This window comes from Corvus kubaryi, unplaced genomic scaffold, assembly GCF_017639235.1.
Source record: "Corvus kubaryi isolate FWS band 111438036 unplaced genomic scaffold, C.kubaryi_AGA036_p1.0 136, whole genome shotgun sequence".
Classification (NCBI taxonomy): Eukaryota; Metazoa; Chordata; class Aves; order Passeriformes; family Corvidae; genus Corvus; species Corvus kubaryi.
The window spans coordinates 2,277,347-2,349,435 of NW_024580670.1; positions in this window are offsets into that span (position 1 = coordinate 2,277,347).

A 72,089-nucleotide genomic window follows, 5' to 3' on the forward strand; every position below is an offset into this window, starting at 1 on the left:
CTTTTCCCATGCTCCAGGAAAGCCCTGAAAGCCTTGGGAGGAGATTTCCCTTCCTGCATTCAGGTACAGCCAGTGTCACTCATTTCACTGCTGGAACATGGGAATTCTGGCAGGAGGGAGGGAGTTTTCTGGGTTTTCCTTCTCTGTTAAGGATATTAAAAGATCTGCTCTGTGCACACTCCTGTGGAGCACTTTCTGTCTTGTCTGGCATGGAGTGACACAGGAGCAATACTTCCTGTAAATAACTTCCAGAAGGAGCTGCTAATTATTAACGCAGAGAATTCCAAAAGAGAGGGAAAACAGCGTTTCCCAGCAAGAACTTTTAATGGGAGTGATGTCAAGGCAATCAGCCTGCACACAGTGAGCTCTAAGGAAACATCTAAGGAAACCTCGTTCATTCTTTGCTGAGAATTCTCGGCTTTTTTGGGGGGTATCTCCCCAAATGATGGTCCAGCAGCACCCAGGAGAACCAGCAGGATGCTGCCAGACTCTGGTGAGCTGGCAGCATGTGGAGAGCGGGGTTTTGGATGTTCTGGGAGCCAGCAGAGCAGGCAAATGAGGGATTAAAATTGTGATCCATGTACAGACATGAAGTGGAGACAAGCAGAGAACCTTCAAACTTCCCTGCACCAGGATCCTGCTGGTGGCTTTGGGGTCAGGGGCCCTCTAGACCAAAAGACTAAAGCCAATGTCACTCTAGATCAAAGACAATTGGCTGAACATGATCTTGGAGCTCTTTTCCAACCTAAAGAACTCTCTGATACCAGAAGTGTTGCAGCCCTTGGGCAAGCACCACAAATCCAGGATGAGACCCTGAAGCAAAAGCAGCTTATCCAAAAAGGGTTGTTGAAAATCTCAGCATCCCTAATTCTAAACTGCTTTCTTGAAAACTCCAAAACTGCTCAGAAAATTATTACCCACCAATATATTTTGTAGAAACTCAGCAAACATATTTAAATTAAAAAAAAAAAGTAGACATTTGCTGTCTAATTAGCATCTCATTCCCAGGATTTTACGGTGTTAAATATTTGCATTGTGTGTTCTTGATTAATATTTGTATCTTTTCAGTGAAAACGGTGACTGACCAAGATTAGTTCTAAGCCCAAGCCTACTTTTAAAGTCAAGTGTTAAGTTATGGTGGCATCACCCTGAGGGATTCAACATCCTCAAGATATGCAGGGGTAAAAATCTATTTATGAACTTGAGATTGAGGAGAAAATAAAAAAAAAGAGATTGTGTGAAAAATAAACTAAGCACACCCAGGCTGACGTTACAGGAAATTAAATAACAGGAGTGCCTGGTATTTTGATAGTCTGGGGTGTTTTGTCCTGGCTTTCCAGCCAAGGTAGAATTTCCAAACGAGGAAATAGGAACTGCCTTTATGTTCTCTGTACTCGAAAGGTTCAAACACTCTATTTGCAAGACACTTGTTATTACTCTATTTTCTCGTAGGTGGATGAATACTGGCTGTTTTGCAGGAAAAATGGTCCCTGCTGGTTGCTGGGTTTTGTCAGGTTTGGAGCAACAAAATTTCTATTTTCTGCTCTTCTTGGGAGACCTCGTTGAATGAAAAAAAAGCTTCCACCCCTTACAAAGTGATTTCTCTTATTAATATTTCACCAGGCAGGTCAGAGCATTATGAACCTCCTCTCACCGTAGTATTGAGCAAATATTTTAAGAGGTGTGGTGGTTTTGCCAAACAGAACATAAACTGATGGACAGCTTAATCCGAGCCCAGCTGGGGCAAGGTGGGAAAACAGAATCACACTGAGGTGGATGGGAATGATGTAACAGAGAGCAAATGGATGGAGAAACCTGGAAAACCCACAGGGAATCTCTCCTTTTAGACAAATACAGTGCAAAGGAAGGAGAAAACCTTTAAATATTAGCCCTAAAACCTGGAAGTCTTTCTTGGCAACGACTGAGGAGTCCTATTCAGAATAAATGAGGCATTAAAGCATGGGGTGAATGTCAACTCTGCCATTTGTTTTCTTAAGAACTCAGATGTTCCTTTTTTGTATCATCTTTAGCAGCTGGATGATTTTTTCCATGTGGGTAGGGGAGTCCAGAAAAGCAAATCCATGGGTTTCTGTCATTCCCAAGAGAGTTTTTGTTGGCAAAGGAGGTGCCAATCTTCTGTCAGAGACTTTGCCCTGTACTTTGTGATCCAGAAGTTGCAATAATTAAAGGAAAAAGGTATTGGGAGAAAAAGTCTTAAAGGGTGACTTAGAAGACGTAAGAGACACGCAAGAAAGAAAAGTGAAAACAAAAAATTAGGCTTTTTTTTTGTCTTGCAATGCATAATAGAGAAGCAGCAAGGAAATACAGCAGGGATATCGCCAGAGGAATTGAATATAAATTAAAAAAAAGAAGCTTTGTTACTGGTGAAGCTCTACCTGGGGTGGGTTTTGAATTGGTCATCCCAGAATTTCTTGTGGATAATACAACGCCCTTTGAAAAGGAACAGTTTTAGCAGAGAAATGATAAGTCAGAGATCCTGGCGACAAAGGAAAGGCTAAGAAAATTAATTTCATCCTCACTGCCAGTAAGAAAAAAGAAGAGTCCATAATAACTTAATTAGGTGGTTATAAATAAATGATGAGGAAAGTGTGCGTGATCAGTCCTCATGTTCTTATCACATTGCCACCAAAACTCCGGTGGGAAAAGTGCCTTCCATCCAGGCACCTGAAGTGCAAGGAGAATATAAAAAATTCAGAGCAGCTGAATTGAAAGCATCTGTCTTTCTGCAGGGGCCTTTTACAGTTGTCACAATTCCCTGCGTTTCCTTCCAAAATGAAACCCTCTTTGTAACAGAGCTTTTCCCCTAATCCTCATGGTGAGAGCCAAATTCGTTTTGTATGAAAATCAGAATTATCCAATCCAAGGGAAGCAAGAAGATTCCGAGATCTTTGAAGAGCTGGTTGAAATATTAGTGATTATTTTTTCCCTTGAGCTTCTGGGGTATTTTGGTGCGACATCATACCTGAGCCAGGCAGGTAGACTGTAAATAGTTAGGGGGAAAAAACCCTCATAAAACTCTCTATAAAGTTTTGCAGGTAGAAATGACAGCCGCAGCCATGTTGGGAAGAGGTCACTTTGTTATCACATCAGACACTTGGCTCCCCAAACTCTCGTTCAGGTGCTGGAGCAGGAGAGAGGCTCCAGGAGCTCATCCACAGCAAAGCCCTGGCCCTGCCCTGATTTCTCCTCAGCTCCAGCAGCTGTTCCCAGTCCAGCCTTTCAAGGACTATTTTTCTCATGGAACCACGCTCTCATCTCACTGAGGCCCCGGATTTGATGGACATGGGCTGAGGAGGGGATCAAGAAGGCCACAGGAATGGCTGTCCTGCTGTGGGAATCACAGACAGAAGAGGGAGGATGAGCAAGGTCAGCACAGGGCGTCCCACACTCAAAGAACGGCAAAAAAGGAATCAACCCTGCCCCTCCTCCCTGGCAGAGAGGCTCGGGATCCCTGCAGCCCGAGCAGTCATTATCCCTGGCACGGGGCACTTTCTGTCCCGCTCACACCGGAGTTCAAAGGCTCAGCTGTAGAACCAGGAGCCAGCACCGAAGTGGAGCAGATTAGAGAGCAGGAGCTGTGCAGGAATGGTTTCATCCGCACTTTAAATGGAAAGTTAAAGATTCCCAACCACCAGCTTCACTCAAAAAGCAATTATTGTACTGTACCACCTCCCCTGGCTGCTCCTGAGCTGACCAGTCCAAGGATATAGAGCCTTAGGATAAGGAATTACATGTTCGCTTTGGAAGAGATGAAATACCTCCCATGCAGCCGCTTCTGTGCCTTTAAAAGTGTTAGTTAACAATTAAAAGAAGCCCATGTCTCCTGATTTTCTCTATTTCTACAGGATTAAAAAGGTAGCTTGGGGACTCCACGGAAAATTCCGCTCAGTTGGTCTTTGGCAAAAATAAGAAGAAAAAGAAACACCGTTAATTGATTAAATTTAATCTAAAATTAATGCAGAAAGTTGATTTGTTCACTAGATGAGGTCCTGTTTCTGAAGCCTCCAGTAAAAATGAGTAACTGCAGCTCAGCTCATCTTTATTTCATTGAGCTCTGCCTGGACTGTCTCGCTGCACCACTTTTACTTGTACAGATAGTCCTCATCATTGCACAGCAGTTCTTAACAAAATTTTGATTTTCTGAGGTAAATTGTGCTGTCCTGACCTGGCAGCTGGCCTCTGTGACCTTCCAGCCACACCTCTAGAAACCATTTAGTGGTGGTTTCACCCTTAGGGGGAAAGTCAACACAATGAGGTCACTTGTCTTCTGATTTGAAAATCAGAAAATCATAGAATGGTTTTAAATTTTAAAGTACCATCTTTGTCACTGTCTCTCAGAGGAATTTTTGGATGAGGGTGTATTTGAGGCCACAGAAACGTGGTTTTTGGAGATTTCTGAGTTGTTATACCAGTGGTTGTTTGGATTTCTTGTTACGGTTGCCATACATGAAGCCCACAGGTGCTCCAGCTGAGTTTAGTTGGCCTTTTAAGAAAATAACTAAAAAACAGGCCTATAAAAATAGTTGGGAATGTGGTCCATCCATTCAGAAATGTGCTGTTTGGAGTGGGGGTTTTTGCTGGGTTTTGGGTTCTTTTTCTGGTTGGTTTTTAAATTTTATTTTTTTTACAGTTTAAGACTCAAAACCATTAATCCAAGTCTGATTATTTATGCAATGCTCCAAACTGAGCTGCCAGACCAAGACAGCATCATTTTTAATCAAAAAGAAAAAGGAAGAGCTTACAGAACCCCGCTGTTGCTCACCCAACTCATTCCTCTCTGTTTGGGTCATTTTTTTTCCCCTGTGATTGCCCAACATGAGTTGAGAGCAAATCCATCAACCTCAACACCTTGGGCTGCAGTGGGGTGAGGATCTCCTGCAGCTGAGGCCAGATTCCCATTTTCCACGGGCTGTTTCTTCCCAAACACCCCCCCTGCCCTCGTTTCCCCAGGAGCTGCCCAGTCTCTCCCTCTCAGCTCTAAATCTTCTGCCAGACAAGAGCAGCGACAGCAGAGGGCTGAGTTGGGATCAGGGTATTTTGTCTTGAGCAGAACAAAATGTGTTGAGATGGGCTTTTCCTTTTGGCTGCCCAGCAGTTCCCATTCATTTTGCTTCTGGAGAGGTGCTCTGGAAAGACTGCAGAAGTAATTTAAGGCTCCTGGGACTTTTCTTTTGTGTGCTGTTGGAAAGGGAAAGTATTGACTTGTGCAAACAAAGAGGGAATGAGCTACGTGATGCTCCCCTCACAACCCTGCCCCTCCTTCCTGCTGGATATCTCCCTGTTAGCTTTGTCTCCATCTGCTCAGTTGTCTCTATTAGGGTGTTTAATCTCAAAATTGGAAAATAAATGGCAAAACAGTGTAAATTCCGGGGGAATTAATGCTGCTCCCAGGGAGGTCTCCTCTCGTTCTTCCCAAGTGTTATCCACTGACTTAACTACAACTCTGTATTTAAGTGCCAGGGAAGGTTTGTTATAACCCAGGTCCCCTTGTCTTCATCTTTTTGATAAGCAACTCCTAAAAACGTTCCTATAAAATGGTTATTTCATGCTTTTCCACTGGAAGGACTACACAGCAAATTTGGAGCTGAAAGAAGGAGGCAAAAAAAAAAAAAAAGCTCTGATGTGACAGGATTTCCTTCCATGGGGTTCCTGGCAAGTAGACCTGGTATTATTTCTTCACTCTGAATCCTAAATACAGGAATATTTGTATGGATTCTCAGTCAGAACAAAGAGCAAATGAATTAAAAATGAGCTGATGCCAAGATACCCAAAGTGGAGCCCAACCCAGGGAAGCACACATGGAGAGGAAGGGAATCCAGTTCCCTAAAAATCTTGGATATGAAGGTCACTGGGTTATCACCTCACCTGTGTTCAAAATGGTATCCAAAGTATTTTTGGAAGGGAAGCTGATTTCCTGAATTTGATATAAATATCAGAGCACAGATTACATCTCTATTTCAGAGCTTTTTCACTGAGCCATTGCTTTAATTTCTGACCTGGTAATATATAAATAAAATGTACAGATACCAAAAAAGCAAAATTATTGAGACCTATTAAATATTTGTGACAATGATAATGTAAACTAAAATTATATGTTTGTCCAGCAGGTTGTGACATAAATGAACAAATTACATGTAAATGGTGCGATCACATTTAGCCCTTGATAAAAACTGATCTGACAATTTTCTTATCTATTTTCCCCTGAGGTTTAACAGGAAAATGAGTGGGTTTTTTGGATGCCTTGCCCTTATTGTGTCAGGTAGGGATGAAGACAAAAATTGTTTTCCCACCACATTTCCACCCCTTTGGTGGCTGCAATTCGGGGATGGCCAAGATTCCCAGTAAATAATAAATAATATCTCACAATTCCATGGCACTCCTCCAACGCTCATTACAATCAGCACAGAAGCATTATTATCCCCATTTAATCCATGTGGGAACTCAGACCAAAAAGCTCAGATCTTTCTATATGAGCTAATTAGTCTGAGTGAATCATTACATGCAGGAATTTACAGATATCCACACACATATATATAATTATTATAAATATTTTGGTTTGAATGTCTCATGTTGGTTTTGCACAATGCCAAATCCAGTTTGCAGTGGTTTCCCTGGGAAACCCTGACTTTTATTTGCTTTTCTTTGGATTCTTCTGGTTCAAAGGCAACTAATCATGAACTGAAGAAATCAGTTCAACCTCAAGGCCCTCCAGTATCCAATATTATTTCCAAGATGCTTTTTCCTTTCCACTTCCTGCCACAGGTGAACTGGATTATCAGAGATGCCTCAAATCCTTAATTTCAGGATGCAGGTGTTTCTTTTTAGGTGCTCACTTATCAATATCACCACTCTGAAGATGAAAATGAGACATGAAATATTTTCCTTTTCTTTTTTTTTTTTTTTGGTTTCCCAAGAGTTCATCCCGCTTGGGAGGTGCCTGACTCACAATAAGTCCCTGCTTGAAAGGGACACACTCAGGGAAGAGGAGTAAAGGATTAAGAATAAAGAAGGTGTATAAAACCCAGCTCCTTTTATTTTAATTAATTGGCATAAAATTCATGTAGAGTTTAAAGACTGAAGCAATGTAATGTGCCAGAATTAATAGATGCAATCAGATAATTACTGCCTCTTAATGAATATTAGAATATCAAATATTCGGGCCTTGAAGTTCACTTTATTTCTTTCATCCTCTTGTAACATTTTATTTTGGCTGTGTGGAAGCTCAGTGAAACGCCGTGAGGCACAGCGAGCGGGGAGGCAGATTTGTGATACCACCCTGGGCCCAGCTGAAATCTGAGCAAGCTTAGGGGAGAATTTAGGAGCTGCAGGACTTTGTTCTCCTGTCTGCAGAGATTCCAGCCCCGCTTCTTTACGACAGAGCAGACGCTTGCCTCGGATCCTCAACCACCAAGGTACTGCAAATCCAGGCCTCTATCCCCAATCCCCCAGAAAAACTATATATATATATATATATATAAAAAAATATATATAAATTTGCCAGTCCAAAAAAATCTTTACATAACTGGTTTTCAACCCCCAACTACTCTATAGACAAAAGGCCCTATAATGATTTTGCACAGCTCAATATTGGAATTTCTTAAAATCATGGACCTAAAAATTGTTTGCAGGAAAAATATAACATTTATTCTCTTGGTGTAACTGCACCATCGTTTCCTCCACTATGAATTTGCATTAGTAATTAACAGTTTTATGTATTTAAACTGCTTAAACAGAGCAGATCTATGGTTACTGACTCCTGGGTAAGCAGCATCGAGGTTTTATTAACTTAAAATTATCAAATTAGTTTTACCCATTTTTTCAGTCAATTTACCACTGAAGAATTCATGAATAATAGAAGAAGAACAGGAATAGGCTCAGGTTCTCCTTGAATTTTGTTCTTCAGGTGGCTTTCAACCACTGGACTGCAGAGAACAACAGAGTAAATAGGGACCAAAATCACAGAGTCACAGAATATCTCGATATTCTGAGATAATTCTCCTTTTCTCACCTTCCACCTATCTTTTATTCCTCCTCTTAGACTCAATAAAGAAAAGAAAGAAGAAGAAAAGGAATAAAATATAGCAGAAGCTGGGAAGAGAGGAAGAAACCCGAAATTTACTGCTGTCCTGGCTAAAATGGGCATGGCCATAAAAAAATATTGATGTATTCGTTCTTGGCCTTTCACTTGGCCATGTTACACTTACAGAAGTCAGACTTGTGAGGGCTAAAATATCGAGGGGGTCACATTCAGAGAATTCCTTCTCTGGCTCAAAGTCTGTCACAAAGCTTTGGCCATCACTCATTCCCTACTGGATGCACAATCAGCTCGGACAGTGGGGTTCCAGTAAAAATCAGATATCTAGGAATAATTAGAAGCATTCCCTGGCTACTCGGGATAAAAAATAACTGTCTAAGGAATCACAGCATTTATACCCCAACTCCTCAGTGAAAGGAATGGGATCTGTGGGGTGTCCAAAAACACCTGCAGGTTTTTCCTGATTCCTGTTATCTGGTTGAACCCCCATGTAAATGCAATCAGTGTATCTGATCCTGGAGAATTTGCCAGGAATCTCCCAGCACATGCAGAGAAATGATGAGATTTCCAGCACACAGGCTGTCAGATGTTCCTGGCAGAGATGTTGGCCTGTAACGCTCAATGGATGAGATCGGTTGGGGAATATCACCACAAATCCCCTTTCCTTCATCCCTTCTGAACACCTGAGCTTTTCTTCCAACATTCCCTGAGACCACTCCAGTCCCACCATGCCCCAGAGTGGCATCAGGGATAATCCAAGTTAATTAGCAAGAGGGAAATGCTGAGGAACTGGTCCTTGAGTTCCTAGCAGTAACCCTCAGCCCCACAATCCCTTATCCTGTCTTTGACAGACATCATGACATCCATATTGTACTAATTCACTTTACACCCCAAAGGAACGTGAGTGGTACTGTTTGATGAATGCTTAATTGCCCGTGGGTGAGGTTTGGCAAGACTGGCTGTTCAGTTCTGGGACAGAAGAACAACTTTGTCATCCTCCCCTTTTTTAGGGTGTGAAACATTCAGAATTATGCTGATTCTTTCTGTAAATGATCACAATGATTGTCTCCTGTGACAGCGAGACATGATTGATCTGCAAGAATGACTGTGTAGATGAAAAAAGGTGCAGAAGGGAAAGAAAAGGGATTGAAATTACCAATATTGCGTTCTGTGGGAGCTAAATAATTGTTTCATGTGGACAGAAACCCACCAGGCATTAAAACCATGGAGAAATTTTGGTTAAAAGGGGCCTCAGGGAAGGACCAGCACCGACTGCAGCTCGAGTTTGGGCTGAATTCTGATCATCTGCAGCTGCAGGATATCCACATCCCCTCAAGGCAGCCTGTCCTAGTGTCCAATACCCTCATTGTAAAGGTTGTTTTCCCCCTAATACTCAACAAGAATTTCCCTGTGGCTTTTTTTGGCTGCCCTTTGAGTCTGTGCCTCTGAGAAAAATCTGCCCTTGTCCTCTCTGGTGTCACTCATCAGGCAGCAGCTGCTGGGCCAAACTTCCCCTGTCTTCTGCAATCAACTCAGATTCCCACCTGCCGTGAAATTGGGGCACTCAGGAGCTGCCACTGAGGGCAGGTGCAAAAAGGACCACCCAAAAAGACCACTGGCTGCTTCCACGGAGCCTGCACCTGCCAGGCTTTCTCTCAAAAGGGATGGAAAAGAGGAAGAGGCCATGGAAAAGAGATTTCTCCAAATATTGAGTATTTAGGAAATCAGAATACTGTAAGAAAAAGGGGGAAATAGGAAAGAAATATAAGAAACACCCTTTTATACTTCCAGAAACTTATAATTCTCACTGACATTTTTGATTACTATCACAACTTTTCTTATCTGAACTTTGTACCCTTCAAACATTCGATAAACGGAGCTTAGCAATTTTCTTTCAGCGAGAGGGAGGTTGTGTCATAACACAATGTTATATAACGATTAAAACCTGGGGAAAAAAAAATACATGGGAACTGGAAAGAGCCCAGCTTTCAGCTGCATCCTTGGAGCTTATCTGTAACAAACACAGAGCTGTAATAAAAATGAACTGGATGGGGATGCATGAGTAAGCTCTTCAGATGTAACAAACTGACTTGTGAAAAGAGGAAAATACAGTGGTGCTCAGGAAAAAACAGGGCTTTCTTCCCCTCACAACTTCAGTGCTTGGTGCAGGAGATGGAAAGCTACTGACACAAATGTATTCCCAGCATTGTAATTTAAATAACACATCTGCACTGCAAGGCTGTATCTCCATAGACATAACCAGCACCAGTGCTTTGCTGATATCACTCACAGGCGATGAAAAGCACTGGGCTGAAAGCATCATTTATTTTCTTTAAAACTGAACAATGAGGGGCTATTTATGCTGTAAGAACTATGGAAGAGATGTCTTGGGAGCAAAAATTGCCTGTGAGCGAAATTCTCCTTGAAGTTGAGAGCGGATTGTTTGGATTGGAAGAACATTTGTGCTTTGGTGCTGCCCAGGTCTCTGTGCCTGGTCCCCTCTCCTGGAAAGGCTGGGCAGTCCTGCCCTGAGGAAAGCGTGTCCTCCCTGCCCCATCCTGCTCTCACAGCTCATCTCCTGTGCCAACACATGAGTTGGGTGACTTCTGCAGTGATTGCAAACAGATTTTGTGATTTTCCTATCTGCTGTTGTCATTTTCCTCTTTTCCTATCTATTTTTGAAGCTTTTCAGTCCTGTTTTGTTTCCCTTAATTGCATGGCATGCTGAGCTTGCAATTAATAGCCAGGAGTGCCCAGAGCATCTGACTGGGGGGTCTTACCAAACAAATATATACAAAATTAAATGCAGAAACAATGACCTGTAGTAAATATATTTTTTTCTTATGCGTGTGGCTGTGGAGGCAGAAGGATCAGAGCTGTTTGCACAGCTGAGCTTAATTTAAAAATGCTGCCACATTCCTTTGACTCTTCTAGAAGCTGGATATGAAAGGATCTGAGAGGGAAATGGGAAGAACAAGGCAGAGTGTTAAACCTGATCTTCCCAGATACTCCAACACATTTGTGCAGCAACAATCTGTACTCAGAAGTTCTGTTTTCAGATGTAACCTTTTAACCATTTTTTTGTGGACTTCAATACCAAATCACTCTCAAGAATGCCTTTATCAACTAATTTGGATTAGAACGGTTCCTACAAGAGCAGAAGTGTTGCTATATTTTCCCTGATTGCTTTTATCCAGCTTTCCCTCTGCTGCACTGAGCAGGTAAGAGAAAGAAAGGGACTCACTGTCCCTACTGAGCGCAACAGAATTATCCCCAGGGAATTAGGAGTAGATGGCACAAATGGAATGAGAATTGGTTTAGAAACTTCTAGACAAGAAAAACCACTTCTTAATCCCCCCTTCTTGTGCACGTATCATCCCGCAGACTCTTGGGGAAAGTAGCAGGATCCCAGTCTGGTAAGAGGTGATTTTATCTGTCACAGCCAGTGTCAGAGCAGCGCTGACAGTGAGCAACCCAGAACAAACTCGGCACTAATCAGGGGCACAGGGAAGATTTGTGTGCTCTTGCTTGCCAAAAAGATGAGAGCAAGCAGAAGGCAGCCTGCTCAGATCACACCAGGGCTGAAAGGCTGCTCAGGGAGACTCAGAGCTCCTCTTCCTTCCACCTGGGTGGGCTCAGATGAAGCCCCTTTGATTTCAGCCCTTTCAGTAAGGTGCAGATGCTCAGGTGTCTGCCAGTTTCCCTATCCCTATATCTGTGAACAAGAATGAGGTTCTTTATAGGACTTCCCTTTCTTGTAGAAGTAAAAATAAGCAAACAAATGCCTGTGAGCAGCAGCCTGAAGAACAAAGCATTTTCTGAACCTGTCTGCTGATGAGCAGAAGCCTGTGCTGACTCCAGGGGCATTTGCTTTCACTATGGAGAAAGGGCAGCCTGCAAACAGATCCCACTGCCCTATATTTACAACATCAGCAGGTCCTAAAATCCTCATTGATTGCCTTCCAAATATTTCCTCTTTCTTTGGAGGCACCTCCCAATTCCTTCCTTCATTCCTCCACACTCCCCACACACACTCCACCCTGTTTCTTAGAGGAAAATCTCTCCTGGAAAAGAGAGAGGGGGTTAAATGATTCCAATTCCTGCCCTCAAATATTGCCAGGGAGAAGAGGCAGTGCCATTGCTCGGTGGCATCAGGACCCCAGCCTGACCCTGATGCCAGAGGGACAGTCACAGACAGATCACCAGCACTGAGGAGCTGCCAGGAGAGAGAGATGAAGGAAGATAACAACAAAGAACAGGAATGATAAGCAAAGGTTAAGGGAAAGGTGGAAGAAAGACCTTCAGCAGTGGGAGGAAGGGACCCTGGGGTTCCAGACTGAGCCAGGCAGGGATTGTGGGAGAAATGGTTGGAACCGTGCAGGAGCACGAGGTGGGGAATGGAAACTGCGGTGAGAGGAAGTCATTAAGCAGACAGCTCAACTACCTTCAGCGTTTGTTTATCTATCTCTATTACTGTTTGCCTTGTTTATTAGGATTATAAACTCAAGAGGCCAGGCCAGCTCTGGAGTGACTGCACTGTATTTCTCCCAACACAAGCTCAGTTCCTGATTACAATACTCCTCTGGGGTGCTACTCTAGGCAAATAATATAATAAATAATGGAAATGGACCCAGGAGGAAACTTAGATGTTAACTGTGTAGAAACAGGAAACCTGAGGCGTCATTGCTGTATAAATTTAATGTTGGGTTTAAAGCTCCTGCTGTTTGATGGGTGGGGTTTTAGAAACCTGAGCAGGAATTCACTTTTCAAATGAAAGGCACTGAGATTCCATCCTGCATTAGCACCAGCTCTGTCTCTTCAAATGCTTCCTGCTGGTTCTCCTAGAGCACAGGAAGCAATGTTCTGGTGATTAAGCAGCAGTATCGTTATAAAAGCCAAATGAATAATCATTGTGTTAATGAACCTTATCTTAGAAAAGATTAGGGTTTTTTTAATGTTAAGCCTCTTTCCATATGAAAGAGGAAATGCACTCTCATTTCATTTAATCAACCCTGAGATGTTCATGATCTATACAATTTAATTTTCTGTCTGCACAGATTCTTCTGCATCTGCATCTCCAGTTGCTTAAACGATGGCGTCAAATCACATTAATGCATCAGAGATGATGCGCTTCCCTGCGTGCACACAGAGGTTTGGCCCTGGGTGTCAGGTTACTATTGCAGAATAATCTCCCTGAAGGGATTTCCAGAGGTCACAGATTCCCAGGCCACTCCTTTGTGGAAAGCTGGTGAGTAATTATTGTGAAAACCAAGAATAAATGGGATATAAACCAAGATAAGGTGAAAAGCACTTTATAAGGAAAAGGTATGAGAAAGGTAAGGGTTGGAACCACAAAAATACAGAGGCAAAACGTGAGACATTGGTGAGATCCTGCCCTCAGTTTGAGAGAGTCACCATCAATTCTTTCCTTTGCCTGGGAAGAGCTAAACCTCATTCCTCAGGGGAACAGCTCCCAGGACAGCCTGCTCTACAAGGAGTTTTGGGGTGGGGTATTCAGCTCTTGGCTCTATTTGTGCACGTCTGACATCTCCTTTAAGAAGGAAAAGGAAGATGTGAGTGACAGAGGAGAGGTGTTGCAGCAATGAGAAACAAAGGGTGGTGTTCAGAACCTACCAGCCACAGCTTTCAGCTCATTTCTGTGAAATTCCTATTCAAATCATGTCCTCAGGCCCTAAGAAAATCCTGATCCTTGAGGAAGGATACCATGAGGCACCCAAAGAGAAAAGTCCTTTTCAGGAGCATGTTGTGGCTGGATGTGTGTGGTTGCCCGGGAAGCCAAGCCTGACCACACCTTGCTGAGAATCACAGGGTGTGGAAAGGAGAGAAAGAAAAGACATTTTACAGGTATGCAGTGCCTGGGGTAATTTCCAAAAGTGGAAAGCACAAGGTCATGGACGTGGTCTAAGGCACAGAAGAACCCAGCAAATGTCTGTCCTCCGTTTCTTGTCAGGAAAAAAGAATCCAAAGAACTTCACCAGAACGTAAACACCTCAGATTCTAAAGCGGCTTCGATACCAGAAAATAGCTGCTGTTGGAAATTCAATATTCATTTCAATTAATGGTTAGAAATCAAATCAACACCCACAGCCACCAGAAAACACCTTGTGCCAACTGGTGTGTAAATGAAATTCCTCTCTGGTCATAAGGGTGCCTTTATTAGGTATATAGGGGCATACGAGGTTCATTAGGTCAAGGGGAACATTTGTGCCTCATTTTGGGTTCTCAGAAAGGTGAGTTCATTAGGGAATGGCTCTGACAGCAGTGGAAAAGGGGCAGCACGCAAAGTGCTTCCTTCCACACCTTCCCTCAAGTGCCAAACTCGCGCCCGCTGCCTCTCGCCTTTGTGCTCGGGGAGCAGCGAGAGATGAGCGTGGAGCTGCCTTTAATTAGCAAATGTTCTCTGGTGATCAGTGCAGCCCCAGCCTCCCGTTGCCATGGCATTGCCACCCTATAACTTAATGAACACCATGCTGAGCAAAGGTCTCCCTGCAGCGCCGGGGCGGCCGCGCGGCCCCAGCCCCGCGGAAGCGCTCCGGGATTGGCTCGGGATGGGTTTGGGAAAGGGGGAACATATGCTACAAAGAGACAGCCAGACACCAACACATGCTAAGGAGTCCAGAGGGAAACGCTGGGATAATTACAAGCTTTTGGTGGATTAATCAGCCTGCAGAAATGTTGGAGCGCTGTTAAACACCCAAACACCCACCCAGCTCCCGCTGAGATCCACGGTGAGTCCTTGCACCCCAAATCACGCCTGGCAAAGCTCTGGTTGCCTTTTGGCCCAACAGAAGGGTGCCCATGGATGCTTTAAGAGGAGACCAGATCCATTTGTCCATGTCCACGGCACCACCTCCCCCAGGAGCCGCACCACACTGTTATTTTTGGCGTGCCCTCCACAAAAAGAGACGGCATATGGAGCTGCTGCCTTGGCACCGTGGCAAATATTGATCCCTGCTGTGACACAATGTGACAAAGAGTTTGCAAATGACAGCATGGGCTGGCAGGAGCCTTTTTTTGTGTTCTCGGGACAGGGAAGCATCACAAGTGCAGCTGGAGAATTTGATTTTTTTGCTCTAGTTGTGGTAAAGCCATCAAGCAGATGATTATTAGGGAGAGTGAAGGTGTTCAAAATAGAGTCTGGCTTAAAGAATGCCTTTAGAACAAGAAAGTAAAACAAGTTGATTTGAAAGGCTGAGATGATTTCTTTTGGAGTACTTCCAAAATGAAGGATGATGTGTGGAAGGAGACAGAAGAGTTTCATTCCTGTTTTCAAAGCGCTATGTTTGAACTTTTACACTGTGAGCAATGTTTTCTTCTTGAAGTGCTTGTGGGTTTTTTAATAAAATACTGTCAGAAAAAAAATTGAGGGAAAATTTTCTATTAAAGTTCAATCTGACACCCCTACTCCCCACACAATTTCATTGTAAGAACTTGCTTTGAATTTCACTAAACTGATCTTTTTCCTGCCAATTTTTAGTTCATGCATGAATCTCCAAATTCAATACCTTCCATTGTACTGGAGAAAAATGGACCCAGTGTCATCATTTTAGGCAGAAACCCAAACTAAAATGCAGATTTTATTTTTCCTCTCCCTCCTGTTTTTGTCTCCCTTAACTCCTTGCTTCTCTTCTGTTTGTAAATCATAAATCTTGAAATTATAAAGAATAAAATTTACTAAAAGAAAATGAATTGGGTTGAAAGGCGTGAAAGTTGTTCTTTAAGTACAGCTTTCTCTGAGTTTTTCTGGAAAAAGTTACGTAGAAGAATCTGACAAACAAACAAAAAAAGCTTTCTATGTGGGCAGATGAGGTGAGCCAAAGGTAACAAAGTCAAAATATAAATGTGAAGAAACAGAGAGGAAAAGCAAAGAGAAATCTGCCATTATATTTTTAAACACTACTTTGAAATAGAAGAGCAGAGTGGGAGAAGGTATTAACCCAGAAAAGAGAACAGATTGGGAGGAAACGAGGCAAGGGTAAATGCCATCTGTATTTGTGGTATTACCTACCCAAATAATAAAACTGGATGGAAGTTTGCAAGACCAAAAGAGACGTATTCAACTTCTTGAAATAATTTCTAGGTCTAGAGCAGGTGGTTTGAGGGAGAAAAGCTCTCCCTCTCCAAATAACCCCCTCAAACCAGACCACAAAACCAACTGGCACTTTGGCAATTACTTATTATTTATGTTGCTGAATTAACCAACAATTTCCAGTTACTTTCTGACCACAATACCTGATTTTCCCTCTCTTTTGTCTCTGTCCTTCGAGATCTACTCAGAGCTCCCCTCTGAGGATTCTGATGTAATTTATGGGCTGTTTACCTCTCCCCTTCCCTGTCATTAATAAAGGAGGGTCACCACTTTTATTGCTACAGTTCAAATAAATCAGCATCTTAACTGGAATTCAGGTGGGGTCCTGCAAGACACAGGATGGAAAGGAAAACTCTCTTACACCTGGAGGACTTTACAGCTGGGGGAGCAAAATCAGGAGGAGAACACCGCTCTGGAGATTTGTCACACTGAAACACACCCAACCACCTCACCTGGCTGCAATTCCCTGCATCCAGATGCTAAAGATTTGCAGCTGTTAGGAAGGAATTCCTTCCCTGGGAGGGTGGGCAGGCCCTGGATCCCTGGCAGTGCCCAAGGCCAGGCTGGACATTGGGGCTTGGAGCAGCCTGGGACAGTGGAAGGTGTCCCTGCCATGGCAGGGGTGGCACTGGGTGGGACTTTGTCATGGTTTGATGTTTAAACCTACCACAGATTTAAAGTCCCTTCCAACCCAAACCAGTCTGGGATTCTCCCCAGTAGTGCCAGAAAGTGAGAATAGACCATAGACATGAAATTTTACACAGTCAGTTTAAGGAGTCTGGGAGATATTTTTACATCAACAAAATGTGTCTTCACATTCGTGTTAAAGTTCCCTTTGGCTGTAGCAAGCTGATCTGCTTTGACTTTCTAAAGCTGCATTTTCAAGGTCAGAGCCTGCAGTGATGTCCCAGCTCATCAGCACCACCCCACGCTGGGACAAGGACGCTCTGGAACGAGCAGCTTTATTGGCACGGTGTGTTGGGACTCAGGGGCACAGGGGTGGATTTGGGGAGTGCTGCCCTCACACATTGACTCCACTGTGCATCATTCCCACCTTATTATTCAGTGCTTCCCTCCTCCTCCTCCCCCTCCCGTTTGACAGCTGCATTCCTGAATCACTTCACATAAAAAGTATATTTGGAAAAAAGTAATTATTATATTAAACTAATTTCAACAAGCAGCAGTTAAAATGTACAGAACCTGCAGCCTCTGTTGGGTTGTTCTTATCCAGAAGTTTTTGTCAGAGAACAGAGATAAGAGAACAAAGAAGCAAAACCAAAAGAAAAATCTAGATATGGAAAAATTACCCCAAATTGATGCCACTCAGTTCCAATGAGGCCAAAGTTTCAGTCGTGACTGAGCCAAAGAAATGTTTCACCCCACAGTTACAAAACATTTGAACCTCATCTCTCTTCCCCAAATTTTCCTCAAGCTCATCTAAAAAGCTTTGGAACAAATCAACACAAATATTAATCCCTTACATTGATTCCACTCCTTTTGCCAAAATCTAAGTTCATGCACTGAGCCTGGAACATCTTTAGAGATGAAAATCAGCTTAAGCATTAGACTGGAACAATCACCAGGAAACAACGATGCCAACTGCCAAAGCTGACATTTATTTTGTCCAGCACAAGCAAGAGTTCTTAAGAGAAGAGATTTAGGGAGCCAATAAAAGATTAAAATTTTGAAACCAAACCCCTCCTCTCACACATTTTAAAACACCAGCTGAGGTGGAGATTCGGCTTGCACACCCCACCCTGCACAGCCTGACACAGCCAAAGAGATGCTCCAAAGTTTTCTACACACACAGAGCTGAAATCCACCTGGGAAGGGCAGGTTGTGCCAGAGGAACTGACATCATGAGGGAGAGAGGGCCAGAGGCTTCACCCAGCTGATGAGAACCTGGGTAAGGACAAATGGCCAGCGGTCCCTCTGCACCCTGGAGGAGCAGGAGAGCCACCAAACCTCGGCTGGGGGACACTACTCTCCAGAGAAAATGATTTCAAAATGGTTTCAGCTCAAAGCCTGTACTGGGTGTGTCCCCCCTCCATCCAAGACCCCTCCTTTGGGACTGACCTGCCCACAGGTGGGTGCCCTCAGTGCGTGGGTGGGCTGGGAGGCATCAACAGCGCAGCACCTGCCAAAGAGAGGGTTTATTGGGATCAAATTATAGATTCATCCTGGAATTATGGAATGGGTTGGAAGGGACCTTAAAGCTCATCTTTTTTCCCCCTGCCATGGGCAGGAAGACCTTCCACTATCCCAGGCTGCTCCAAGCCCCAATGTCCAGCCTGGCCTGGGACACTGCCAGGGATCCAGGGGCAGCCCCCGATGCTCTGGGCACCCTGTGCCAGCACCAAAGATGGTTTGGATCAGGATTCCACCCCCAATCCTCCATCACAGATAAATATTGCACATGAAAATCAAGTGCCCATCACAGTTTTGGGTAACACATCCCTGTTCCTTTGCTGGGATCTATCCTTTTCCCTGGACCCTTGCTCTGGATAAGCATGTCTGCTTTATTTCCTTGGATTGCTGAGCAACTGCATGAAAGAAATCAGACCCTTCCATGCAGCCTACAAGGTTATTTGCCTAAGGACTGAAAAATAGAGGCAGGAGGGATATATTTTTTTAGGAGTTTGTCTGATTTTATGCTCACTAGCAGACTTACTCTACTATTTTCAGGGCAGCTTAGTGTCAGATAAAGCATACCAAAAACATATTATTTAAAACCTGTCAAAGAGAGCTCGGCTGTGTCTGTAGTAAGAACCCGGCACACTGCTGAATCCTAAAGTTTGCTGCTGCTTGAAGGGAACACAATAGGCTGTGTTCAATGACAACAGACATCTTTCCCCTTTGTATGCTGAGAAAGACTCGGCAGCAGATTAATAATTCAATGCTCATTAGAAAGTACAACAGGCACTAAGCAATCAGATATAATTAGGCAAAAATATATACATGATTACAGAGTGAACATGATCCGTGAATCTATTGCAAGGGAAATAACATCTCATTTTCAGTGGAAGGGTCAGGAATAAAAAAGAGCCTTGTAAAACAACTTAAATTGCGGTTTTTTCCCCCTTACCATCATCTGTGTGTTAGAATAATTTTTCTCTAGGAGAGTTCTGCAACTCCATCCAGCATATTCAGACTCCCTCCAGGTTTCTTTTCCTGCATTAAAATCAGGGAGAGCCTCTTTCTCCTCCAGATCCTTATATCACACCACTATACCTCGAGGCAAGTGTATGACCACATAATTGAGGCAGTAAATTGATGACAATTAGCACATTAGCAGTGAATAGCAGCAAGTGATAGTCTTAATTGACAATGCAGTGGTTAGTAATTGATGTTAATGACTCAGAAGAAGGGGAGAATAGTGACTAATAACTGTAATTTTTAGCTGTTTTCCCTGCTGGTGAAACATTGGGGCAGGTGGGGGTGTGGGCTGGTCAGGGAGTGCATGGAATTGCCACCTCAAAACAACAGGCTGAGGCTTTAAACAGGCGTTTTGTGCATTACTCCGGAGCAAACACAGCTTTGGAGGGCTTAATAAAATACGTTAGAGGGGGCTCCTGCGTTCGCCTACTCGAAGAAAACTGGGAATTCTTTCCCCGCGTCCACAATCCTGAATTCTCAGGCGCTCCTGGCAGAGCGGTGCCAGTTCTTTGCGAGGCTCTGCGTGCAGTCCCTGGGCAGAGCCCACAGCAATCAGGGGCTGTTCTCCCTCTCCAAAAGGTATTAATGCATGAGGGGGAAGCCAGGCTTTAAAAACAATGCCTATTTAAACCTCCCCCAAGCCCTGGGCTCTGCTGCCTGGCCAGATGGCAGATTTTGAGCAGCCCTGCCTTATCTGGGGTCGTCCTCTCACTATGATCAACTCCTGAAAATTAAGACCTCGATGCCATTTACTGGGCTGGATTTCCCCCAGGGGAATGGCAGGATTAGGAGCTTTATTTTCCTGTTACACAGGAATTCGGCTGCTCGAGAAGATATATTCCCTGCATAAACCTCATATTGTATTGAAGAAGAGGAGGATTAATCACCCTTCACAGGAAAACATATGGACAAGCATGTGGGCTGCAACAATTATCCACAGATACACAACACGATGGCACTGGGAGAGGCCTAATTATAGCTTTGGTCTTCCCTTCGGTAGCTGATGTACAACCACAGCCACGGAATAATCCCTTCCCTCAAGACTGGTGCCAAGACCCAGCTCCGTAGATTTTTTGACACATAAAATATCTTCCTCACATCAAAGCCAAAAATGCTTAAGAATGAGCTTCTTATGAAGCTTTTTATTTTTAATATTGTAGCTCCTGTGCTGTATTTTATATCAATTTTGAGAACGATTAAGAGCCAGGCCGTGCCTGGCTTCTGTCTGAGTGTTATAATCTTCAAGGAGATCATTTCCATCAGAGTTTGGATGACAAAGGACTCCCACAAATCTGAAAATGAACTCAGTTCTCTTTCTATTCATCCCTGAGTGCTCATTACTTTGCTCCAAGCATGGAGAGAGTGTCTCCACAGCCTGGGGAAGCCTTCCCAAGACCAGGCTGTCACACACAGAGCCAGACTCTCAGCCACAGGGAGTCAAAGCCTGTGTATTTAGGCTGATTTACACCAGCCAAGGCTTTAGCCTGGTCCTTGGACTGCTGGTGACTCCTCCAGGTGAGGACTGACCCCAGATGTCACCCCAAAAACCCACAGTGGGTTTCCCCAGCATTGCCAACTCCCAGTGCTGCACCTTGGGATGAATCCAGGACTTCCACAAGTGTTGTAGGGGTTATATTTTCTTCCCACGAGAAGGGAATTTTTTGGCCCCTTTTTACTTCAGCAATAGAACAAGAGATGGAAATTCCTCCTGCTGCAGAGCAGCAGGGATAAATATTCATGTTTTGTGGTGGGTTTTTATTCCTTCCTCCGGAGGGGCTGGTCCCTGGGGGAATGCTGTGTGTCTGGTTGGAGAGGGGTCTGGTGGCAGCAGGTTTGACTGCAGCTTCTGTTTCTGCTTAGATTGGAAGAGAGATGAATAATCTATTGAGAAAGAAGAGAACAAGAATCGCCAAGGGGCCGCTCCAAGTCACTGAGGCATCCAGAAAAGCCAAACTGTGGAAATTATTCAGGTGCATTGGAAGTGAAAACTTTTTTCCTGGTCACAGTCAGTTTTTGTAGGTAGTTTGTGACCACGCAGACCCCCAGACTATTGCATTAATAAAAGAAAATGTCTCATTCCCAGAGGGTGAACAAGAATCTGATGGTTTGGAAAGTCTCTTCACCACCAAAAAGCCGAGGACTGTTTGCCTGCAGCTGTTGCTTGCTATGGCACAAATATCTGAAAGAACACTTTTAACAATGCTCTGCTCACATCTTCTCATGTAGCTTTTTCAGCTTCGGTGCCTGAAGATCGTGACAGCGTTTGTCTTCAACAAATGCACACATTAATTATTTATTTAGCAAGGAAAGTAACTCATTAGGCAGTATTCAAACACACCCTGATGACTGTGACCTCTGGTTGTGGCACTTGTTTCCCAGTGCTGCTACACGGTTTCCTTGTACCTCCAAAGCATATAAATGTGATATCCAGCTCATCTCTGAAAAGTCACAAACCACCAGATGAGGAAGGCTGAAAACACGAGTGAATGAGACCAATCCAGCTCTTTTCACAAAGTGGAATGCTCTGTAGTGAGTGCTGGAATTCTCATTGATGCTGAAGGGAGCTCTGAGGATGCTCAGGCGTAGAGGGAGCTTTTCTCCCACTCGATCAGTGCTCGGGTGTAGGAAGAGCTGCACAAGGATTCCTTCAACAGAAATCCCAGGGGTGGTGTTCCCAAAAAGAGAGGCACCTGTCCCCAGGAGAGCAGGAGGGGTTTGTGCCACACAGCTGGGAAACTGCTGCGGGGACAAGGAGCCTCTCCTGTCTGGCTACTGCTACGGACACAGAGACACCTCGAGCTCCTCGAGCCTACCCAGCCACAGGAGTGACTGAAGCCTCCTAGAGAGATGTCCTGTCAGGCTGTAAGAGAAATGATCCTAGAAAATTGAAATCTTCGGCTGCTTCTCTGATTTTGCTGTGAAATTTCACTCTCAGCACTGGAATGCTATTGTGGAGTGGAGAACAGACTTGCTCACAGCCGCTTTTTCCAGCCTCCAGGAATTTTCTTGGCCTACCTAAGGCAGATCTGTGAAGCAGAAGAGGAAAATGCAGACCCTTTTTTTTTTCCCCTTTCCAGGCATATTTTGCAGGTTAAAGCACAGCACTCAGCAGGGTGGGGGTGGGATCGCTGCAGGTTCGTGCACAGCTGGCTCAGGGCAGTGGCTGATCCCCGGAGTGTCAAAGGCAGAACCCCCAAACTGGAGCATCCTGCCAGGACAGATCAGCCCTCTGTTTGTGCAGCACCATTCCTGGAGGCCCTGAGCAATGGATTCCAGCCAGGAACTGCTCCAGGTGGTCCCTCACGTGCAAATCTCATGCCACATCTGAGCAAATCTCTTGCTCAGGAGTGAAGGTGCCACGTTTTCACTCGGGGTAATTTACTGTGGGTCCATTGGCCCCCAAAGGCTCTGTGGGTTCAGGCCTTCTGCCCCAAAATCCTGTAAATCTGTAGGTCATGCCAGGCAGCTCCCCCCAACCCAGACCTTTCCTGCTGCCTTCTGCAGCCAGGAATTTCTTTCCTCAGCGCTCATGACAAATTTTTATTGGTGCCAATGGAAGCCCAGGACCTGCAGCAAGTTTTGCTGCTGCTGCTGATTAAAAGGAAAAGAATGGAGGAGAGAGAGAAAACCCCTAAAAGTTCAGTATCATTTAAAATATTATTTTTACCATGATTTTATTGACTGTATATTAAAAGTGTCCACAACATGACCGAAATATGGCTCGGTGACATCTCAGTGTCCAGCTCTGCCTGTTGCACTTGATTGGAATGATTCATCTACACTGCTCACAAACCCATTGTGAGCACCTTGTAGAAAGTTAAATAAATACCAGCAACGTGAATTTGCATTTAACAGGAATTTATGAGCTTTTATAAATCTATTTTGTGCAAAACAAATTATTGTAATGATCGCTGAGTAAGAAGCAGCTCCACACAAGGCTTAATTCAAATGCCTTCCTTGTTCTATTCTCTTGTTTTAATTTTCTAGCTCTGCTGAATAACTCGAAATCTTCGCAGCTGTAGCAAAGTGCCTCATATATAATGTATAGATCACATCCTCTTGCCATTTTTCACAGGTGCCTGGCTATTATATGGTTCAGAATTCATTCATAGTGCCTATTAGAGGTCTTTATATGTAACTGACTTCCTTTCTTGAATATTTATAGCTTTTATGAGACATTTATGGGTAGACCCAACAAGAGTTTCTAAGGAAATACTGGGAAATGGTTCTGTATAACATCATTAATATACTGTTCTTTGATGGTAATGGCCACAAATGTCATCTAATTGCTACATTCTTACTTTGTCTGAGCATGGTATTGATGGGGAGACTGCTCCAGAGAGCCTCTCCAGCCTAAAAAATCTTCTGGGAAGCAATTTGGCTCCCAAGGAATGTAACACATTTCAGCCTGGAAATTGCCCATTCCAGGCAGGACATCTGACTTCCAGTATGAAAAGGGGATTACAAGAAGGATGGAGAGGGACGTTGCACAAGGGTGTGGAGTGGTACAACAAGGGGGGGTGGCTGTAGGATGGAAAAGGGTAGATTTACATGGGATATTGGGAAGGAATTCCTCTCTGTGAGGGAAGGTGGGCAGGCCCTGGCACAGGGTGCCCAGAGCAGCTGTGGCTGCCCCTGGATCCCTGGCAGTGTCCAAGGCCAGGCTGGAGCAGCCTGGGACAGTGGGAGGTGTCCCTGCCCACGGATGGGGTTGGATGACCTTTAAGGTCCCTCCAACCCAACCCATTCCCTGTTTCCATCTGGGGTCACCTTGTGGTGATCCTTGAAGGAGAGACAAAGCCAGCCTGCTGATGTAAAGGGGTTTGTGGAGCTGCCTTGGCTCGTGCTGTGACAAGGACAGTGCTGAGATCACAGGCAGCACTGCAGGCTCATGGCTCATTGTCTGAGAGACAGAGAACACGAGGGTGATGGCGAGATTGAAGTGTTGGATAATATTCATCAGCAAATTCAGAAAGGCAATGCTCCTTATCAGAGACACCTCCGGGGTGTACGACAACATCTGCTTCTCCTAATAAAGTTGTATTCATCAGTGTCATCAACGAGCTTAGAACAGAATGACACGTTTTCCTATTCCACCCTCATTAACCACTTAGAGAAGAGGATTGGAAATTTGGATAAAGACTATAATGTAATTAATATTTGTGTGAAAGCAGAGAGTCGTGTTTTTCCATCCAGAAGTACAGCAGGGAGAGTGTTTCACTCGGGAGGAGCTGCTCAGCAGGTGCAGTGCAGGAACAACGGAACCCACTTTATTTAGTCCCAGAGTTGGCCAAATAAATGGATTATGAGATAAATATGGGTATGTGCTAAGAGCTTTTACAAATTACGCAAATTTAAAGAGTTTCTGTGGGTGCAGAGTAAAGTAGGTACACCTTTTGCTTGCTGGCTTTAAATGACAAATATCTTTCTGTATTTTCCAGATAAAATATTAATAAATAAGGTGTGGAATTTTGTTTAACTGCTAATATTGAGGGTGAGTATTGTTGTTTCTTTTAAGTTTGAGATATAGTTGGCCAGACATGAGAATTCAAAACAGTACTTGGCAGTTTTTTGAGGCAACAATTAAAGGATTTTTGCATATTCTTCCCTTTATCCCTGAAATTGCTCCATGTACTTCCCTACCACTCCCTGTCACTGGGATGAGACTTCTCTCTGGAGTAGCTCCTGGCATCTGGAACAGCTTTTCTGCAACTTCCATGCTTCACCAGTTCCATCTATTTTTATATCTCATCTCTTCTCCCCTGACTATCTCTTTTAATTTCTCTCCATCTGCTTTTTATATTAACTTTATAACTCCATCTAACATTTGTGATGCAGTTTGCATGTAAAGCACCAGCTACCCAAAATAATGCCGAGGCTTGGAGTTAACCCCGTGCCACGGCCCTGCTGCTCTGGAAGGCTGCTCCTCCTTTGGCACAGGTGGGAGCAGCTCCTGGGCAGTGGGCAGAGCAGAGAATCTCAGCATTTTGATATTTCAGCACCAACCCTCAGGATGGAGAGTTGGTTGGGCAACGCAGAAACCAAGAAAGGGGAGCTTGAAGACAGGAAATGGAAATATTTATAAGCAAAGTGATGGCAAGGATAGAAGAAGAAACACGGAGAAACCCCTCATTTACTTATCCAGATAAATCTAGAACTCAGCTGACTGACAGCCCAGCTAAAGGAAAATGCCCAAATCCAGTGCTCCAATATACAGTTTTTACCTTTAATTTTGTCCACAGCTCCTATAGATTTTCACAGTCCACAAGCAAACCTCTCCCTATGGAGGAAAATTCCCATCTGTCAATTCCCTGTCGATGGACAAGGTTTACAGCAGGTTCCAGAAGGTCATTCCCCATCTCCATACTGAGAGTGATTTAAGACCCTTAAAAACCAAGCTGAGTGATTCAGCTGGTGGTTTTAACTTCCCAGTCAGCTACAATAATAACCCAGCATAGAAAACGGGAGATTTAGAATTAATTTGGATTAAATGCTAGAGACAGAATGGAAGCAGCCAGTGCAGGCTGGTTTTAAGGTGCTTTGGAAGCCCTGCAGTGTTTCAGCTGCTGCCAGCTGCACATAAACCTGCACTTCTTGGTCTCTGCTGCTCTAAACAACTCTTTAGTACAGCTAACAAATCTTTGAGGCTGTGTAACCTGTGTTTCACCCACCCTGACCCTCACACAACTTCCCAGAGCAGTGTAAAACACCACCAGTGTATTTCCCTGCGCATTGTGCAAAGTCAATTTTTCTTTTTGATGTTGCTGAGGTTCATTTTATCTTGTGCCAGTGTATTAAAAATCTATTAATGTTTCACACATAAAATGAACACAAATTGAACTCCTGTAAGATTTATGCTGCAGCCTGTGAGGGGCCCAAAGTAACTCCAGCATTATTATGCCCCTGCCTGTGCCAAATTGAACTCCTAACACTGTTGACAAATGCTCCAAAATTCACATGGATTTCTCCCTGACCGCTCTCCCAGTCCTCACTGCAAGTCAAGCCAGTGAATTACGCCTCCCAGAGCTGCTTCCAGTCCTACCAAGCGACCCCCTCACCTGCAGGAAGGAAATTTCAGAAGGAAATCCACGTGTGTTCAGAATTACTCCACTGAAATACGTGTGAGTTATCCTTGGAAATCAGGCAACATCAGTGTCTCCCTTATTATTCACTGTCTGCCTCTGGAATACCAACACAGAGCCTAAATACCAGTTCTTTGCTCAGTCAGCCAGGGCTCTTCCCATGATTTCTGTCTCTGTGTGCTCATGGCTTTAAAACTTATTTATGCCTCTTCTTTTCAAAAGGCTGTGGATTACAGTTATTTTCTTTGCTTGCCCTTTTTTTGGCAGTCCTTCAAGATGTCCAGCTTAGCCTGTTATGACATAGTTTATGAACTTAAGCCAGTGGTACAAGCAAACTGCTGGAGCTGAAATCAGGGGCTAAACACGTCAGGAGTTCTCAGTGCTTGTGGGCTGAATACGGCAGAAACTGGGCTTGGAGAGATTTGGAAAAGCCATGGAATCCTTCCCATTCCTGGTGAGAACCAGCTCTCCCTGGACCAGGCTGGACAGATGCTTCTCTGACCTGTTTTTCTCTGCTGCTATGGAGAGCCCACAGATTCCTTTTGCATATTTTTCTTTTTTCCATCAACCACCTTTCCAAAATACAGAGATATTTTTTTCTTAAAAACATAAATATCTCTCATTGCAATTGGATTCATGTCTGCTTTGTCCAACCCACAGCAGGCAAGGAAAGCAGCCTCACCTCTTCCCAGAAGTTTCCTTTTAGCCTTTTGAGACTCGGCCCTACAAAATCACTCACAGTCCTTTCCATCTTCCCTGACTTTCACCAGAGGAAGGAGGAAAATTTTGGTGGTTGGCATATGGGCACCATCCTCCCCTTCCTGCAGGAAGGACCCAGACCTGCTTAGTGAGGGCTACAAACTAAACCAGGGCTCCTTTCCTTTCAAAATCTGCTCCTGTTGCCTTTCCCTAATGAGTACAGGTTTTTTCATACCTATAATGCTTGGGCACCAGAAAGGAGGTAGAAAAATACATTTATTTTATAATGGAGATAGAAAAATACATTTATTTTATAAAGGAGATAGAAAAAAACCATGTCTTCCATAAAGGAAATACCTTTCTTGTGTCTTTCCTTCCCCCCCTTTGTTGCTGTTCTTCGCATTGATTAAATCTTCATTTAGCTTCATCATTTTTCTCAGGTTTCGTCTCGCATGCTCACTACACCTGGTTTCATAATCTGTTGTCATGGAAATCAGACAGATGTCAAAAACATGGCTTTGTCACTTAATTGTGTAATCCACACAAGAGAAAGAATAATGGAGAGAAGTTCTGCAGGTTAAAGCCAAACAAGAAGACAACGGTGAGGCAAAACCTGCAAAAATTCCCTTTTACACCGATCATTGTTCTCACTGCAGCCTCTGGGGAGTGAAAGCTTGTTAATATTGTTTCTGGGTGCTCAGATTTGTCTATTATTTTAAAACTAAAGGGTCCTGCCCCCTGTCCTTGAAAGGGTTTGGTGTCACAGGAGCAGATGTGGCTGTGCAGGGAGGATCCCTGTATAAGCTGCTTACCCAGGTGAGGCTTTGCAGGTGCTCAGGGAGCTCCAGCCCTGCCAGCAGCATTAGAGGGTTCATGTTAATCCATCACTGACAGCAAAACAGGAACAAACCCAAGGCTTGATCCCTTAAAATCCAGTAGGATGGGCAGAGGAGGCTCAGCTCTCAGAGGAAATGGATTTCAGTGCTGGCAGGGACTGCAGAGCCCGTTGGGAGAGCTGAGGCTCGGTGTCACCAAAGCAGGGGTGACGTCCTGCAGAGCACTGAAGTTGTATTTGCCCCTAAATGCTGGGACCCAGCCATATATTTTTATCTTAGCTGAAGAGTGGGGTGAAAATGCAATCTCGAGAGAAAATGGGATCCAACAAGGCCAGTCCTAGGGCTGGAAATAGAGGCAGCCATCCGTGCTCCTTACTCTTATGAGCAAGATTTATCAGCTCAACATCCACAGCAAAAAATTCAGGAATTTTGTGCTTTTAGTGCTTAGCAGCTCTGTTGAGGACATCACCTTCCATGTGTATTCACACAGCAGTTCTCCAGTCTCCCAGTCATATTCCCTCATATTTTTTATCAAGTTCCTACTAAGCACAGAATAGATTTTTTAATGCTTGTTACAAGAGTAGCCCATGATATCGGCTTATATATCTATTTTAAAATGTCAGCCAGACAAATGAACCTCCCTAAAATAATGCTGGATCTACAGAAATTCCCTGCACACAGGAAATTTGCAGTGATTCCTCGTCAGGGGTGCAGCTGGATCCTGCTTTGTAAATTAACCACAGCAACTCTTGTTGGAAACACAAAGTGGTTTTTTAAGGTATAAAAACACATCTGAATCTGTGCTACTATAGGTAAAGCAGTGAAATGAAGGATTGAAACCAGGATGGAAGGAAGGGCTGAAGGAAAGGAACGAGCTTGAAGCACTGATTTGAGGCTGAATTTGCTGAGTGTGCCTGTGGAGGAAACAACCTTGAATTACAAATTGAGCACATCTGTCCAGGCACCACTGAGACACAGAACCCACAAGCCTCGGGGCCCACGATTTCACACAGCACCTTTCCAGATGAGAGCAGCATTTTCCAGTGCTCAGGAGCCACAAAATATGCAGGGAGCCCCTTCCTGCAGGCAGCCCAGGGGGATGTGCTGAGAGCTGCTGGGTCAGAGCTGCCCCAGAAAGCGCCGAGCTCCAAAGTGCCACGAGCACCACGACACCACCCAGCAGGGTTTTAATATTTCATCCAGCACAATGAATTGTAGCTTTTCAGGATTAATTCATGTTGCTGCAACAACGTGAGCGTTGGAGAAGGGTAAAATTAACATGTTATTTATGCTGAAATTACGGTGACTCGCGAGCGGTGTTCCTGGAAGGCTGGGAAAAGGAATAATTTTGAATAAATTATTGATGGTTTTAAAAGCCTTGCTTATTGATTACAGGTTATAGTCTTAGATTAAAAGAGTGCCGCTAAGTCCTGTCGGAGTCTTTCAAAGTCAGAGTTCATCAGAGTAAACAAGTGCCACAGTGCTGGAACCCGGAGCAGCCAAAGAGGAGTAAAAGTGAAAAATTTGCTTTATGACTTAAAACCCTTCTGTTTATCATTATTTTTTCTTTCTAAAAAGTACTCTAGAAGAAAATCATTCCAATATTATAGGAAATCAAATAAAACTATAAGAAGTGCAGCAAGTCCTCAAAGACTGCACGTGGTTTTTAGTGCTCTGCTCTGGGTGACAAGGCGTGATGGGTCAAAAGTTGGACTCGAAGGTCTTGGAGGAGTTTTCCCACCTTGAGGATTCTGGGATTCCATTCTGTGACTGGATCAGTGTTGGTGTTGGGTGATATCTCCCTCAGACAATCAAATTTACTGCTCCAGCTGTTCGAAGTGCAGAGTGACTTGGACAGTAACTCCTGGATTTTCCCCCAAACTCTCACCCAGCTTCTCTAAAATGCTCTGCGTTGTTCTAAACACAGAGGCAGCATCACTGCGGGCTATTCCCAGTTTCCTCCTGGATAATTGAGGGATCCTATTACTGTGTTTAGTTTCTCATTCTGTTCCTTCACACAGTGTGCTGTGGTCATGGGCATTTCACCCTAGAGGTCCTCAGCAAATTCCTGTAATTACTTCTCCCCATCTCTCGTTCATTTATTCCAACTGAAATTATCTCTGAACATTAGTTCCATTTGCTAAATCTCTTCTTGCTTTATTAACTTTAATCAAACTGATACATTCTGCTAAATGAAAGGTGGTCTGGATGCCATACCTGGCTCAGCTCTCTTCCCAGGGGGAAACACCCTCTTGAAACAACGACAGGAGTTAATTTTGCAATCGTCAGGATGGAATGTGGCCGCTGTAATTTCAGTTACTGAACGGTTGCCACCGATGCCATTTAAAAGCTGCCTTGCTGATGCAAAAGTGATCTGAAAAAAATTCTGTGTGCAGTCACTTGAATTTCAAAGTGAGTTCTCTGTGCCATGGAGATGCATCTCCACTACTGTTTGCTTTTTACGGGGTTTAGAGGGAAGGGAAATTCAGCTGGGCAAAGTGCACTTCCTACTCATGGAGGGATGGGATTAAAGAAGGGAAAGAGAAAGGGTTTGGCTTTCATTTGTATTTATTTTTAGAATTGGTGAGCTGCACAGATTCTGTGGTATTGGGGAAACACAAAAGGCTGGTTAAATACTTTGTAACTCACATTGCTGCTAAGGAAAAAACTCCCAGAATAAAAAAAACCACGTGAGAAAGATGACAGCTTTAAAAATCCTCATTAAAATCAACCCAACCAGACCTCTCAAACCATTTTGACTTCAATTATTCTGCTTTGCTGTGTCAAACACACATTAACGGCCCAATCCTGTTCCCATGGCAGGCAGCAGAAATACTGCCCCTTGTCTGAACAGGAGTGAGCAGGAGTTCAGGAGTCAAGCCAGAGATCTCTGAGGAACAGATAAAAGCTCAGCCTCCAGCTCCTGTTTTCAGAGTGTGTTCAAACTAAGATGGTAACAGGAAAAGCAGATTTTTTACATATGTATACCTATATATATAGCAATATGTAAAATACAGAGGTAAATGTTGATGCTGTTTATTGTATATCTGAATTCCTTCATGGAAAGATGATGGGAGAGAATGTACTCCTTTGTGCCATCATTACTAACAGGAGCTTAGAAGCATTTTGGTGTGTTTTTGTCAATCTAAAAGCATTGCTAAAGCATAGAGAGTGCAAATGCACACATTAGGCTTTAGGATATTTCCCAGTTATGCACAAAAAGTGCTTTGTCACAATAAGCTGAATTCCTCCTGAAGAGCATCTCTGCTGTGTGGCAGATTTCAGGGCTGAATAATGAGTTAATTGGGACAAACACACTGAGTCATGAGGGAAAGGAGAGGATTAAAAGCCTGGCACACACAATTAATGAACTTTCTGTGCCGGCAGAAAACAGAGGAAAGTCCAGAACGGACTCTTCATGTGTGATTTCTGACTGCCCTGCCTCGACAGCTGCTGGTCAGATTTGGGTTCTGAGGTTGTCTCTGAAACGTGCATGGAGCTGGTTCTGCCTTTTAATTGAGAGCAAAACCAGTCAAACTTCTACAACAGCACCTAAAATGCGACTGTAACAAATCTGCTGTGGAAATGAGTGACCTTGCAGCTCCTGTGGAGTGGCCTGGTTCAATGGCAGCAAACCCATTGTCAGGCAATTATATGGAATCATTTTCGACTGCACTCAGAAAATTCCCCAACTCCTGGGACAGCAGCAGGGGATATTTATTGATGTGTTTGAGAGACATTGCAGATTTCTGGCTTAGCTCAAGTGGAATCTGTAGCCCTGCAAACAAATGGGGCAAGAAGCAGCCATGTAATGCCAGGGCAGGATCCCAGTTGCCTGATTTGATCCTTGCTGTCTTCAAAGATGTGGGATCCAGCTTTTCAATTCCTTCCCAAAGCACTCCCAGGAGTGGATTCAGGCAATGTGGAGCTCAGGACCCATCCCACTTTTGTCTCTGCTCTCATTGCGGACTCGTGCTCTCCCTGTGGGATTTACCTGCCCTCCTCTCCTGTCTGGACAAGGAGGTTTTAGAAGAACTGAGAAAAAACCTCAATTCTTTTGCACAAGAATCTGGGCTTATCAATAAATATTAATAAGGAAAAGCAACAGGAAAAAGAATAGCAAGGGGAAAATAATAAAAATAAGATTATGTTTCCAAACCTTTGTAGCCTTCAGCTCTTTTTTTTTTTTCCAGTAACATCTCTAATCCTCCCACTGTCTCCCAAAGAGAGCTTTGCTAACCTGTGGAAGTTTGATAGCTGGCCTCTTTTGTCCTGAATTTATCTTTATAGGAGTCCCATTGCAGGTTTGAAAATTAATAACAGCACAATCCCTGTACCTTACCTGAGTGAATTTGATGTATTTTCATGCTGTTCATCTTCAAATATCCGGACTGGTACTTTCCACTCTCCCTAAAGAGAAGATTTAAATCTCTCAGTCACATACTGGGAAGCAAGTTATCATTTTTAAGGCTTTGTTGTAAGACTTAGACCCTTGCTGGTCTAATTATATGTTAGGTAAAAACACAGGAGATGTTTGTCTCTTACATCAGCTGGCTTGTAAAATCAGAAATCTAAAATAACCCAGTGGAAGCTGATAAGCCAAAAGGAAAAAATACCAAAGCCCTGATAGCACAGACAAATAGGACAGACCCACATTAACGTGTGGTTCTGGAAAGGATTGGTAAACACCGAGAGCAAGGAGCCACTTTTAGATCTCTCTGAACTCGTTCCCTTTAAATTGAGTCACACTCACAGTGTTTGTAATGGATGGATCATTCCTGAAGTTTCTTAAGTGTGACAAAACTGTAAATCACCTGGAATCCACATTTCAGGCACGGTATTATTTCATGCATGTCAGCTGATCCTTTTACCCTCTTTAAGCCATCAAAATGTAAGGCTGAGAATATCAAGGTCTGCTAATTAACGTCTTAACGTGATTGATGTCTTGTTTTGATTACTTTAGCTTAACAGCATTTAATTTTAGACTGTGCACAGGTCTCTCATGTCAGCAGCTGTATCATTTATACAAAGAGTGAAGCCCTTTTTTACAGCAATTTTTAGTAGTTACTCTAACCCAGTAAAAAACATGCAAGGTGCTTAAAGCATTTTGTTTTCAAGATGACTTTAAAAGAAGAAATCCTAATGACTAGAGCAGCCAGTGTCTTCACAGATATCATTCATCTTCCTAAGAAACACACTTTACAACCAGAGCAGAATTGCCACAAGGAACAGCTAAGAAAAACATAAATATTCAAAATATGTCGAGTTTCTAATGAAGAAAATTGCAGAGGTGCACGTAAATATTTAAAAAACCTCTCTATGTGTTCCTATATTGGTAAGGAATGTGTGTTTTTGTGACAGTGGAACTGGATTGTGTTAAATCATGCAATTTTAGTATTTAGGAGTTCATGGAATTTAGGATTTAGGAGATGGACAGAGCACGCTCCTCATGGCCATTCACACAGTGCAGCAGGGCAGAGGTGGGGTTTTTTTTGGCCAGGACATCAGGGACCTTGTAAAGGTCTCCTGAAAATACAGGTTTGAACTAAAGTAATTTAGGTATGTAGTGAGTGCATGCCTTTGATGGGCTGTGTGCCTGGAAAGAGGCTTAAAATCACGGAATCAAATCAATTCCAGCTGGGGACAGAGTTCAAGTTCTTATCTGTAAAGATTTTGTGGAAAACTTTTCCAGGTATTGGGCAGTGTTAAGACACTATCTATCTCCTGGGCTGTATTTGTATCACGATCAGAAGGGAGTGATAAAGCATGGATGGAAAATTCCTTTGTAGCCCAGATTTCTTGGAAATAAGGCTGAATGCTGCAGCCCAGAAATGTCCCCAAAGAGATCAGGCCAGGCTGTGGAGGAGGGGACACTCCCTCCTAACTCTGAAAATCAAAGCCAGACTGGCAGCTCCCTGAACCCACAACTCCCTGGTTCTTCCAGTCCCTCCTAGCCTGGGTTAAAGATAATAATAATAAAATTAAGACATCTTGAGAGGTAGTGTGGATCAAATCCAAGTTGTTATTTTACTCTGCAGGGATAGCTGGGAGATGAGCCCAAAGTCCTGGGAGCCATGCAGGGTTAGGAAAGCCCTACTTAAGCCCTGATGTAAATGGCAAAGCAGCCCTTTGACTTATGTGGGTATGGATTGAATTCCCGAAAGAGGGAAGTCTCAGAGTGCATATTTGGATGTCCTGCAAAGGGCCTGTGTTCAGAGCCATAAAGAGAGCAAGGTCTGAGTCATCTCTATCCCCAAACTCCCCAAATGCAGCCACGCAGTGCACTTTTCCTGGCATGGCTCAACAAAAGCCTCAGCAGGTGTGGAAACACTGCACTCCAAACTCTGGGCTGTGCTTGGAATGCTGCTTTCTTCATGGATCCCTCCCCAAACTCTTGAAATGCCCCATAAAACTCTCTGTTGCCTGTCCCCCAGCCTGGTGTTATCTGCAGCCCCTGAGGAGCAGCTGGCCCTGGGCTCTGCTCAGCAGATGGCTGGCCCAGGGCTGGCAGGGATGAAGGAGATGAAAACCCTCTCCACAGCTGATGGATGCAAAAAATCCAGGCTGGTCCATCCTGGTGGGGTTGTTCCTTTCAATGAGTGCAGTTTTGAGCTTGGTGCGTTGTCAAAAGTCAGCTGAATCCATGGAGGTTAGAAATTGTCTGATATCAGGGTTATTAGGGTCGGATATCAGGGTTATTAGGATTTGATATCAGGGTTATTAGGGTCGGATATCAGGGTTATTAGGATTAACCACAGGGATGCTGGGTTTAACCACGGGGATTCCTCTGGCTCTTGCTTCAAGCAGCAGGTAGAGAGCTGAATTCATGCTTCAGGGGGATTTTCCATGGCATTTATTCCCTTAGGACAGAGAAGCCATGGCTGTCCCATCCCTGGAAGTGTCCAAGGCCAGCTTGGATGGGGCTTGGAGCAACCTGAGACACTGGAAGGTGTCCTCACCCATGGCAGGGAGTGGACATAGATGATTTTTAAGCTCCCTTCCAACCCAAACCATCCAGAGATCTCCACTAATACAAAGAGATCAGTTTTTAATCATCCCAAGCAATCTGTAGGAGAAACAAGAAACAGTAGTGAAATATCAGACCTGATTTCAGCAAGTGTCCCTCTAATTGGAGCCTTGTTAGGCTGTGGGTTTTGGATGCTGGGATATTTCAAAAAGCAACATTTAATGCTTGGTCTGGGCACATTTTTATGGGCTCTAAATAATAGGAGAAAGAGAGGAATCTGCAGGAATGAGCTCCTGGAAGAGCAAACTAAGCACAGGACTGTTTATTAAGCCTTAGAATAATGAAAAGGGAGGGTAAAAAGAGGAATTTAACTGAATTTGATCTTGTGCTCTGTGATGTTTGCATTTTTTCAGACCATGGCTCTTGTACAGCCCTGCAGGATGGCTGGAAAAGTGGGAATGTCGTGGGAATCACGTGTCCCTGCTAGGGAAAGTAAATAAAAGCATCTTCAAAGCAGAGCCCAAACCAGAGTCAGGGCTGACTGCAGATTATTTCCCTGATTAAAGGGTCAGCAGAAGTTCAAAAAGATGAGTTTAGCCATGGAATCCCAGAATCCTTAAGGGTTGAAGAGACCTCCAAGACCATCGAGCCCAACCTTTTCCAACACCCACTAAACACCTACTGGATTTTGGGACCCTTCCAGGGCTGATGCCTCCACCACTGCCCTGGGAGCCTGTTCCAGTTCCTGACCACTCTCAGTTAGCACCCAGGAGGTGCTGCCCTGTGTGGGAAGCACGGAAGAAGTCTCACCTGGCCGCTGGAAGAGGAATGTTCCTTGTATCCCTCATTTTCAGTGTGTGCTCCATCAAATGCTGCACATTTAATGACTTTCCTTTCTCCTGCTCAGGATATGTATCTGTTGAAGTCTCCTGCCCGGATCCCCAGCTTTGATAAATCCCCCATCACCACCTGGAATGGTCCATTCCCCAAGCAATCTTCCTTGCTTTTGCACCTCAATTTCTTCTCCCAGTCCACTGGTTCATCTTGAGCTAAAAATAGTGAGGAAAAAAAAAAAAAATCAGAGTTTTAGTGAAAAAACTGCAAACCTCAATTAATTTCTCTATCTATTAGTAAAGAGCTTTTCCTTGAGGCATGGCCCACAAATATCTGTAAATCTCAAATTGTGTCTTGGCTCAAACTCTACAAATGAGTGATTAAAATGTGGCCCCGTCTTTAGGAATCGCTTTTTTTTTTTTTTTTTTTTTTAAAATTTAAGAATTTCTAAAGCATTGGGCTCCACTCTGCACTTCCAAAAAACAACAAAGGCAGGGAGGGGCATAAATCACCTTTTTACCTGCAAGAAGCATCTGATGAGAAGTAAAAGTAAACCCATATTACTCATGGTGTTGACCTGTAGCGGGAGGAAAGTTGGAAAATCCCTCAAACTGGGGGTTTTAGGCTCTGCTTGAGTTATTCAGACCCCTGGAAGATGTTTTCCATCTACACCTCCTTACCAACACTTCATCATGTCCCCAAGGGGCCTCTTGTTCCCTGTGAGTCTTTCCAAGGGAAAGAGGGGACAGGAGGGATGGGTCTTGCTCTGCTGTGGGATCCCTTGGGGGTTTATTTTGTCACTGCCTTCATGACATTGCTCTGAGACCCTCCAGGGACACCTGAGGACATCTGGGGACAATGCTGTCCACGCCCCGGGGCTGCTGCGGGATCCCAAGCTCTGGGAGCTCTGGGGAAAATCCAGTGCTGCAGCTTTTCCCTCTGCCTGGGTGTCTCTTCTGGCAGTGTAATCACATCAAACCTCGGGAATAAAGGGAAACCTCATTACCCTTAAAATGCTTGTCAAAAACCCCCACCCTCAGCCAGGCCAGGTTTTCATAGAGTCATAAAACATCCCGAGCTGGAAGGGACCCACGAGGATCCCCAAAGTCCAGCTCCTGGAATTCCTTTGTGGTGAAACGTTTGCCAATGCAATTCACACCTTCAGAGCTCCTGCCATGTGCCCAGGCTGTGCCAAAAATCGCAGCGGTGTTGGGAAGGTCTGGGCTTACCCTGGGCTGCCCTTGGGCTGGCTGTGGAGACCAGTGACACCAGCAGCAGGTCCCAGCTGGGTGACAGGACCTGCAGAGTTGCTAAAAAAAGAAATTCCAGCTTCCTATAAGGGGAATCTATGAACTGGAAATCCTGAAAAATGACAGAATCCCCATATTCTGCCCTTTCCTCAGACACAACACCTCTAAAACCGCACACGAGCGATGGAATTAAAGAGGAATAATAAATGTAGCAGTGTAATTGGGGCACAACTAACTCCAAATCAGCAGAGCAGCACAAATGCAATGGAGAGAGATCAGGGCAGCAGCTGCTTTGGTGATCTTGCATATTTGGAGAGGCAGGTAGAGCAGTTTGTTACCCTGGAGCCGCTCGAGCAGGCACAGAACGTGGATTTCCAATAAATGGAGACCTTCTGCTGGAGCTTATGTTGCTTTCTTCCCGCTGCTGTTCTGGGATTTATCTGGAGTTCACAGGCTGGGTAAAGTGGCCACTAATCTTCCAGCAGCACACTGAGAGCGTTTGCAGCAGTGCAGCTGCTGAAGTCGTTCCCAACCAGGCTCAGGAGACAGCCATGAGGATTTGGGGGGATTTTTCTGTACCAACAGGTGAAAGAAGATTTCTTCCCACCTGAAAATGCTGGGCAACAAATTTTGGCCTCACTTCAAGGGTGTCTCCTCACAGGGATCGAGTACAAACTTGATTTTCCAGTTTGCTCCTGCTGCTAATGCTCCTACGCTGTCAGGAAAGGGATTTTGTGTGTGAATGGAATTGCAGTGAGAAACCACACACCTGGGAAAAACCCCATATAGAATAAAAATAGATGAGAAAACACCAAACAGAGGGAGAAATGCTTTCTCAGAACGCCCCGGGGAAGGCAGGATTAGCTGGGTGTTTTGCTGTGTGTTAGGGTGCTTTATTTAGTGCTGCTGAGGATCTCCAGCTTGGTTTGTGGGTTGCACTCCAGAAGAACAGAGGGAAGCAGATTCCAGATCAGGCATCCCATGTGCTGGGCTGCTGATCAGCTTACCCGGACCCTTCCCTGTGCTTCCAGCCAGGATCTGCCTGTTGGCTGAGGGGTTATGGCTGCATAGAAGGGTTTTGCTCAAAGATGCACTTTCTTGTAGCTGGGTGCTTCTTGCAGAGCTGCTGGCACGGGGAGTTCTTCATCTGCCACTGGTGCTGAAAGGAAAGCAGTAAGTAGTAAAGGAGTGAACCACGGGGGAGGTTAATGGGACATTAATTCCCATCAGTGTAGCAAAAGAGGGGCTTTTGCCCCAAATCTGTGAGTGCAGAAGGGGGAGAAAGCCTCTCAGAGCAGTTTTCAGAGCTGGAGCTGCTGAGCTGCTCCTAAAGTGTTACAGAATCGTGGAACCATCAAGACTGGAAAAGAGCTCTGAGATTGAGTCCCACCTTTAATGTTCCTCACTAACCCCTATCCCAGTGCCACATCCACACCCCTTTGGACACTTCCAGGGATGGGGATCCACCGCTGCCCTGGGCAGCTGTGCTGATGCCTGACCCCCCTTTCCATGAGGAAAGATTTCCCAATAGCCACACAACCACAAATCCCATGGTCTGTGGGTGCACAGAGAGAGAAACCCAGCAGGTGTCAGGGAAATGGGCAGAGGGAAAATTCTTTTTGCAGTCCACGTCTAGCTCTAAACCTAAGGACAAGGTGTGTGTGCAGCCACCCAGGGTCCTCCACGTGCTGCCAAGAACAGCAGAAATCAGCCATGCTGAAAGAATTCTCCTTTCTTCATTCCAGCTTCCCACAGTCCAGCATTCATTGCAGGCCCGTCTAGATTTAGTGAGACAAAATTAGACATAATGTAATTAACCCAGAATATTCTTTATTTTTCTACTGTAAATGGTAATAACAGCAAATTATGGTAAATAATTATGGGCTGCTTACAGCATTTTCTGTAGATAAGACAAAGCACTTTTTCTTTTGATAAGATTTTAGAACTGTACAGACTTTATAGCTGGCGAGGTAAATGACTTTTCCCGTGGTTTCAACATAATGGGCTGTGCAGATAAAGGATTTTTTGTGGGAATGTGGATGCTTCCAGATGTTTCCCGTATTTCCCTCATTGATTTAAACATAATCTTCACGTGGTTGTGCACAGGGAGTTCATGCAAGTTATGCATAAAAGGCACTAATGCACGGAGGCAGGGATTTGGAAGAAGAAAATGTGGAATTTTACACCAGTTTTAAATGCAAATGATGATTTGATTGACTGTATCTAGCCAGAAATGCTGCTAGGTGTGAAACTTTGTGTTCTTTCTGATATTGTGCCTGGAGAATTCAAATCTATAAAATTAATTAGCTGATTGGAACGGTGCCAGTTTCAATAGATGCACTCCAAAGTGAGGCTGGGGGTACTTGTTGCCCAGTTTTAAGATTCTGAAGTTTACTGAGTGATTTGCCTGGATTCCAAGGTTTACTAAAGGATTGTAAAGATATTTTTGGAGAAACAATCAAAAATTTAATCCAAACCCATGCACCAAAAAAAATAGAGACTCCCTGAAAGCACAAAATGTGTTTGGTCTGAGAGTGCGTTAATAGACAACGTTTTATGACACAAAGTTTCTTTAGTCCACAGATATTTGAGTTGAAGGGTTAAAAAAAGCAGTTAATAGAATAATATTTCCCTTTTTTATTGCTTAAAATGCAAGCAATAGATCCTGACACCAGAGCATAACTCCTTGGAGGAAGGGTATTTCTGGGAATAATACCAGCACCAAGCCCCAGGCTGAGCCCAGTCTGCAGGAACATGATGTGGAAATGCTTTTGAGACCAGGCAGCTGCAAAGAAGAGCTATTTTTGGATATAATTACCACAAAGATATTTGCAGTTTATAAGGCTGGGCCTGTACCTGGTGTTTTACTGATGAATCAAACATATAGAAGAATATATATTTTTTTCACTATTTACGTGGATCAGGGTAAAACCTGTTATTCTTTTCAGCTCTTGCATGTGGGTGAGTGGTTGCTACCAGAACCCTTTTAGTCCCAGGCTTCCCTTCAAGCACACCCTTAATTCCCACTGGAATCCAGGAGCTTTCCAAGTGTGATTAAACTGAGTGTGTGCAACTGCCAGGGGCTTGGGAAGGTGTGGAGTGTTACAGAATCATGGAATTACTCAGGTTAGCAAAGTTCTCCAAGGCCACGGAATCCAAGCTGTGCCCGATGCCCACCTTGTCCCCAGCCCAGAGCACTGAGTGCCACCTCCAGCCCTTCCTTGGGCACCTCCAGGGATGGGGACTCCACACCTCCCTGGGCAGCCCCTGCCAAGGCCTGGCCACCCTTTCCATGGAGAAATTCCTGCTGCTGTCCACCCTGAGCCTCCCCTGGCCCAGCCTGAGGCCATTCCCTCTCCTCCTGTCCCTGTTCCCTGGCAGCAGAGCCCGACCCCCCCGGCTGCCCCCTCCTGTCAGGGACTTGTGCAGGGCCACAAGGTTCCCCCTGAGAGTTTTTATGTTCCACAGAACTTGAAGCAGACAAATTTCAGGTTGGTATTTGAAGACTATTTTTTTAAACACACGTTTCCCATTCATGTTAAAGGGTTTGTCTGCAAGACACTCGTAAAAACATAGCAAGAATAAAGAATAGAGTTTTCAATGAAAGCTGGTAGCCAATCCCTTCTGGTTTTAGATAGAAAAACCATCCTGAAAATCTGATAGTTTCATAGAAAAATCAAAGGAACGCCATTCTGTTAAACTGGTGATTTACCAGTTGACAGAAAGCACTGCAATGTGTTTTGAAAGTTCATAATAAACTTTGCAAATGGTTTGAAATGAGATGCAAATTAGCCTGTGATAGAAAAGCAGCCTTTACCAACTTTTACTTGAAATATTCTAGTCTTAATTAAAGTTTCCAGAAGCACTGAGAAGGTGGTGTGGAGGGCAGGAGGAGCTGGGGCTGTGGGCTCGCTCCAGGATTTATGGTCCCCAAATCCAGCTCTTCTTTCAACCCAATTCTCCTTCCTGAGGGTGTTTGGTTGGGCTCTGGCCCCACTCCCAGCAGCACCCTCACCCGACACCACAAACTCCAGCAGTTCTCAGACATGACAGTAGAACCTTCAAGAAGGGGTTTTGCTCCTAAATCAGTTTTTAGAAAGATTTGAGAGAATTCTGGCAATTATTTTCAATTACAGGGGTTAAGGGTTGGACTCAGAGATCCTACAGCTCTTTTCCAGCCTCAGTGATTCCATGATTTTGTACTCACAAGAACGTTTTAACAACTCCTTGTGAATATCTCTGCTGATATGAGGACGAGACAGTGATACTTCTGCTTTAAAACAACCACAACTCTGTGTTTTGAGGGGTTCACTGAGCACAAAGAGAGATGCAAGCAGAACAAGATGATGTGCAGGAGTTCGACTCGCTGATCTCCTGGTGGGCTCCAGCCACGAGCCAAGAGGATATTGGTAAACACTGCTAAGCACAAAACAAAGTCATAATCTTTATAAGAATGTCCATACACTTCTAAACCTGTGGGGTCTGGGAAACCACAAAGTGATTGTGAATATAGAGCTCCCAGGTTAATAGCTGCAAATCAAATGCATTAGGAAGTCCGGCCGGAAGACGCCGATAAGAAATAGTCTTTGTTCCTTTGGAAATAGCAATACTTAAGATAAAAGTGGAGCACATTTTAGAGTGGAGATGAATCTAACTTCCAAATCAAACATGAAGTGAATATTGAAAAGAACAGCAGGGAAAGCAGTTTTGATTTTCTTCCCGAGTTCAATATGTGAACTTTAAAAATAATTTGTTCTTTTGTTTGTGTTGATGGCTCCACAGTAGAATAAAAACTCATGTTTCCCAGACTTTTCACAGTCTGCATCATTTTTTGATATCTTATTTGTTGTTGTGGGGTTGGATTTTTTTTCCCCTTTAATGCAATACTCTCTGTTTCAACATTATTGACATAAGGCAGAACTTACCTGACATAAAACCTGCACAGTAGTTCCAGAACACAAGGAGAGCTATCATGGGGTGTCCTTAGCCTCATCCACAGGTGAAGGAGGAATGAGGCAGGACAGCAGTGATGTCCCAGGTGTGTCACAAAGGGACACCAGCCAGGGAAAACCCAGCTCCTGTTTTTTCCTGCCTGGGTTTGACACCTCTCTGCCAAGGTCTGTGCTCCCCTTTTATCATCCCAATGACCCCATCCAGGTTTTAGTAGCTTCTCCTTACACAAATAAACCCCACAGCAACAACCACACAGGAATCTCCTTTCCCTCCTTCTGCTTTACAGGCAAAATATGATCTGTGGGATTGGTGCAAAATATGCATCAATCATGCCCAAAATATTGCAGAGGAATGGGAAACAAATTCCTGAATTCTTGAGCTGTGTCTTGACCATGGATAACTTTATGTAGTAGAAACAAAACATCCTTCATGTCACTCATCCAAGTCCTACAAAAGCCAAGAAGATATTTAAACCCAGTGTCTTCAGCACTTTCCTCTTGAAACCATCTGGCCTCTAAGGTGGAAAGCTGTCAATATCTTCAGCTAAAGTAGAATTTCATGGTATCAGTGAATTAATTTAGAATATGAGACTCTGATTTCCCAGCAGTCATTTACTGTTTTTCTTCCCATGGTGGCACTGGGACATTATTCCTGTAGAAATGGGACTGAAGAGGACACTTTTTGTTTGTCCATAGTGCAGGTATTTTCTGTCTCTTCCTTATCAGCTGCTTAATAATTGTTGTCTCCCAAAGAGGAACAAAATGTTCTCTCATAAGTGGTATAAAACTAAGGCTGGGACAGAGTGAAGTGAGGGTCGTTTGTTCAGGTGAGGAGCTTTTGCAGCTCTTTCTTTCTTAATTTCAGGGGAGGACAAGGGCACACCTTCTTCAAGCTTGGCTGGATTTGAAATTATCTATCGTCATGCTTCCTCTGGCTCAGCATCCTCATGGGCTGTTCTTAGTGACATCTTCATTTTAGGTTGGATTATGGAGTCTATTTCATGCAAATGCAGCAGATTCTAATTGCCTTTGGTGCAGCAGTCCTCGGCCGTCAAGTTCCCCTCTCAAAGGCTGGAAAACATGGAAAAATGTGCTTTTTCCACAGGAGGAGCTGGCAGGGGGGAAGAAAGGGAAAGCTGGAGCATCTCTGGTGGGTGGGAGAGCAAAGTCTACTCCCTGGAATACCCAGAAAAATGATCAGGAGGAAACCAGGAGGTGTTGGCCAGAGCTGAGTGTGCACAGGCAGAAGCAGATCAGACACGAGGAAGGCTGTAATTTAAGGGATTTATGACTTAAAAATTATTTTGGAGTAAAATGACCAAGTTCAGAAAATGTCTTGGCTGAGATGAACTTTCTTTCTCCCCTGGTGCCTTATTTCTGATGGAATGAAGTTCCAACTGTAGAAGCCCTTTGAAAGCTCAGCTGTTTGCAACAGAGGCAAGGCCCCCATTTCATTTCCAATTGTTGACCATCAAATTAAAGTGGGATTAGATGGGCTCTGACTGGGATGAAATGGCTTTCCATCCAATCTCTTCTCATGTTTCCTTCATTCAAAGCTTGCTGCACTGGACACGCACATATTCCATCTACATCTCTGTATCTCAATCAGCTGGCTTTTAGAGCTGACTTTATCTATTTTTCATATTCATTTCTCGGTAACACTCCTGAGTCCATTAGGGTCTCTAATTCTCCCTGGCCAGGAAAAGCAAGCTGTGCTCCCTGTTCCATCCCACACTCACGGACAGCATTGCTCAGCTCACACCAGTCCCACAGCTTGACCCGGCAGCTACTGGAGAAGTTTTATTTGATTACAATAAAAGCAGCTGTGAAAGATCAGAGTTGCATTCAAATGCTTGCAAAGCATCACAACCTTATTTTCTAGCTGGCAAAAGCAAAGTAAACATGAGCTTTCTCTAATGAGAATAAAAGATAATGACTTATTAAAAGATACGTGGCCACCATCCCGCCCATAACCTGATTTACTTCTGTCTGATGATGATTTAGGATTCATTTATTGCTTCTCTCAACTTTTTTTTAAAGAAAAAGGCCTCAAGATCAAGATGTGCTGTCAGATTAAGGCAAAGCATGAAACTGGAATGTTGGAAGAATTTGGACTGGGCACTGTAAGACTCACTTGAACGAACTCGGCCACTCTCAGGAAAGCAAAAATTCATCGGTAGGAGGACGACAAGCACAGGGACAGTCACCTGCTGCCTCTCCAGCAGCTCTGGCTCCATGTCACAGAACTGTGGGACCTGGAGAATGGGTCCTTATCGCTGGTGCCCCTCCCTGGAGAAGAAGAATGATATCAGAGAGCCCTGGCGGTGGCAGGAGGTCAGGGCTGCAGTGCCCAGCAGCCGTTTTCCAAGGATAGCCTCAAACCAGGCTCTCCCATCACCCTGCTGCCCCCAGGAGCTGTTTCCAGCCTTTGCCAAACCACATAAATCAGCGACTACCACATGAACAGATCAGCATTTCTCAGCTTTCTTCCACGGGAAGAGGCACCATCTCGAGGAATGTCTCCAGAGAGACAGAATTCCTCCTTCTCCTCAGCAACAACTCCGCCAAAGCCTCACTTTTCACCACCATCTTTTAAGACAGGGCTTGAAAAAACATTTTCCCAGAGTCAGATTTATAATCAGTTGTGGCTGCTGCGATAAGGGACATATATGAAGTCGTTATCATATAGATTTTGGTAATATTGTGCACATTTTCAGTTTGTGACCTATATTTCACCAACATATGCAATGTGACACATGCCATCAGAAATTAGCCATGTCATTATGAACAGATAAAGAACGTGACACACACCATTAACACGTGCCAAAACCCATTACAATCCTCCTCCATTAAAGCTGCCCAAGCACTTCCAAAACGAGAACACCCAGGCCCTTTAAAAACACCGAGTTTGGCTGGTGCACCTTTAATTTTGTTTTATGAGGGCTCCTGGCTAAATCCTGCGTCGTTATTCCATATTCCTGGTTTGCTGCCATAACAGGGACTCTTTCCTGTAATACATGGTCAGAGAAGTGGCAGCAGAGGAGCACGTTCCTGGTAGCACTTGGCACATGCCGCTGGGATTTATGGAGATTAAGATGCAAAATGAGATGATAATGCAATGCAAAGTATCTCCCAGCCCTAAATCAGAAGCAGAAAATGTAGCAGTCTTGTTTTCCCTTTCGCTGAGTCTTTCGAGAAGTCTCGAACTTTGCTTTTCTTCCCCAGAAAAGCAGGTGATCCATTTCTCACTTTCCTCCTTCTCATTACAAAGCAATTAATTAAAATTAAATTCCTGGAAGTGTTAAAGGGGTTGCAGCAACAACATGTGTTAATATCTCTGGTGCTATCAGAGTCATCTCCACTTTAAAGAGGCTCTTTGTTACTAGGAAAAAGTGGATAAAAAGCACTTTCAAGCCAAAGCAGCTTGTTTGGAAGGGCTTTGTTATCTGGGTATTTGAGAAACCACCTTAATGATCACTCAAACACGAGTTTATCAAGGAATAGTGGTGTGTCTGTATCCGTATATTGTCATTAGGGGAATGAAAACGCTTTAGGGTCACATGAGGGGACCTCTGAGGCTGCCCAGCCAGGCAGGGCACACAGAGGACACACACACAGGCAGGGGACAAGCAGAGCACTGCCCAATTTGGCACTCGGACCTGCTGAGGATATGTTTTGACACCCTTGTTCTGCCCTGTCCTCTCTCATTTTTCACCTTCAAAAAAATCCCTTTTTGGACTTGGGAAGTTGTTTTTGCTCTTTCCAAATTCCGGGGAGAGGAACGTGACGTCGCAAAGCTCCTTGCGGTCTCTGGTTTAGGAATGCTGTGAAAATCAGCCCCATCCTCGGGGAGGGGAGTTCCTGGGATCCCCTGGGATGCAGAGGAAGGGGTCACGGCCGGACTCTTTGTGCAGAAGGTGGCAGAACGAACGAGCATCTGTCGTGTCGAGCTACCGGGCCACGGGGAGAGGAATCTTAAAAGCTTTGTCACCGCCAATTTGCTTCCAGCCTTCCCCGCTGTCGAGGCAGGGGTGTCTTCGGAGCTGTCCTGCAGAACTCCCAATGCCGAGATCTCATGCTCTATTTACCCCTGGTGACTGCCAGGCTTTGATTCATTAGCACAGACAAACTGATTTCCTTCCGCAGCCCGACCTGAGGAGCCGCGTTTTCTGCACACACGCTAAAAACACATCCTAGAAAACCCTAAATGAAAAATGCTCCCTTGGCACTCGCTCGCTGGAAAAGTCTTATTCTTTCCTGGTACACTGATCTTTCTCCCACAGCTTTTGTTCCCTCGTTAGCATCCACGAAGAGTGGAACGCAGGCAGGACGTGCCTGTCAGCATGGCAGGCTGGGAAAGCTATGATTAAAAATTATGTTGCTCATTAGTCATTGCAAATCAAGCTGAGAACAATGCTCTCTCTGGCCAATTTGTAAACAAACATCCTGTTCAACCTGGGTTCTCTTTAAGGGAGAGAGCAGGAGAGCAGCTCATAAATAAATAACTCCCTAATTCTGCAGGAGACACAGACTCGGGGCAGCTTACTGGGTGAATAAATATTCCATAATTTCATTTTCTACAAAACTGCCTCCTACAAATTTGGGTTTCAGATATCCCTAATGCCAATAATGATGCATAAATATTTGATGCAGGCGAGAGCAGTGTATGTGTGTGTGTATCTGGGTGTGATCAATGCCTGTTCTCGCGTGGACAGAGAATTATCATTAAAAGTAACAAATTAGTACCCTGAGAATACTGTCAAGAACACCACGTGAGTGAAAAAAAACCCCTCAACCTCAAGACAGATGAATGTTCCTCTTCCATTCGTGAGCTCCCAATGTGAAAAAGTGTCAGTGTTACAAAAAAAGGCATTTCCAGTATAATTCCTGCATATTTTCTCCTCCACAAACATCACTTCATTTCTCTTGGGCACCGGCAGGTTTAGGAACGGCTTTGAATCAGTCCCAGAACTCTTGTCACGTGTGTGAATTAACATTCCTGGCCACGGAGCAGGCTGAGTTCAGACACCAGCCCGTGCCTCAGAAAAGAACATTTCCTCAGCCTTCCAGCAGAGTTAAAACGAGTGGCTGGTGGCACAGCACACGGACATTCCTGCCCTGAACTCCCTGGAAAACACTGATTCCCGGGGAAGAGAGAACACAGGCTCCATTTGATGCTGTGTTTGGGAGGTGCTGAATGGATGCAGCAAGTGCCACGGAGGCAGGGCTCGGTCCCCGTCCTGTCACCTTCTCTGTGAGCGGATCTGGATCCTGCCAAGGGATCCCTGAACTCACAGTGCAGCCGTTTCCCAGCTGGAAAAATGGCTCTGGATCTGGTTCAGAGCACAGGAATCACCAAGTGGCCAATCTCCCCCATGTCCTGTCCTCTCTCTGATGGAGACCAGAACAAAACCTGGGAAAATGCACTGCCAGGGCCTCCAGCCAGCAGGAGAACGTGCTCCCATGGAAATATCCCTCCTTTTTGCTGGGAATTAGAGGCTGCTGGCAGCCAGAAGCAGGACAGTTTACACTCTAGGAATTATCTATTCCAGTTGTTCCCAGCCCCATGGAGAACATTGTCACAACCTTGACTGAATGTCCTGAATGGATTTAGTGACAGGGACAGAGGGATGGTGACATGGGACTGAAGGAAAGGGGACACAGCTCCAGCCTGGGCACTAAGAGAATGTTAATTTCCTTTCTTGTTTCCTGATCTTTTAGGAGCAATAAGTGCTCCGTGATCTGTAAATTCTAAGTGCTCTGTGATAAAGGTGGAGAGGACCTTAAAGACCATCTAGTTCCAACTTCCAACAGACTTTTCCAACTCTTTTCAAACTTACTGGTCAAACAAACAAAAATTCACCCTATTTCTACCAAATTCAGTTCTTCAAATCCTTTGCAAATCTCTGAAGTAACTCAAATTGCAAAACTGAGAACTCACCCAGCTTCTTGAAAAAAATTCTTGCACTGATTTGTGATGTTTTTGCTATTTTCATTATTTGCATATCACAAGTAGTAATGTAATCTGCAAAAGAACCCCCAGAAATGTATTAAATACATACAGGCCATAATACAATTTCAGAAAATTAAGGCTGCACTACCACATACGAAATCAAGGCAATCTGAAATTTAGCTTTTGTATGACAAAGTACTCCCAGTTCTTCCAAATTCACAAATTTAGAAGCTTTGTATTCAACATTTATATAATTAATAATAATTAATAAAAATCCCACTACAAAATCCCACTTGATGTATCCTTTCCCTTTTTTACAAGGAAACATGGATTCTTTGGTTGTCTAACGAGTTTTGCAGCCAATTCTTCTTTCACCAGATAATTCTTTCTAAAAACTTAGTAAGTATCAAATTAGTAAATTATAGGAAAGGTCAAGAAAGGGGAAAATCATAGCAAATAGGAGTTTGCAATATTTTTCCTGGTACTGATTCCTCAAAGAGCCATCCCTTTGCTGAATTATATCACGAAATGATTGCTCGGGTGCTTTAAGTCCATACTGAAATAATTTTATAGATTAACCCCCTTAATCCTGCATTAAGATTTGAGTATTTTGAGAATATTGCCTAAAATCCAGGGCAAAAAGCTCTGTGAAAATATAAATAGTAAGGACTGCAAACCAGTGATTTCAATAACGATAAGTGATGTTAATTACAGCAGCAACTCTTTCTTCATCAGCTGTATTCTCCTGGTGTTGAAGTGAGGAATGTTTTATTTTGAGGATAAAACTCCATTGCTTCCCTAAATAGCAGTGGGTGAGAGATGAGCTGGGGGTGCTGATAAGCTCCTCATTAAAACAAATGTATTGATGATAGTATCGTGTGTAAAGACAGCCTAATGCATAGACAGCTGGATGATATATAATTTAAACAGTTCTCACCTCACAAACCTGACAACTGAACAAATATAATTGATTCGTGCATTGCAATATTCATTCCATTAGTCAGAACATACATCCAAAATTGAAGGTGCCAATCAAATCAAATGAGTGCGTGTTTTCATAGAGTGCTGCGATGCCTTTTATTAAACCCAGGAAAAAAAAAATCAATCACTATTTTTGGCTTCAGACTCAACGAGAGTGTGACTCCTGCAAGTTATGCAGCAATAAATATACATGTTTGTTTTACTCGTGCTAGAAAATTACTCTGGCTACCTTTGATCTTTTTAATGTGTAAGAAAATAAGCAATTTAGGCTAGCAGGGTCTATAAACACTTAAAACAAATAGTTTCCCTGACGTATAGGTACAGGAGATAGTACTGATTCTCACTTACACCAATTTTACGCTCCATTGCTTTCACTGAGAGTTACTCTTGATTTACACCAGAGCAGAAGGGGCTGGAGCAGCCCCATATTTTAGCTGCTGTCTCTCGCACACTGATCTGCAGCTCCCAGATTGCTGGATGAATAATGTCGAGCCAAACATCGCAGGTTCTGTCTGCATTTTTGTAGTAATTTACTTCTGAACCTTGGGAATAAAAACAGAAATCTGTCATAAACAAAGCATTCATTTCCTTTGTCTGGAGCTGTGTCTGTGCTCAGCGCTGCTCGCCATGTAAAACATGCTCTGATGCATTTTCTCCTTCAAAAAGGATGCACAGACACTTAAAATCAGTTTGAGGTTCCCGAAGGCTGCTCGGAGGGGAAGGAGTGGTGTGGCAGCCCCAGGCACGGCTTGGCCCTGGTGTGTCCCGTCGTGGGGGCACTCACAGCAACCCCCAAGAGCCAAGGGAAAGGAAGATGGGGAGGAAGGAGCTTCACTGAAGAACCAAGATCTATGGCTTGTAAGGGTCACGCTGGGGTTTGTCTCATCTCGCCTGGTCAGTCAGAACCACCTTTTTCACATTGAAACAGAAAATGTCTGGCAAGGCGAGCAGGCTGTGATCTTTGTGCCTGAGAAAACTTTGTGAGGTAGAAAAACCTCCTGCCTGTGGAGGTTCGTGGTATGGTCTGAGGGCACTTGGTCTGTCCAGCTGGAGAGACAGAGGGGAGACTCATCACAGCTCCAGCTTCTCATAAGGGGAAGAGGAGGGACAGACACTGATCTCTGCTCTGTGGTGACCAGGGACAGAGGGAACGGCTGGAGCTGTGCCAGGGAGGTTTAGGTTGGATTATAGGAAATGTTCTACCCGCAGAGGGTGCTGGGCACTGCCCAGGCTCCCCAGGGAATGGTCCCGGCCCCGAGGCTGCCAGAGCTCCAGGAGCGTTGGGACAGCGCTGCCAGGGATGCCCAGGGTGGGGCTGTTGGGGTGTGTGTGCAGGGCCAGGAGTTGGACTCTGATCCTTCCAACTCAGCTTATTCTGTGATTTAACCATGGAATCGTGCACAGTGATACAGTTAGAGAATCTTTAGGTTATGTGAAATGCTGTGTTTGGGAAGGAAGGCAAAACCCCTTCTTTATCATGAGAAATGAGCAGAGGTGTTGATATGTTCCAGTACTTGAATCCTTTACACACCAGAGCTGAGCCCTCCCAGAACTGGGATTGCTCTGGCCAAATCCTGGGCAGGGCAGCTGAGACGGAAAGGAGATGCTGCACAATCCCACAGCCTAAATACTGCCCGAGAGCGTTTCTTGCTGCTCCATTTTTCAAAGCCAAGGGATTGTCCCTTTTATGTTCTTCCTGGCGTTGGCCATCTCAGGAAGGAGAGGAGCAAACAGCTCAGAGGACGCAACAGGCAGCCTTTCCCTCCCAGCTCTCACAAACACCCATCCATCACCCCCCGGTAATTTGGGAGATGCTGGATTAGGGTTTTCTTTGCATGTGATCACCCAAATTCCTCATACCTGAGCTGGTGAGCCCTGGGGTGAGCAGGGCGAGGGCGCTGGGCTCGCTAGTGTCACCGTGATTTGTGGGGGACACAGGCAGGGGACGCGAGGTGATAATGGTGGCATTTATCAGGTGTTCTAGGGGGGAACAGCTCCTGAGGGACTCCTGATAAATGCTCGGGGCGCTGAGGGGCCAGGCACAGAAAACTGGTTATTTTCCAGAGAGCAGCGAGGAGTTCTTTAACTGGGGAACATCCAGAGCGCTGAGCGGGATCCCGCTGATTCCCTGCAAGCCCTGCCTTGCCACCCAGCAGTTTCACAGCTTCTACCTCCACCCAGCCCCCCGGATCCCATCCCAGGCCCTGCAAAACCCAGCCTCCTTCCGTCACATCTGCACGAGCCTCCTCCCTCCTGCCAGCACACCCAGAGAGTTTCCCAAGGACTTTTCCCTCTGTCTCATCCATGGATGCTGTCCTCCCCTCTGTCCCATCCCTCTGTCCTGCCCAAAGGGGCGTCCAAGGGGGCACCAGCCAGGAGCTCTGCCCTGCCTCCCCCCAGAGGGATCCTTTTTTTCTGTAAAACACAGAATCTGCAGCACTTCCATGGTAAACTGTGAACAACGGCGCCAGCTCAGCCACCCCTCACAGCTCCATATGGCTGATGTAAAAATAGCTCCTGAAAATGACATTATAATGAACACAATTGGGTGTCTTCACCATATAAATAATTAAACCTTTGTGTGTGTATGTTGCTATAAATATATGTATATGTCCCCTTCTTTTTTTTTTTTAATTTTTATATATAAGCACCTGTAAGAAAGCAGGAAAAAACCCAGATCCACAGTGGAGGATTTTACCAATTTCATCAATTTAAAATGACATTTCTAACTAGAAACCTGGTCTTGCTGTGGTGTAAATAAGGAAGAACAGACTTAAGGCACTGACAGACTTCAAAGACAACGTCTTCACTCTGCCACAGAAATATCTGGGAGAAAGATGAAGGATGAACACAAGGAAAAGAAAAAAAAACCCATTTTAACAAGAAAACCCATTGAGCAATGCAGTATTTCCATTCTCAAGCTGTGGGATCTCTATCAGTGGAAATTTCTAAGGACAGGGATGACGTGGTTAATCCTATCTCTGGGATATGAAATAAATGGCTTTTTGAGACCCCTCTACCTGCATTTGCAGTGATCTTGATTAAGCACCTCAGCCATAATTCCGTGACTCTTTGGAGGAACACTTTTCCCTTCTTATTTCAGGGCACTTCATCCCCCGTAGGGATGATAAACCTGTTGACATCTCAAGACATAAGGAATTGCTGTGGGATTGGTTTTTTTTCCCTCATCCATCTCTATCTTGATTGCTGGGTTTTCATCTCCAAAAAGACAGTTTGGGCTGAAATGGCTTAAGTGATAAAAATAGTTAATATGTTCTTTTCTTTACGTCCCCATTTTTCAATATTTCTGAAAACAAACAGGAAAGCTCTTTGGGAAGTTGCCTGGGTGAGATCAGGAAGGGTTCTGGCCACAGAGAACTCCTGGATGTTATTTTTTGGATTAGGAGGAAAGGAGCTCAACTCTGGAACAGAATTCAAACAATAAACCTACATTTTGGGGGAAAAAACCCCCAAAAACAGCACAGGAGAGATGAGCTCATCCCAGCTGAGCATGACTTTTATTTCCATCTGTAAAGAGGGAACAGTTTCCCTCTTGGCACCTTTTCCATGATATCTATAGCATGGAATCCTGCTTGGAGGAGCTGCCTGCAAAGGGCTAATACAGAACAGAACTGTGATTCTTTATTCTTCAGCAGCTTTACAAGGGTGTAAAAACGAGTTAGGAGTGATACTGAAAGCTGGATGTCTCCCTGCCTCTCACACAACAGGAACAGAGCAGGATGAGAGAGGGCCACAGGAAGGGTTCAGGCACAATTAGTGCATTTTCAGGCTAATTTACCCACGGAATGTGCAGAGGCAGGGAAGCAATGAATCCAGGGGCATGAGAGGAATCAAAAGTCCTGAAATACAAATGAAATGAGCAGAAATATCGTAGAATCTCAGACTGGTGTGGGTTGGAGGGATCTTAATCATCCTCTGCCAGGGTGGGCAGGGACACCTTCCACTATCCCAGGCTGATCCAACCTGGCCTTGGACTCTTCCAGGGATCCAGGGGCAGCCCCAGCTTCTCTGGGAATTCCAGCCCCTCCCCACCCTCACAGGGAAAAATTCCCTCCCAACATCCAACTTAAATTTCCCCTCTTTCTGCTTAATATTTAATTGGAAACATTTTTGCTTCAATCTCTTCTAAGACAAGCCTCAAGAAATCCCCCTTTTTTCCTGCTGGAAAGCATGAAAGGAGCAGCCAGGTTTATCCCACACCATCACTGTTTAGTGCAGGGTTTTTCGAGCTTTACCTCTGGAATAAACAGATCGCCAGCACTGAAATATCTGTGCTCTCTTTCCGAGCTAAACACTCCATGTAGCTTTTTACTTTAGCCTTTATCACAGGGATGCATTTCTTCCTATCAAACTCGTGCTGAAACCTCAGCAGGAGGCCTTATTGCCAACAATGCTGTCTGGGTTAATAGCATATTTCATAACTACTCATGAGAAGAAATGTATTTTTCCACGAAAAAGTAGAATATTTGGAAATATCTGAGAAACTTCTAAAACTCAGCTACCACGGGGACAGAACTGGTTCCAGACAAGAAGTTGTGCATTTACAATTTTCACACAAGGTAAAAGGTGCATCGATAAACAGACATTTCCTACAGCACAAGGAGGCAGGAATTCACTCCCAAGCCTCAATTTTGCACCTCAAAGGCAACTCAAAAGATCAGGAGCCTGGAGGGTAATTAGCTCACCAGTGATGGGGTTTGTTTGCACTCTTATAATTGTTTTATGGAGCCTCTGTGGTACCTGGGGAAGCCTTTTTGAAGGATGGTGCCAAGAAAATTGCTGTGATATTGCAGGCTGGGAAAGAGGAATTTTCTTTAATTTCTGTCACCCAACATTGTGGAATTCCTGTGACTTCCTTGACCTCCACTTCATCTGATCATGGCCTGGCACCGAGTGATCTGATGGGGTGGTGCTTAGTGGCTGGAAAATCAGAGCACTTCTCTTTATCCGTGCTGGTTTTGGTGTTCAGGGAGGAGCCCCTCTGCTCTGGAGCCAGGCTTGGAGACCTCAGAGCCCCTTCCAGGGCCTAAAGGGGCTCCAGGAGAGCTGGAGAGGGACTGGGGACAAGGGATGGAGGGACAGGACAGGGGAGAATGGCTTCACACTGGAAAAGAGTAAGTTTAGATGGGATACTGGGGAGGGATTCTTCCCTGGGAGGGTGGGCAGGCCCTGGCACAGGGTGCCCAGAGCAGCTGGGGCTGCCCCTGGATCCCTGGCAGTGCCCAAGGCCAGGCTGGACACTGGGGCTTGGAGCAGCCTGGGACAGTGGAAGGTGTCCCTGGGCATGGCAGGGGTGGCACTGGATGAGCTTTAGGGTCTCTTCCTACCCACACCAGTTTGGAATTCTATAAAATTCTATTCAAATAAAGATTCACACGACCCCATCCCATTACGTGCATGGGCCACCACTGGTTTTCTGTGGAAGCCACCTGCCATCCTCATCCTCACAATCTAAGGATGCTTCCCCAGCAGCTCTCCCTCACTGACACCTTCCCCTGGTGTCTGCACGTTTCCTTTCCCTGAATCGCCTCCTCCTTGGCTGGGACCGTGCTCCTTCTACTCTGCCTCTGCTCCAACTGGAGCCTGAAGTGCTTTATTTTAGAAGAAAACATGACCATTGTAAGAAAGCTCAGCCACAACAGCTGGCTGATCAAATATTCATAGGGAGGAATCTGCTGCCTGCTCTTTTATAGCTCTCTTTTTCCCAAAGTCATCAGCCAGGGCTCCTTTGCTCTGGTACAACAGTACAGCACATTACACGGCTTGTCTGTCAAAGGCCTGGCCTCAAACACTCTCAGCACTCAGCCGCTCCTGACTCCCAAATTGCCGTGGCTCAGGATCAGGCATCAGCTTAAATCTTTGTTAATCAGGACTTTCCAGAGCTACAACACTAAATGAAAACAGGGGGAAGAGAAATAACAACAAGATTGAGCCAAAAGTGAGTTTTGCCTCAAGCCAGGGGCTGCCTTGTCCTCAGAATAGGGGAGGCACTGATTTTTTTTGGGTAATTCTGCTGTTTTTTCACAAATTTAAGTTTGATTTCTCTAAAGAAAACCTCCAGTGGTGAGGTGGGAGATAAAACAAAACTGAGCTTTCTGCTAGGCCCTTTATCCCATCTCTGTGTGTCCTCTTTGTCATGCAAGAACATGGTTTAGAACAAAAACGGCTGCTCCACATCTTTATCCCAAAAGGCAATCAGGAGAACGCTGAAACACCACAAACATCCCTAAGTCCACACACAACATTCCTAAAAATGGCCCTAATGCACTATGACACAACAGAAATGATCTTGCAGACTATTGCTGTGCTAACAAAGGTAAAAGAGACGCTCAAAGCCATCCCTGGTTTCAGGCTGGCTGGGTTTGGCACCCCTTGAATCAATTTACATTATCCCAAATTTCACGTACTGCATCACGTTAATTCGGGCAACCAACACATCACTGTGTGGAGTCACTGGTTCTTGACAGGGCAACCAAGGAACCTGAAAAGCAGAATGATTTCATACTTCCCAACAATATTAATCTGCACGTTTATGCCTCTTAATGACTCGATCATGTGGAAAAAGACTGAACGTCTATCCATCAGGGATTGCATGCACAGTTAATTAAGGATGAAATAATAAATGCCTGATTTCTACAGGATAGGGTAAACATCCAATTAAAACAAGATGCTGTGTACACTTTTCACTCTCATTAGTCAAAGCATAAAGCATTTTAACATTTCCTAAATAATTTACTTGTATTAAAATAAAGAGAAATGCTTAAAACATTAATAGGGTGCTTTCCAATGCTGTAGTCAATAAGCTGCTATATGAAGGCAATGTCAATAATTCATGGCTCTGCTCAGCAGGAACAGGCTGCAGTTCTCAGCAGAGCAGGGCCCACCAAGGCTGAGGCAGCAGGACCTGGCCAAGCTCTGCTAAACTCACAGTTAAACGCTACAGGCAGTGGTGAAAACCCACCGGTGACAGAAAATTTTACACCTGAGCCTGTGGGTGCTGAAAGTGCCTGGGAAGGACACGGTGCTCAGGACCAGCTACTTGGTGGCTGTGGGGTCACCAGCCAAGCTTATGGATAAAAAAATGGGACTGGTGCTTTTTGAACCTGAAAAAAAGAGTCTCTTACCCCAAAGACAGCCCCAAATGTGGCCCAGATGGAGGTGTGGCTGCTGGGCCACCTCCACAACACCAGCCAAGGGCTCTCCACAGCCCCCAGGAGCACTCCCAGCACGGGTGGGGCTGACAGAGCCCAAAGGAGCTGGACCAGAACCTTCCCTGCTCCGAGGGCAGAATCCTCAATTTTCCAAAGCCAGATGGGCACTGGTGGCTGCAGAGCTGGGAATTTGAATAATCTGGGTTACTGATATGCAAAACACAGCAGGCATTCCAGCTTCAATTTTCTGCTAAGAGTCAAGGTGTGGATGTTAGAGCTGGGCTCTCTGATGAGAAAACACATGTCCTGACTATCCAAGCAGCCTGCTGGATCCACTGAATTAAGATTGCAGTGCATTAGCAGGGAGTACATAACAGGTTTGTGCAGAGAAACTGAATTAAGATCTTTTTCCCCATGGATCATTCTGCTACGTAGAGGAAATTTCCCTAAAACATTTTATTGGATATCTATGGCTATAATAAATAAGAATTAATTTCATAGTAAGGAATTATTAAATGCTGTCTTTTATCAACTGAAGTAAGGAATATCCTACTCAAATTTAGATGTATAGCTCAGAAAATATATAGAAACATGGCATTTGGCTGGGACAGCTTTTGAGGTTTTTCAAATGCTGAAATCACTTTTCATTAAAACTGTGACAGAAACTGAGAACCTGGCGCAGTGCCTTTTCTTATATATACATTAAATCATGCGTTTTGTGGCAGGATTTGTACATTTTTTTCTCTTTATAGAAGTCTTGTACAAAATCTTGCTTGAGTCACACCAAGATCCATCTGGATCAAGACAGATTTGTCTTGTAAAGAGGAGAGTGTGAAACAGGTTGCCCCCAATCCCTGGGCCATGCCAAGCTCCTGCAGGCCTGGGGCTGCCCAGTCCTGGCTGCTGTGCGTGACTGATAAATGAAATTATGGAAATGCAACTGTGGACAGGGTTATAGCAACCTCAGTGGTGCTGGTGAGCAGGTGAGAAAATATCTTTGTGGATATTTGGGTGCAAGAGGGATGTGTTGGACAGGGCTTGGAGCAACCTGGGATAGCAGAAGGTGGCAGGGGGTGGAATGAAATGAGATTTAAGGTCACTTCCCACCCAAACCATTCCATGATCCTATAAAAAAACCACTTTGTTCCTCAGTGCCTTCTTTTGTCCTCATGATCCTCATAGGAAAGACATACAGACACCATCATCTTCAGGTTTCCAAATATTCTGGGCAAGAGGAAGGAACCCACTCTCACTGTCTGCAACTCACTTCATTCTCCAGGAGTCTCATTTCTATGACAAGGTTGGTGGAAGCCTAAATTAAATTTGGGACCTAATTTTAAACAGAAACTCAACCTCCTGAGTAAACAATAGATGGAGCCTGCCTATTAAATCATTATGTTTTAATTAAATTCTTTGCAGCTCGTGAGTTCTTTGAACTGAGCGAGGTGATAAATGCATTGTAATTTTAATAGGGTTATACTTTGTGCTAAACTCACTGAGAGCAGGGACACGAGATAGGGACCGTGTTCCCACAAAATCCTGCATGGGATTCTGCTGATAACTGCACACTTGGAATATGACAGAGGAACTTCTGCAAAGAAGCAAAGCTGGTGTAAAGCAGGTTCTTTTCAATTAGAGACAGATGTAGCAGCAGCACACGAGTACGTGTGATTCTTGCAAACAACAAAATAAAAAGCATTTATTCTTCACGTTAGTGATTCAGGCTCCTCCAAAAACAAAGGGAAATCCACCTATTGCTGTGCAAGGCTTTTGGATCAGCTCCTTGGTGTGTTATTGAAGTAATAAAGTAAAATCAAGAAATTCACGACAATCGTCAGGAGTTGTAGTGACAGGACGAGGGAAAATGGCTTCAAACTGAATGAAAGTAGGTTTAACTTGGATATTAGGAAGAAATCATTCCACGTGAGGGTGGGCAGGCCCTGGCACAGGGTGCCCAGAGCAGCTGGGGCTGCCCCTGGATCCCTGGTAGCGTCCAAGGCCAGGCTGGACATTGGGGCTTGGAGCAGCCTGGGACAGTGGGAGGTGTCAGGGACATGTCAGGGACATGGAACAAGATCTTTAATGCCCTTTCCAACCCAAACCACTCTGGAATTCTGTGAAAATGAAAAAGCCAAATACAGCTTTTCTCAGCACCAAATCTGACTGAAAGAGGCCCAAAGTAAAACACCTACAAGTTTGGGGTTGTTTTGTACTTAAACACCACAAGGAACTTTAGGAAGTCGGTTAAAAAAGAAAAAGTTGTAACTTTAAAATGACCTCCAGCAGCATCACTGAATATCTCAGCTGCTTTATCACAGCCCCTGCAAAGGTATCTTCCCACAAAGCTATGGGATCGTAAAGTCTCCTGGTAGGAAATATGACACACTCTTAAAACATATGTCAGAGATTTCCCGAATTGCAAACATGCTATTTCAGATGGTGAGATTCCTTTCCTCATAAAAGCATCTTTAAATTGTCTGACAGAGAAAATTCATATCACAAATAAAATCCTGGCCCCTCTGGAGTCAATGAGAGTTTTATGCCTGACGCAAGTGGAACCAAGGTTTCATCTCTGCTTTTTTACAGCTGCTCCTGTGTGTGAGCTCAGGCTGAGGGCATCAGCACCTCCCTTGGCACTGGGAAAGGATGAACTGGAAGGACCCTGCTCTGCCTCCTTCTCAGAGCCCACCCTGTGCCCCATCTCCACTCCAAAGCAGCCCCTGAATGGGCACAGCTTTGGAAATCTGAAAATAAACCAGGCACAAACCCCCTGCGCTGACACAAGTGAGTGATGCTTGAAAACCTTGATCTATAATGCCAGAGCTGATACGTTCCTGCTTGCAGAGACCTGATTATTCTACCTGGATAGTGGCTTAAACAAAAGAACAAGCAGACAAAAGAAATATATGTGCAAAGTCCAAGAAGCAGGCTATTATTTTCGATAGAGGTGTTGTGTGTATTTTTTTTTCCCTGGCATTAGCTGCAGTAAAATGAATCATGCAAAGCAACATTTTTCACAAACCCCAAACATCCTACATTCACATAAAACTGATGTACACCAGGAATGTTCACTGGGCTGGAGAATGGGAACAAAGAGGGCTGCAGACATACAATTTGTCATCCTGATTTTATATAATAACAGGATATAAGCATATAAATGGGTGTGTTTGGCAGGTGAAAAGGAAAATTATAGGGAGAGAGGAATATTGTAGCTAACTCAACAGTGGCCATATTGCCAATAGATCCTTTTGCCATTTGACAGCTGTCTCAGGTAAGGGCTGAAAAATCATGTTTACCCAGATCAGCCCCATCTCTGTTTTGGTTATTTAGGACTCTGCACATTCCACATAAAAACAACACTTTCAGCTCCTAACTTCAATTGAATCACCATGAAATGTCCATTTTGAGGATGCACTTCCTGATCCTGCCATAGTAGGTGTAAGCAACAAGGTGCTCAGGTGAGCCAGGCTGCACGTCCAAGTTTGCACAGCCAGCTCCGAGGAGCAGCTTTTTGTACACAGAAACAAACTCAGGGTTTTTTTTTCCCCCAGCTTGATCTCAGTAGTTCTTTTAGAAATCAGGGGATGCTCAGCATGCAAAGGAAGCCTGGGAGCTGAGAAAACCCCTTTCTATAGGATAAACAGGGAGAGAAGCCACAAGTATAGCAGAGCCCAAGCCCATATTCCACAGACAGATGCTGGGGACAGCAGTGAGGGAGGGAATTAGGGAAAGGCTCAGTAAATAGCTGACAGATTGCTGCTGCCACTGCCTTTCTGCAGGGCTTGTTTTGTACTGTATTGAGAAACTTGTAATAGTGGACTGAGCTGAAGTGGTGACATTAAACTGGGCCCTGCTGCTCGGGGCTAGAGCTGGTGCTTCACCCCAAATCAGATCAGCAGTGGTGCTAACTTGGTTGCTGACAGACCTTTCATTCACTGGTAGCAGGTGCTGGGGGCACTTTGCTGCTGGTGACCTGATGCTGGCATTTGGGATAAGAAACTTGGAGAAGAGAGCATTATTTACTTTCACTCCAATGAGATGGCATTTCTGTGAGCAATCTGCTCCTGCTGAGAGAGGACTGGGGGAGCGAAAGATAGTATGAAGTGTGATAGCATCTCATTCTTTGAATTGTTATTTTTTTTTCCTGTATTTTCCACAGTTCTGTTGTACAGTCCTTGTGCCAAGGGAGTTTTTTAAAGGCTGCTGCCCAAACTGCTGATTTTGAATCTCAGGAATTCATATGTGGAAGGCTCTGGATTTTAGACATCCACCTACTTGACAAGCAGATGCAGTCAGGTAGATTTGATGTTTATTCGAATTGAACTGGCTTTAAATGGAAGAACAAAACTGTGGCTTCAACCCCTCAGATCTGTGTCTGATTTAGCCATTAGGCCAGCTGAAAGCAGAGCTGGCAAATCAGCCAAATACACACACAGAGACATCAGGGCAGGGGCAGAGAGAGCAGGAGGGAGCTCTACTGAGGGAACTCATTTTTATAGAGCACCAAGGATAATGGATGAACTCAACAAAAGCCATTAAAGCATCAGCAGAAGCTCAGCAATGGTTTAGACAGCTTATCCTAATGAACTCGGAGTGGTTCACCTCGCAATAAATGGATAATGAGGGTATAAAAACGGCAGCCATTAATATATTTGCAGGTTAAAGAAACTGGTAAATGGTTCCTTGGTTCCTGCAAGTCTCAGACTCCGGAGCAGTGGGACAGGGGAGGTAGACAAAAAGCACACACCATCCCTTATTGAACCATGTGGAAGCACAGCAGGAGCCTTCCTGAAATTTTTGTGGTGAATTAGACATGAGTTTGATCTTCCGTCCTGGGTGGGGGGGATGCTGCTCCCTCTCAATGCAGGTTTGAGGGGGTTTCTGTGAGTCTGTGTGTGATTTATTCCAAGTTGCCCTCCATCCTCCTGGAAACGCTCCCCCTAACTGCTGCCTGCTGCAGGTTAAGGCACTTTCACCTCCCTTTTACATCCAGCGAATCCCAGATCTAATGTGAGAGGAAGAAGAAGTGAGGTTTGCCAGGGGAAAAAGCCTGCAGCTGAAGAAAGAGTTCACAGATGTAAAATGTAATGCTCACAACAGCCTGCAGGAGTGGAGTGGGAAGTTCCACAAGCAGCTGGAACCGATCCCACAAGGGCTGGACCTCTTGTGCCTCTTTCAGGCAACAGTTAAAAGCTAAAAATATTATTTAAAATCTTATTTAAAAGGGAATTTTTTCTACTCTGCAATCTTTTGCAATTCTGAAAGGATACAATGCTCCTGAAATCTTCATGGTGGCCAGTGAAAACTCCCACAAAAATGCACTTATTTAAGGAATATTAGGGGCTGGAGACCTCAGTTAATCCCTCACAATCCCCCGACAATAAATTACCTGAAATTAGCATTTCCAACATTCACCAGTTCCCAGAGTAAATTAAGGTTCAATACCTTTGTAAAGTGTAGGAAATACTCACAGAAATCACCAAGAAATCTTTTGGCTCTCAGTGTGAGGTGAAACTGCCTCTTAATTCTTACAAAACTACTGGCTTGCCCATTTAGAGGTATCAGACACAAAGAAAGGAAATCAGTTTTGTGAGAGCTGGGAGCAATGGGTGGAGGGTTTTGGAAGGGTTTTTTCTGGAAAATCCAGTACTAGCAACCTCCAAAGGTGGCATGTGAGAAGCCCCAGCTTCAGAGTGTGGAGCAAGTTCCCCCATAAATAAATGCAGCTTCCAGAGGGCTGGAATACTGGAAGCTCCTCAGACTTGTAAATTCCTGCAATATTTGTGCTTTTAGACTTCTTATTTTCCATGCAAAACGATCAAAATATAGGCAAGTTTCTAGAGCACACACACAAAAAAACCCACCCAGGGAGATATCTGAAACAAATATTGTGGAAGAGTTCATTTTAACAGAGTTAATCCACCCAGAAATGGATAGCAGCAAGATATTTAATCATGGCATATCCTGTTTAATCACATTTAGAATCCTCTGGAAATTAAGCTTATACAACTTCCTTAATTTGGAGGACAGTATAATGCTTAAGTATTTAATCTCCTTAGGATTGATATTGGACTCGAGTCTTTTGCAGAGTTTCCTGAATAGATGGAAATTCAGAAGGGCTCAAATTAACAAATCACTCCTTTGTTTTCCAAACGATTTTTTTATTATTTTTTTTAACCTCAAATTTTTAATGGTTTGGTTTTCTTCTTGGTTATTGACGATTCTGAGTCTACTGAGCCTTTGTGGAGTCTTTTAGGAAATGGATTCCCCACCACAAAGGTTCTCATCAGGACTGAAGGAATGAATGCAGGCCCTTCCAATGCCCTCTGGAAAACCTTATTACATAATTTTTAGCCTGTGCTTAAAATTCAGCTGCCTTTTAAGCCACAGGTTTATCTTGGGGAGCTTTAGGATGGATCTTACAGACCACAAGTTCCAAACCAAAGCAAAGGGTGATTGCTGAGCCTACCCTGCATTTCCATCCTGCTGTTCATTCCATCATAGAGGGATTATAAGATTTTACATAAAATGCCTCAATTTTGGTAATTTCAGAGTGACTCCACTTTTAAACAAGAAAATAACACAAGCAAAACCAAGTTATTGTAGTAAAAATAGTCACTAGTAGTTACTTTTGTCCCTTCTCAATCTTTTAAATAAAAATAATTACTCCAAGTGTCTCAGACAAGGCTCTAACACTAGTCTAGCATTGAACTGCTTCTCATAAACCAAGATGATGCCTTGTCTCAAAACGTACTTTAATAATATAGTATTTGGGGGTTTTATGCCGAACAATAATTTGATTTTTCTGAATTTATTGATGAAGGAAGGGCTATAAATTCAGCATGAGCTCTTTCACTAAAGAACACCAAATATTTCCTACAAAAAAAAGTGGAGGGAATAAAATTGAAATAATAAATTCCAAACTCATCCAGGCGGGCAAGTGCAATGCTAAAGGAAATTCATTGGCAGATTTGCAATTAAGATCCATACAGAATGGAAATAATAATAATTATAAGCTCCTAGAAATGCTGTAGCAGGTTGTACCCTGGATTCAGCAGGGACAAATCACTCATATTTAGTTTCAATAAAGGCATAATTCCTGATGCCTTCAAATACCTTCTAAGAGCAGCTTAGTTTATCATATTCTTGGCGAAGTTTAAAATCCAAAAGGCAAGAAGGAAGTGGGAACGATTCCATTTCACAGGAGGGAAACTCCTGGAAGCATCACCTGCAAGGGCAGAGCCACCCCAGGGCCGGGTGCTGGGACCACACTCCAGGAACATTATTTTTGCCCTACATTAGGCAAAACAGCCCCAAAGAGCAGATCTGATGAGGGCTACACAAATTAATCTGGTTCTTCCCCTCCAGCAGGGCTGTGGGACAGCAAAGAACCTTCTTCACCTCAGCAGTTGCTGGTTTACAAAGGGTTGCATATTTTACTGCCTCTGATGCCTCCAAAGCTGTTTTAGCATGTAAATAACCTACAATCTATATTTGTTTCCTCATTCTTAGCCTGTGTGTATCAAACTTCACCTGGACATTCCCAACCCCTCAGAGAGTGCTGGGAGCTGAAGTGATTTTTCAGAGCATCAACACCAAAATTTAGGACAATTACCAAGTGATGCTGTTGGCCTTGGCTCTGATTTGGTTCGGGTTGGGTTTCCTCCTCTATCAGCGTTTTATCAGCGTGGCTGAGTCACTAAAATGTGTAAATCTGTGCCTGAATTCTTCGCTTTGCAGGCCTTTGTGACCTCCTCTACAGCCCAGTAAAAGCCAGCGCAGCTCCATTAACTCCCAGAGTTTTACATGGGTTTGCTGACAGCTTCATCATTCTTTGTTTGCCTTCTCAAAGAACCCAGGACTTCACCTCACACCCATCCACTGACCCATCCAACACTTGCACAGTGATTAAAAAATAGCAGTTCTGGGATGAAAAAAAACCCCTCCCTACAACATTTCCACAGAGATTTTGGTGGTTGTGACTTGTTTATAGCTTAAATACCCTTAACAATCTGGCTGGATAAGGACCTAAGGGAATGTTTTTCCTGTTTTTTGTTCTGTGTTTTCACTTGGCCTGGAGAATCTGAACAAAGTCTTAATATCAGCTTTGAAAATACAAGTCCTGCTATGAAAACCAAATGTTGCATGCATGAATATGCTTTTAGTTTTATAAATGAGGAGCTGAATTGCTCATAAATATGTTGAACACAGTTTCAGCTCAGGTTCGGGAGGATGCTGAGATTTGTCCTTTCTGTGTCAAGGAAATCTTCACCAGAGCAAGGAGGGCATGAATTTCACCTGGTGTCTCTCTGAATAACCGGTTAGCCTTAAAAATTTACTTTCTGCACATGTATTTAATCAGAGATTGATCATAAATGTGTTTTTGTGGGTTTTTCCTTGAGTATTTTGGGTGAAACATTTTTATCCAAAGTGAAACAAAGGAAAACAAAAGTTACTTGTACCTTGGCTGCCCTGACATTCTATCAGAATTACTCTGCTCTGCCAAAATATGGTCATTTTTTTTCATCCTGTATAATCCCTTATCAGCATTGTCACTGCTTCTTTTGCCCAGTCTCCTGGCAAATTTTATGTTCTAGGATTTTAAATCCTCAATTCTCTTTCTGGGTCAGCCGCGTGCCTGTTATTCTAAGAATATTCTACTTGTCCTTGAACATGCATGCCTCCAACTCAGCACTCACCGTGCTCCTAACGCTGGTTTAAAGCTGGAGAGAGAACAGCAGACACAACACTCGTGCCAAGGACAGGTTTTTTCCTTCCCAGTCATCTTTTGTTATGAATCTCGTGGTTCTTCTGGCTGTTAAACACCTGCTACTTTCCCTTGGGAAGTGCCAGGTTACCTTGGACACTCCTATCAACGCACAGAAAGGGAGATGGGGCTGATAATTTCCCCTATTAGCAGCATGGCTCCTTCTCTCCCTAAACACGGAGAGTTCAAGGACATGGGAAGTTCAAGGATGAGGGAAACGACTGCAGAAATCCTGAGCCATTCAAGTACAAACTTGTAAAACACAAACTGGGTCAGCTCTGAGGCCAAATCTGGTACAGCTCTTGGTGTTTAATGAAGTTCTGTCAGTGGATATGAATTCTTATATTCGATGTAAGAAATAACAGCCATAATCCTCCACAATTAGGGCTGCAAAAGGAAAAGTGCCCTTCCAGGAGGGATTTCACTTCACCCCACAGCCCCGGGATTCCTCACTCTGCTCGTGGTCACGTTACAGCCAGACCTTGACTGACATTCTGGGCACTCAGTGGGGTTTCTGGTGAAGACAGGAGGAATATTTTTACTTAATGCTTGAATAAAGCTGTCGAACATGCTTTGGGTGATGATGAAATTGAACTGTTTCTGGTTAAGCACTTAAATGCTGGATCACATCTTGTATATTCCCTTCCTAAATCTCATTAGTGCAGACAGCTCCACTCAGAAAATGGGACCATTTGCTTTCCCCAGCCATTTCAGGTCATAGCCTGAAACAAAACAAGGAGAGTTTCAAGAAGTCTTTTCAATTCTTGTTTGGCCTAACAAAAATAATGGAATGTGTTTTACAGATATAGAAGGGAAAATAGTTAATCCATAGGATTACAAGGAACTGGAAGAGATTAAATAAAGCTCTCTCAGAAATTCATATTCTATGCTATAATAATAGTGGAAGGGACAAAAACCTTGAGGAAAAATAGGGGAAACAAATCCACACTGAAGGAGAAAGATTCAATTCTGAAGAATGAGGAACAGCCACAGCAGAAGTGAGGCCATAATTAGTATTCATGTCATAAAAGCAAACAAACCCATTCCTGCTAATGGCTCCAGGCATCCCCTGTGGGCTGAACGCCCAAAAAAAGCGAGACATCCCCATTTCTACCTCAGGAGTGGCAGGAGAGAACGCGACTGTTTAGGGCGGATGGAAAACAGGATGAGCTAAATATTAACATTTCAAGAAAACAAAAACCACGGGAGACCAGCGCTGGTCCCTTTACCCTACTGAGTGTTTTAATGGAGAGGTTTAGATCGTCTGGATGAATCACTGTTATTTATTGCCTCGGAGCTCCACGCTTCACTCTGAAAGGGAAGGGCTGAAGACTCGGTATTTCCCTTCTAGCGTCTCTCTAACAGCTGTAAAAATTAAAATACGCGCGGAATGGTGGCATTAAAGTCTCATCAGCGAGCCGGAGCAGCCAGGAGCGGGGCAGGCACATCGTGGGCATCCAGAGGTGAAGAATGGGCCGTTCACAGCACTTAGAAATGCAAATGTCAGCGCCGGAAAAGTCGACGGCAGCTGCTCGGAAGGAAAAAGCTTTTCTTAAGAGCTCGTTCTTTCATCAGCACCACGGAGCATTAGCCACGCATTGCAGAGCCTTCATCTCGCCGTGCCAATCCGCTCCACCGAGGCACAGACCGGGGATTGGTGAATAAAAGGGTGATTTTTGACTGCAGTAGCGCCTCTATCTCCTTCCATACTTGTGTGCGCTGGCATGTTTGTGTGCAAAGCCCGCTTTGATGGGGCATACAGGTGTTCTTAAGGTTCTTTTTGCCTAAAATGCAGATATTGGTAGGTAGGGGCAGCACTACACCTGTCCTTTCAGGGAAAGTTTGGTGGCAAAGAGTCAGAGAATGGTTTGTGGTGGAAGAGACCTTAAAGCCCATCCAGTGCCACCCGTGCCATGGGCAGGGACACCTCCCACTGTCCCAGGCTGCTCCAAGCCCCAATGTCCAGCCTGGCCTTGGGCACTGCCAGGGATCCAGGGGCAGCCCCAGCTGCTCTGGGCACCCTGTGCCAGGGCCTCCTCTCCAAAAATGAGGATCTCCAATGTGAGTAAGGACAGGATGGGCCAGCACAGCCTCTCCAGGACAATTCCTTGGGACACTTTCACCTCAAAGTCCATGATTTCACCCCCAGCCCTGTTGAGCAGCACAGCACTGGTGCCTTGAAACACTTTGCTTGCCTGTAGCTGTGCAGTTGAGGCACCAGTTGAGAACACTTTAATTAGCCCAGAGGAAATCACAGTAGGGATTAAATGAGTTGGGCTGTTATCCTCCTGTTTTTACTAGCAGCAAATAAAAGTGTGCAATTAGCTTTTTTTAAAGACACTTCCAGGATCTTAAGGTTATCATAACTGTAAACAATAGTATATTTATCTAATCTGAGAGTGGTACTTGAAGTATATTTCCATTCTGAATAGGAAATATTAAAATTACAATTGGTCCACAGGTTTTGGGGGATTTTAGTCAAAATTCAGCGTAGCAGCAGGGGCAGAAGAGAATTTTAAAGAGGGTTTTCAAGCAAGAAATGCACAATTTCCTGATTTGGTTTAGCAATGTCAAAATATATCCTTAGTGTAATTTTTTTTGTCGTGATTCATTGTAATTCATTTATATTAAAATATTGGCTTGGATAATGTATTAGTATGTACAATATTACATAAATCAAACCCAGAAAGACTAAGATTTATCAAAATAACACTCAAAATAATACCAGTTTCAGTAGAAATGAAATAAAATTATTGGCTGAATTATTTTTGAGGGATTTTCCCACATCAATTTTCTGTGCAAGTTTCCAACCCGTTTATTCCACTCTGCTCCCATCAGCTGCCTTTCAGACGAACCCTTCCAGCCCAGTTTTCCCTTCAGTGATGCTGCTACATCAGGAATTATTCCATGAAGTTAGATTAGCACAATTAAAGGAGCAGCTGGATCAAACCCACCTTACTGAAATGTCACTTATTAGTGGCAATAAACTCTCACAAGATTTATCTGAAGGGAAAATCCCAAGGCTGCTGTCTTGTGAAGAGTCTTATGGGTAGATTTGAAACCAAAAATCAGGGAAGTGGTTTGAAACAGGAATTAGAGGATGAAAGTGAAGAGCTGTAGGAAACACCTGCAAATTGGCTTTATCAAACAAATATTGGGTGAGAAATATTTATTCCTTCCTCACTGTAACTGACCCCACCCTGCAGCCACAGCAGAGGGGCCTCCTCAGGAGGATTAACTAAAGCTCCACGAAAGCTGGTTTGCTGTTTTCTAGGGAAACTGTGGTGCAAATGAAGTCTCTGATGGAAAATCATCACTAACAGGTTCCTTAAAAGGGAATATTTTTCCCTTAACGGCGGAACAGTCAGAGCTAAACGTGTCCATCTTACAAACCTAATGGGACACAGGCAATGAGACACTGACCTCCTGCTGGCTTCACTACTGGTCTTTATTCATCCAAATCCTGCCCTGGATCACCCTGCTGCCACTTTGGGACACAACAAAAACCCTCAGCTTGGTACTGGGGCTTCACTATGGAAAGACCTCAAAGTTTTATAACATTTAAAATCTTATTCCTGATCACAGAATGGTTTGGGTTGGAGGGACCTTAAAGCTCATCCCATCCCACCTCCTGCCGTGGGCAGGGACACCCTTCCACTATCCCAGGCTGCTCCAAGTTAGACATTTCCAGTGCTAATCTCCTGATGTAAAATGAAAAATAATATAAAAAACATTCCCTCCTCATGAAAAAAATATATAGACTATTACTGACTACCTTTAGAATCACTTTCCTGCTGGCTTAGGGATACCCAGATGTAGAGATTTCACATCTCACCTCAGAAAAACAGGTGTACTTTGCAGACAGAATTAACTGACAGATACATTCACCATCAATACTGCAGATACCAGCCCAGCAGGAATTGAGCTTGTGATAGCTCCTGATCAAAGGAATTATCCCTGAATGCTCCGGACAGGGATCCTGTGATTCCTACACAGTGCATGTCTGTCTTGTACCTGTCAGCATCATCCACACACAGGTATTGTGCCTTGGTGACACCGCAGTGACTCCTGAATGTGTCACCCCCCAGAACCAACACATCCAGAGCTGAACAAAACATTCCTGAGACAGTTTTGATTGTCCCAATTTTTAGGGGATGAATTCCTACTGCTGCTCCTGTTCTCCATTGAACCTGGTGGGAGTTAGACATGTTAAAGTGCCTTTTAGGGGATCGGGGATCACTTGCTGGAGCCCAGGCAAGGATTAGGAGATGGAGAATTAGCAGCTCTCCAACTCGTAGGGCAGAAGTCCCCCAGCACCAATGATCTGAGTCACCATTAGGACACGAAGAGTTTCAACAAGAAAGGGGAACAAACTCCAACAGCTCACTGACTTTGCAGACTGAGGCATCACAAGGCAATTGTCTCCGATGGGAATTGCTGGCTGGGTGTCAGTGGCACTGAATCCCATAAAAGCTCCCTGCCCAAGACAGATTTCCCACTGAATGACTCCTCCTCCCAGTGCACCACTCAAAGACCCCTTAACCCCTTACGTACCCCCTCCAGCAGTAAATCACACGCACTTGCTGACTGCTAAACATCCAGGTTTGAATATCCTAATGAACTTTTGAACATCCTGATATCACTCTGACCTTTTCTAAATAAACCCAGTAAAAAGTGCGTTATTTTTTCCCTTGGGTGAAAAACTCCTTCACCTTGCAGTACACCTCCGTGATAGATGACAGCCGAAGCCCTCACAGGATTGAGATATCTGCAATCATTTCCTTGCAAAACACCGCTAAATTCCTGTCCCATCAGCATATATTGATAACACCGTGGCTGGCAACATCTGCAACCCTGCAGAACCTGTGCTGCTGTACGAGCCTGACACTCGTACACTTCTGTGCCATGAAAGGAGCTGCAAATACCAGCTTTTGTTTGCCAGGCCATAGGAGGGAAGAGAACAGGGTACTGCTGTTATCCAAAGTCGTGAATGCTCCTCGGAGCTTCTGGAAACTCTCACCCCGGAGAGGATGAGATAAAGCCTGAAGGGTATTTCCAGGTTCAGCAGCTGAGAACCCAAGTGCTCCCAAAGCTAAACGAGCTGCAGGACGCTGTGAGCGCATGTAAGGCACAGAGATTGTCCAGTGCTGATGGACGTCTATAGGGGATCTATAGGGTTTGATTTTTATCCCTGGTGCAGCTTCCCAGTGAAACACCCTGGTGTGTGGCATTTGCCGTTTTGCACAAAGCCAGCAAAAGCTAAATGGACACCAAATATCCCTCCCTCCCAGCCTCAACGCCTCTTTGAAGTCAGAGTAATGGGAACATTTAGCTCTTAAGTTGTGGTTTTACTTCCACAAAAGCGACTACACATCAACCTAATGTCTTCCTTTGTTGGGTGACACAGAGGTCACTGCTGTGAGATTTATTTGATTTCGCAGTTTGGTTAATTAATTTGCTCGTTCTGAGCGTCCTCCATCAGCATCGCTCGTGCAGCAGCACCACCGAAGCAACAGATTCATTTACATGGTACAGTGCATCTGGAATAATTATTACCCCCCAGAATTGTTATTGCTCCAAATCTGAGGGGAAAGGGAAGTTTCCTACTGTGATAAAAGGGCTCTGTTGTGGTTTTATCAGCTGAAAACAACGAGGTGGACTAAATTACAAAAGCAGCTTTTTTGCAAGTGTTAAGTAGCACAAAACACAAGTGTCCATAAAGCCGTTACAAGACCAAATTCGTTTCTCTTATTACCGTCTTATCAAGTTTTATGAACAGGCTAAAGAGTCTGAAACCACTCCCATGCCTGCAGCACTATTGACACACAATCAGCAGCAATTAAAACAGCAGCATTTTTTCACTGCTGAAGGGTGCTATTGCCCCCCTGGTTTGGAAAAATCAGACTTTTTTATAAATAAGCTCTGGAAAACTGGTTGGATTATAAGTAAGGAAAACAGAAGGCTTTAGAGAGACAGTGAAGTGAGATTGAAAGCATCTTAGATCAAGAGAATTAAGTAATTTGAGCTCTGGACGCCTGATTGACCAAGAAGGGGGCAGCTTTGTTTTTCCGTTGAGAGTTGATCGAAAACCACTGGTTCCAGTTCTTGGGTCCTTGATTTGCTGGGAGCCCTTTGCTTTAACCAACTGATTAGCTCTTTTCACTGCCCTGGGAGAAGAAATCATTCTTGACTTCTCCTTGGACATTTAATTCCTACACATCTTCCCTATTCCTGTAACTTAAGCTTAAAGCTGTGGTCCACAGTGAAAGGTGAAATACTTGATTAATCAGAGTTTATACCTTGGTAGGTTTAAGTTTAGAAAGAAGAGAGGAAAAGTGTGGAGCTCTCTGGCCGAGCCTCTTCCCAGGCTGTTCCATCAGCCTTTCATAACCACAGCAGAAAATCAGCAAAACACACCTCCACTACTCCTTCCTTTTGCCACATGTCATCTGGATTTTAAACATTATTCCCAAATCTTCACTCTCCAGCAAGGCTGGATCTGCCACAGACTCCATCTCTCAGGCTCTAATAACTGCAGTACGTCAAAAATTCACAAAACTCCTGCCTACCCTGCATCCACGTGCTCCCCAGGTCAGACACAGCCCAGTGCTGCTCTTCCTTAGGCAGCCAAGATAGCACCTGCCCTTGCCTTAAATAAATCCACGAGGGTTCAGCCCATGGGTTCAGTGAGGTGTGACAGCATTGAGGGGAAATTGAGGGGAACCCAAATCACCTGTGCTCACTCTGGATCCCTACCAAAGCAAATGTATCATGTGGCAACTGAGATAATCACAGCCACGTGCGGGGCAGGGGCAGCTGTTGCCTGAAGGAGTGGAAATGAGACACATGAAGAGATGCAGATATGTTTATCTATTTATCTATATATTCATACAGTGTGTGTATATTGTATCACACATGTCTGCAATACACACAGCTATGGAACAATGATGTGAAAGTGCATTTATCTGCTCCCTTTCCAAGAGCCCAGCTTTTCAAGGGAAGCAGAACGAGCAGTTGCTCCCCTTGATTAACTCATTGCTTACAAACACCTCCCACCTGCTGCACCAAGACACCTTTAGACCTAACGCTGGCTCTCGGCTCCCAAGCCGTGTGTTAACAGTAGATATTTCAAATCCCCGAGTGTTAAATGTAAATATCACATTACAGCTGCAGGAACCTGGTGGGGAATGCATTGTCTGGTCATGGTGCACGGGGCTTATTTTGCATCTCCTGCTCTTTCAGTCTCTCATCCCAGTCCAGAGCAGGCCAAGAGC